The 71,806-nt window shown below is 43.1% G+C and overlaps 5 protein-coding genes and 2 long non-coding RNA genes across 8 annotated transcripts in view; 4 read left to right on the forward strand and 3 right to left on the reverse strand.

Annotated features, from left to right (window-relative positions):
- Positions 1-102, reverse strand: part of LOC123996413 — a 4,114-nt gene extending 4,012 nt beyond the window's left edge. The window contains exon 1 of the long non-coding RNA XR_006831981.1: positions 1-102. This exon is cut by the window's left edge and continues 138 nt beyond it. This is a non-coding gene — a long non-coding RNA (uncharacterized LOC123996413).
- Positions 103-6,379: 6,277 nt separating this feature from the next.
- Positions 6,380-7,384, reverse strand: LOC123997284. The gene is made up of 3 exons (XM_046301435.1): positions 7,311-7,384; positions 6,882-7,211; positions 6,380-6,624 (listed from the first exon to the last, which is right to left on the reverse strand). The coding sequence occupies exons 1-3, from the start codon at positions 7,360-7,362 to the stop codon at positions 6,380-6,382; spliced, it is 627 nt and encodes a 208-aa protein (XP_046157391.1). The 5' UTR covers positions 7,363-7,384.
- A 7,496-nt stretch (positions 7,385-14,880) lies between these two features.
- LOC123997894 (V-set and immunoglobulin domain-containing protein 10-like) lies at positions 14,881-20,788 on the forward strand. Its single transcript, XM_046302577.1, has 8 exons — positions 14,881-15,012; positions 15,270-15,327; positions 16,165-16,515; positions 17,520-17,786; positions 19,626-19,912; positions 20,308-20,412; positions 20,554-20,612; positions 20,708-20,788. The coding sequence occupies exons 2-6, from the start codon at positions 15,288-15,290 to the stop codon at positions 20,341-20,343; spliced, it is 981 nt and encodes a 326-aa protein (XP_046158533.1). The 5' UTR covers positions 14,881-15,012; positions 15,270-15,287; the 3' UTR covers positions 20,344-20,412; positions 20,554-20,612; positions 20,708-20,788.
- Positions 20,789-22,707: 1,919 nt separating this feature from the next.
- LOC123997896 lies at positions 22,708-27,531 on the forward strand. Its single transcript, XR_006832195.1, has 4 exons — positions 22,708-25,733; positions 26,131-26,248; positions 26,508-26,568; positions 26,658-27,531. It is a non-coding gene; the product is annotated as an uncharacterized LOC123997896 (long non-coding RNA).
- Positions 27,532-31,219: 3,688 nt separating this feature from the next.
- Positions 31,220-38,978, forward strand: LOC123997098 (free fatty acid receptor 2-like). The gene is given in 3 exon segments (XM_046301134.1): positions 31,220-31,330; positions 36,017-36,809; positions 36,811-38,978. Coding segments are annotated over 2 exon segments (1,008 nt in total). The 5' UTR covers positions 31,220-31,330; positions 36,017-36,020; the 3' UTR covers positions 37,030-38,978.
- A 1,274-nt stretch (positions 38,979-40,252) lies between these two features.
- On the forward strand, positions 40,253-46,813 carry LOC123997624 (free fatty acid receptor 2-like). Its single transcript, XM_046302049.1, has 2 exons — positions 40,253-40,471; positions 44,516-46,813. Exon 2 carries the CDS (start codon positions 44,763-44,765, stop codon positions 45,810-45,812), a length of 1,050 nt encoding a protein of 349 aa, XP_046158005.1. The 5' UTR covers positions 40,253-40,471; positions 44,516-44,762; the 3' UTR covers positions 45,813-46,813.
- A 7,348-nt stretch (positions 46,814-54,161) lies between these two features.
- The window catches only part of LOC123997625 (igLON family member 5-like), a 172,908-nt gene continuing 155,263 nt past the window's right edge, over positions 54,162-71,806 (reverse strand). For both annotated transcript variants that reach the window (XM_046302052.1, XM_046302050.1), the window contains exons 5-8: positions 66,973-67,104; positions 62,071-62,191; positions 60,119-60,270; positions 54,162-58,199 (exon numbers count right to left, since the gene is read on the reverse strand). In XM_046302052.1, coding sequence (XP_046158008.1) covers positions 58,096-58,199; positions 60,119-60,270; positions 62,071-62,191; positions 66,973-67,104 — 509 coding nt within the window. In that variant the 3' untranslated portion in view covers positions 54,162-58,095. The remainder of the gene's footprint in view (positions 58,200-60,118; positions 60,271-62,070; positions 62,192-66,972; positions 67,105-71,806) is intronic.

The raw sequence follows: 71,806 nt of genomic DNA on the forward strand, positions 1-71,806 counted from the left end.
CTTTAGCAAATAGAACAGAAAAATGTCAACCATCAAAAAGAACCCAAAGAAAAGGCTGTTGTGAATTTAAAGTTGCTCTGATAGATTGCAGTCCGGTGCAGGACTTTGTACTCAGTTAGGTACTTGGACGTCACGGTGCAATTTCCCCTTTCCCTTTCCTGCACAATTAAAGTCCACCACTCAGCTGTGTTTAAACAAGTGGATTCTATTGTATTCTGTTGTAAAATGATCCCACTGATTATCACTCCTCCCCCTCCATCTATTTGTGTCCAAGCACCCTTTTCAAATGCCAACGCAACAAATCATATTGTCCGGACACAAACTTTGACACCAAGGTTTGGACACAATAAGCAAATAGTAAATACAATTAGAATAGCGTTCTATCAAGGGAAAGTTAACAGTGTTGGAATGTTGTTCAAAAATGTGCAGTATTTAAATAAAAAAATTGGGGGTTGAAACTGGACACATGAGAGAGTCTTCATTATTATTCGGGTTATGATGATGGGTTTTTCTACAACAATATCAAGCTATTCCTTAAAGACGCACACCAGCTATTAAAAAAAAAAAAAAACTTTTCATGTTGAAAAACAATATCCCACGTATAAATACAGTAATGTACACACACTTAAGGGTAAAACACTTGATCAAATCGCATTTTATTGGTCACATACAAATGGTTAGCAGATGTTATTGCGAGTGTAGCGCAAATGCTTGTGCTTCTCGTTCTGACAGTGCAGCAATATCTAACAAGTAATATCTAAAAATTCCACAACAAAAACCTAACACACACACATCTAAATAAAGGAATTGAATAAAAATGTATAAATATATGGATGAGCAATGGCAGAGCGACAGGCTAAGATGCAATAGATAGTATAGAATACAGAATATACGTATGAGATGAGTAATGCAAGATATGTAAATATTGTTAAAGTGGTATTATTAAAGTGACTAGTGTTCCATTTATTAAAGAGGCCAATGATTTCAAGTCTGTATGTAGGCAGCAGCCTCTCTGTGCTAGTGATGGTTATTTAACAGTCTGATGGCCTTGAGATAGAAGCTGCTTTTCAGTCTCTCGGTCCCAGCTTTGATGCACCTGTACTGACCTCGCCTTCTGGATGATAGCGGGGTGAACAGGCAGTGGCTTGGTGTTTGTTGTCCTGCAGGATCTTTTTGGCCTTCCAGTGACATTAGGTGCTGTAGGTGTTCTGGAGGGCAGGTAGTTTCAAATCAAATCAAAGTTTATTTGTCACGTGCGCCGAATACAGTGAAATGCTTACTTACAGACTCTAAACAATAGTGCAAAAAAAGGTGTTGGGTGAACAATACATAAGTAAAGAAATAAAACAACAGTAAAAAGACAGGGTATATACAGTAGCGAGGCTATAAAAGTAGCGAGGCTACATACAGACACCGGTTAGTCAGGCTGATTGCGGTAATGGGTAGATGTAGATATGGTTAGAGTGACTATGCATATATGATGAACAGAGAGTAGCAGTAGCGTAAAAGAGGGGTTGGCGGGTGGTGGGTGGGACACAATGCAGATAGCCCGCTTAAACAATATGTGGGAGCAGAGGTTGGTCGGGCCAATTGATGTAGTATGTACATGAATGTTGATGCGGTAGCACAAAAAGGGTCTCTGAGGACACCTCCTTCGCTGGATCAGCACACACCGTCACCACCGGCTCCGTCTCTTGAGTGGGGGCCGGGTAACTGGCCCGAGGAGATGCCTTGCATTCGGGCACCACCCCCAGAAGGGGGAGAGAGCGGACCATCGACAGAACGAGGAAGAGCTAGACTAGCAGTAGAATTTTAAATGGTTTAAACTGATGCAAGAGTTGGGGATAGAGGATACATCTGTCATTAGTAATGTTTCACAGTAACATGTCAAACTAACCCTTTACAGAAATAGCTCGCCACAAGGTTAGAATATGACTCGGCGCTAAAGCCGACCTGGTCCCGAAAAGAGTATGTAAGGAGAGTGTCTTCCTTAAGAGGGCATGATAGTGCTACTTGACTTATCACCGACAGACAGCTCGTGATACTTCAACTATCATCAACCTAAAAGGTAATATCTGACTTTCATACTCTAGAACACTTGTACCTCTTGACTTCTGATTTCTGAATGAGACATACTGAGACAACTACCCTCCACACTCCTCGTGCTGAATAAATCCACCTCCTAACCGAGGTGGATGAATAGCAAGGTGGATGAATAGCAACGGTGGTGTTATAAGGGGGTTTTGTCTCGAACCGTTCTCTTCACTAATCAGTAAATCATAGTGCAACTTCTAGTAGGAGAAACGGATACATATCTGACTTTCATACTCTAGAACACTTGTACCTCTTGACTTCTGATTTCTGAACGAGACATACTGAGACAACTACCCTCCACACTCCTCGTGCTGAATAAATCCACCTCCTAACTGAGGTGGGTGAATAGCAACAGTGGTGGTATAAGTTTTTTTTTTTGCCTCTGGAGAAATTGATAGTAGTAAGTGTTTTGATGATTGTTGATGTTATAGATTAAGGACAAAGAAGAAACTTAAATAACGTGTACAACTGTGTGACTTGCAAACATTGAATTAAAAAGTAGAAACTAGACTCAAAACCCCAGGGGAGAGAACGCCTCTGACACTCCCGTTCTAGGGGAACAAGTCTAGTGTCTACACAAAAGACCATTTAAAGGATTGGACAACCAACTCATTTATATTGTAAAAAGCAAAGTTACTCTGTATTAATATTCAAGCAGTATTAACCGACGGGTGTAGTCATTAAATCGTAAATCGTTTGTCTAAATACTAAAAGTGATTGGGAACCCTATAAGAGCAATGGCGAGTTGAAGAGTCTACTCTTTGGGAACCCTATAAGAGCAATGGCGAGTTGAAGAGTCTACTCTTTGGGAACCCTATAAGAGCAATGGCGAGTTGAAGAGTCTACTCTTTGGGAACCCTATAAGAGCAATGGCGAGTTGAAGAGTCTACTCTTTGGGAACCCTATAAGAGCAATGGCGAGTTGAATAGTCTATTTTTTGGGAACCTTATAAGAGCAATTGCGAGTTGAAGAGTCTACTCTTTGGGAACCCTATAAGAGCAATGGCGAGTTGAGTCTACTCTATAAAATGTAAATAGGGATTCAATCGTAAATCGTCTGGCCACCGATTTATATGGTTTATGTCTGGATACAAGAGTCTTTGGGAATCCTATAGAGCAATGGAGAGTTGAAGAGTCTACTCTTTGAGAATTAAAGATGCCTGGTAAAGGTACCACAGGGGAGAGGTACTCTAAGTCTGATTTATATTATCTAAGATCCCGAAACACACCTAACGGCACCACAAAGGCTAATCTCCGAATAAAAGGGCAGGATACATAACCAGGCCAGTCCGGGCGGGCCTGTGAGTCACCTGTTAGCCGGGTGACATAAGAACTTGAGTGAGACGACTTGTATCACTCTCGACGGGGCTACCTTAATGGTCTTCTAGCAAAATCTCCTACCACGACACTGTATAGTTAGTGACTATGCATATATGATAAACAGAGAGTAGCAGCAGTGTAAAAAGAGGGGTTGGGGGGGCACACAATGCAAATAGTCCGAGTAGCCATTTGATTACCTGTTCAGGAGTCTTATGGCTTGGGGGTGAACACTGTTGAGAAGCCTTTTTGTCCTAGTTTGCCCCCGATGATGCGCTGCGCAGACCGCACCACCCTCTGATGAGCCCTGCGATTGTGGGTGGTAGGTAGAGTTGCTGTACCAGGCAGTGATACAGCCCGACAGGATTCTCTCAATTGAGCATCTGTAAAAGTTTGTGAGGGTTTTAGGTGACAAACCACATTTCTTCAACATCCTGAGGTTGAAGAGGTGCTTTTGTGCCTTCTTCACCACACTGTCTGTGTGGGTGGACCATTTCAGTTTGTCAGTGATATGTACGCCGAGGAATTTAAAACTTTACAACTTCTCCACTGCTGTCCCATTGATGTGGATGGGTGGGTACTCCCTCTGCTGTTTCCTAAATTCTACTATCATCTCCTTTGTTTTGTTGACATTGAGTGAGAGGTTATTTTCCTGACACCACACTCTGAGAGCCCTCACCTCCTCCCTGTAGGCCGTCTCGTCGTTGTTGGTTGTAGTGTCTTAACACTTAGTACTTATTTATATAATAAGAATGACTCTGAATACAAGCAATTGAACTGGAGCTTCACATTTACTCAAACGAGTTAGTACCAGAATAACATAGAACAACACTGCGCATGACCAAGGGTGCTCCATCCCTAAAGGGGACATCAGTAATTAACAGAACATAACATTGGTAATCAAGTCTACTACTGTTGTGTCATCTGCAAACTTGATGATTGAGTCGGAGACATGCATGGCCACACAGTCATGTGTGAAAAGTGAGTACAGGAGGAGGCTGAGCACACACCCTTGTGGGGCCGTAGTGTGGAGGATCAGCGAAGGGGAGATGTTGTTTCCTACCTTCACCACCTGGGGCAGCCCGTCAGGAAGTCCAGGACCCAATTGCACAGAGTGGGGTTGAGACCCATGGGCTCAAGCTTAATGATGATCTTGGAGGGTACTATGGTGTTGAATGCTGAGCTATAGTTAATGAACAGCATTCTTACATAGGTATTCCTCTTGTCCAGATGGGATAGGGTAGTGTGACGGCAATTGCAGCCAGCTGGTCTGCGCATGCTCTGAGGACGCAGCTAGGGATGCCGTCTGGGGCTGGCAGCCTTGCGAGGATTAACACATTTAAATGTCTTACTCACGTGCCAACTCAGTGGCACTGTGTTGTCCTCAAAGTGGGCAAAGAGTGTGTTTAGCTTGTCTGGCAGCAAGATGGCGATCTCGGCGACGTGGCTGGTTTTCCTTTTGTAGTGCGTGATTGTCTGAAAAACCCTGCCACGTGTCATGTCTGAGCTGTTGAATTGCGACTCAACTTTGTCTAGATATTGACGTTTTGCATGTTTGATTGCCTTGCTGTTACAGGAATTAAAAGGAACTACTACTCTATTTGTATTCTACCATATTCCCTGTCACCTTGTCAAGGTTAAATGTGGTGGTTCGTGCTTGGAGTAGGCCATTCAAGGAGTTGGTCTGATAGTGCCCTCTAATGTCATAGGTCTCCCCCCTTGCTTGCAGAAACAATAGAGAACAAATGCAGAGGAGCGAAATTGTCCCCCACATTCTGAATTAGCTTTTTTGTACCCCCTCCCCAGTTTTATCATTAGAATGTCATACAAAACGAGGCAACAGTGTTCTTTAGGACCATGCAGACGCCTCCAAATGGTCAGGTAGGATGTTTGGATTTTATTTATCCAACTGGATTAAAAAAATTAAAAATCCCCTCCTTCTCAAACCAGTTGCAATTTGAAGTGATATTATGAATAGAGGAATTTCTAAAACCAGCCAGTGGATGGCGCTATTAAATAGGTGGTGCTGTGCTTTTCCTCACTCATCCAGACTGCTGTGTTTCCATGTCTCTTCACTGTCTCCTATGGAAGTGTAGCAAAGTGGACTCTTACAAAGATTTCCTTACAGGTTATGAAATGGGTTAGATGCACACATGCACCGTCACAATAATGTTTTTTTTTAAATCCCATTTGCTTTATATCATACATAGGCATCACAAAAGTAGGTTTAGGTTAATTTGAACATATTTGTACATGTGCACAATGTAAATGTGATGGCATACAGTACTTTTTTTTTAAAGATACAAAGACATAATTAGTGAAAATATATGTGTGGACTTCGCAACAATAAATACCACAGATACACCAATAACAAGCATTTCGCTATACCTGCAATAACATCTGCTAAATATGTGTATGTAACCAACTTAATTTGATAAATAGGCATCTCAATATATTGTATTGATGGGGAATAGGGCCACAGCTCTTGATTGGAATGATATTTGGTCTGGTATTGTGACTTGTTGCAACAGAATATTACCGTCTCATATCACTGTGTCCGTATGTGCCAAAGTCTTGTGTAGTGTGTAACAAAGTGTCATAGATGAGACTGATAACGGAACGCGATGGACCTCCTCAAGGTCATGTATTCCCATTCGTCCTCCGCTGTACGCATTTCCTGTTAATAACACACAGCAATGTCAAAAGAGTGCACGTACCAAAAAACAATACCTGGAGTTTATTAATGTATTACTGTAAAATGTATTACTGTAAAAGACAAGCCAGGGAGATGTTCTGTAATCTTACCAGTAGAGAGATCCACATGTGATTAGAAGCACTATGACGATGCCCAATAGTACACCACATAGAGTCTTACAGGATTGGTTACTTTGGGATGGTGTTGGAGAATCTAGGCAACAGCAAAGAAGCATGAAAGACACAAAAAAAGACTCAATAGTCATAATGAATAATCATAACGCATGTATACCAGTGACGTAGTGTGTGACACTTGTCCCCAGACTGCTGTTGACAACACAGGTGTAGTTGTGGCCCTTCATTCCGGACAAGTCGAGTCTCTGGCCATCTGCAGAGATATTGGCTGTCTGATTGGACAGCTCTACCCCATCCACCAACCAGGAAAACACTGGGCTGTCCCACTGTGCCCTGTCATTGGCCACCTCACACTGGAGCGACAAAGACGCCACAGGAGCAGCAACTAGGCGAGAGGGAGAGAGAGAAAAAGTTAGGCAGAACAAATAGTCCAAATATAGTTATATTGTTTTTGCATCCTTACATAGTTCTGCACATAAGGGTAGCCTCGGTACCGAGGCTTCACTCACATTGTTCTGAAGGTGAGATGAAAGCCTGTGACTGAGGCTAATGTCAAGGTTATTTGACTTTTTAGTTTGCACAGTATTTGACCCAGACTAAATCTAGGTAGTGACCAGAATTATTGGTGTAGCTGTTTCTCACCAATCTCTCGAACAACTATATTTGCTGATTGCTCGTTCCCCTTCTGGTCAGTCACAGTGATGGTGTAGACTCCATAGTTAGATGATCTTATATTCTCCACCCTAAATAAGGCCCCCTTCTGGTCTAGAGGATTGCCAGGTGCATCTTGGTGATCGGCCAGCCTGACCTGTCCCTGACCCTTCTCGGTCTGGCGGTCCCAAATCACCATGATGATCTTCTCTGTTGGTGTAATCTGGAACTGGGTCCGCAGGACCAGGTCTCTCCCCAGAGCCACATAAAGGAGACCCTTGTTCTGGAAATGCACTGACAGGCATTGGTGCGGGTGGGGCACTGAGGAAAGATAGACAAGGAATTACTGTACGTCTTATGTACACGTTACTGTACCATAGTTATTTTTGCAGGGCATTATTATAAAAAACAATAACTCACAGAGGGCCAGGATCAGACAAATACGCCAGACCAGGATGTGCTGTGTTTCCATCACATCTGCAGAGCTATTTAGATTTTACAATGCTGAGGACAAAGAGCGAAAGAGTTTGCAACAGCATTTAAATGTGCACTCTATCACTCCCGTTGTCAGGGGCAGAGGCATATCCCCCTAATGTATTTGGAGGGGCTTTGATGGCAAACTGCTCTTCAAATCAAACGGCACGCTGTGTTTTGATCATTGTTAGCTACTGTATATGCATAAAATGTGTTTCAATATTTTTTTTTCACCTTAGAGATGGTTCTGTGGCAACATAATCTTGCAAATTTCACCGTACTATGTTATAACGCTATTATTGCATCAAATGGTTGTTTTTTGCAACAGAATAAGGGGTTGTTGGAACACTCATCTGTGTGTGTTCTACTGAGGATGGGCCTCTGGGAGATAACACTGACGGGAGATTTATGATGTCTTTTGGGTGATAAAACCTAAAGAGACCTCATTCCAGAGCATGAGTTAATGTTTCTGTTTTATACGGTACCAGGGAGACATGGCTCCAGTACGGAGATGGGGGGCCAGACACTACTCTCTACACAATAAAAACATTTTTTTGTAGCAAATACTGTCTGCTGTGAATTATAAGTATCTTTCATACAAATCTTAACCTTGTGACCCATTCTATACATCTGTTATTCGTCATGTAGGTTGAAAGGGATGTATCTTGGCTATAAAATGCCTTTCTACTTTTGTCTCGGGGCTCTCAACGAATCATCTGAGGGTGATTCGTCGACCAGCCATCATTATCGTAAAGCACTCAATCTATTCACTTTATGTGTGTGTGTTGTATTGACCTGCTCCCTTATATATAAGTGATTAAAGATTTAGCTACTGTATGTAGGTGAGTACCTGTTTTTCTTCCCTTCCCACAATCCAGTATGGCAGGAATGAAGTTTAGCCTGGTGATAAGGGAGTGACTCCGACAGTATCTAGGGGAGGAACAGAACGTGACTCCTACTGTACAGTGTCTCCCTTGTACCAGCTTGTACTCCTGACTGAAGAGTCATACATTTGAATTCATCCTAGTTACGGATGCGGTGCAATGCACACAAATGCCCTTAAAAAAAGGAGACAATTCCACATTCCAGACTTTTGTTAGAACCCTACATTGGATGAAGCAGTATTTTCAAGACTATCGCTGTTTTCAATTGTCAATTCCTACATTCTTTGGCATGACAAGTTGAAAGGGGTGCTATAAGAGAATCACTGAAACCCAGGCAAGGGTTATAGTCAACAGTAACCGTGAGCTCTAGGTTTAACTAGCCAACTGAGCATATTATCTTGTTACCATGGCTTTGACCATGTTTAGAATGTCTGCTTGTATCAGATACAAAATAATGAATGGAAGGGATTGACAGGAAAAGGAAACCGTATTATATAATATAGGATGCCGCCACATAAATATATGTGGTGTCCCATTGTACAGTAATACAGAGCAGGTTAAAAATATGCAAGAAAAGTTTGAATATTTGAATAGCAATTCAAAATGCTCTAAAACTGCTCTGAATGCGTAGTATTGTTTTATATATTTTGTGGTGGTTAATTTCTTTACTATCAAATGAGGAGAGACAAACTCACCACACAAGTCAGAGGTATACTTAAGCTAAATCGTTTAAGTGCCAGTAGGCATCGGGGGCGTCAGGGTAGCCTAGTGGTTAGAGCGTTGGACTAGTAACCGGAAGGTTGCAAGTTCAAACCCCCCGAGCTAACAAGGGAACAAATCTGTCGTTCTGCCCCTGAACAGGCAGTTAACCCACTAGGCCGTCATTGAAAATAAGAATTTGTTCTTAACGGACTTGCCTAGTTAAATAAAGGTCAAAAAAAAAATCATGTTCAGTTCATGTTCAGTGTTGTAAAGTACTGGTAATTGGTATCTTTATTTTACTATTTATTTATTTTTTGACGACATTGACTTTTTACTTCACTACATTCCTAAGGAAAATAATGAACTTTTTACTCTGCACAGTTTCCCTGATACCCAAACGTTCTCGTTACATTTTGAATTCTTAGTGGGACAGGAAAATACTCCAATGCACACACTTATGAAGAGGTCATCCCTACTGCCTCTGACACTCACTAAACACATGCTTCTCTATCCGTGGAAAAAAAGAAAAGAAATGGTGCTATCTGGTTTGCTTAATATAAGGAATTAGAAATGACTTATACTTTTGATACTTAAGTATATTTAAAACCAAATACTTTTAGACTTTTACTCAAGTAGTATTCTACTGGTTGACTTTCACTTTTACTTGAGTTATTCTATTACGAAATCATTACTTTTTACTCAAGTATAACGATAGGGTACTTTTTTGTTGTTGCAGGAAATATATTGAAATTCATACATATCAGTCAACATCAATGCAGGATCGAGAGCAGAGACCCAAGTCACATTCATAACAACAGCATCCCTTCAAATACATAGAGATCCACTCACAAACAACGATCTATATTATCAAAGATGTTCACATACCTAAATAAGGAGCCACGTTACCCTTGGGCCCATGTCCATGCGTGCGGACAAGCAGACGCACATCCTCCCGCCAAGACGCATGTCCATCCCCCGTACACACCTCCTTGTGCACGCATTTACAAATGCATCGATATGACACTGACAAATAATGGTAGGGTCCAAAACGTAACACCGGCCTGAGCCATCCGAGCCGCCCATCCAGCCACCACAAAGATCCTTTGTTTTAAATACAGAGTGACCTATAGATCGGCCAGACCGCTCAGCCAGCCCGACCCGCTCGCATGTCGTGACCCCCAGCCGGTATAGTCAGTAACTCTCACCCCAACACTATTTACCCCAACACTTTCCCATTTAAATCGTTTCCCAAGGGGAAGGTTTGTTAGCAAAGTACACCCCTCTCAATAAAGAATCTCACACATATATATACGCTGAGTGGACAAAACATTAGGAACACCTTAATACTGATCCTTCCTCCATTGCCTTTAGAACAGCCTTAATTGGTCGGTGCATGGACTAGAATGTGTCAAGTGTTCCAAAGGCATGCTGGCCCATATTGACTCCAATGCTTCCCTTAGTTGTGTCAAGTCGGCTGGCTGTCCTTTTGGGTGGTGAACCATTTTTTGATACGCACGGGAAACACTCTCTTCAAGTGCTGGTGTCGTCTGTGGTGTTGTAGCACTGGAGAATGAAAACGGAATATTCCTTTTAGAATATCAGTCAAGCAAATATTGTATGTATTGCACCTGGACAGATCAGATTTAATGTGGTAATTGCTTTAGGGTTTGAAATGAAAATGAAAGCAAATATTAACACTACCACTCGTTGTGTTATTTTCAGGATTTATTTCATTCAACATCACCACCACACCACAGGTTGGTAAGACATTTTGAAAAAGGTCCCTATTGTTTGTGTATGTAGAGAATCTTGTCACAGAGAGAGAGAGAGAGGTCAATACTGATCTTCACTGTTCTAGTCCGCAGCAGCAGCAGGGGCAGGGGCAGCGGCAGGGGCAGCAGCAGCAGGGGCAGCAGCAGCAGCAGGGGCAGGGGCAGCAGCAGCAGGGGCAGCAGCAGCAGCAGCAGCAGCAGGGGCAGCAGCAGCGGCAGGGGCAGCAGCAGCGGCAGGGGCAGCAGCAGCGGCAGGGGCAGCAGCAGCGGCAGGGGCAGCAGCAGCGGCAGGGGCAGCAGCGGCAGCGGCAGGGGCAGCGGCAGCGGCAGGGGCAGCGGCAGGGGCAGGGGCAGCGGCAGGGGCAGCAGCAGCGGCAAGGGCAGCGGCAGGGGCAGCAGCAGCGGCAGGGGCAGCGGCAGGGGCAGCGGCAGGGGCAGCGGCAGGGGCAGCGGCAGGGGCAGGGGCAGCGGCAGGGGCAGGGGCAGCGGCGGCAGGGGCAGCGGCGGCAGGGGCAGCGGCGGCAGGGGCAGCGGCGGCAGGGGCAGCGGCAGGGGCGGCAGGGGCAGCGGCGGCAGGGGCAGCAGCGGCAGGGGCAGCAGCAGGGGCAGGTGCATGGGGACTGTCTCAACATGAATGGACTGAGATGGATCCACTTTGATGCCACTCTTGTTTGTTTACTGTACATGTAAACAGAGGAAGACAATTAACATATAATATAACCTGACAATTTATTCTGCTATTTTTAGGAATGTATTTTTTCCTCTCGTCTTAATTAATTGTCACATCCTCCGTTACCCACACGGATTACATGCACACATGAACTCATTCTGCATTTCCTAAAGACACTACGCTCTACCTTTTTCTTGATGCTAATCTTCCTGAAGCCTTTGAAGAAAGTACATCTCCTTGCTCTCCTCAGTTGTCCTTGGTTTGGCTGTGGGGAGGTTAGGATTGGCGACGGCCTGGAACCACTGGACCGCTCGTCTCTGGTCGGGATCAAGTTTCTTCTCCTGGGGATCCCTTTTCAGCTCTCATCAATGGAAGAGCGCTACGATTCACCAGTCGGCCTTGCATCAGGAATCAGGAGTCCGGAAGTCTGAGGCAGAGTTTCTTTTTGCCATCACTCGTCTGAAGAGATTGACTAATTCTTGGCGGATCTTGGAGAGTGGTTTAGAACACCCTGAGCTGAGCTGGCCTGTATATGAAGGAGAAGTGGGTGGTCCCACCTTCGAAAGCAGAAGGCCACATCAGTATCACCTAGTGGAGGAAGGAGGTATTTGAGGAAGTGCTCTCGAAGGGATTTAAGAGACTGCTCTGTGAAGGCATAGACCATCCCCCAGTATCCCTCTGCTGATGGCTCCCTCGGGGTGCTGTTCTGCAGAAGGAAGCTGCAGATCTGCTCCACCAGGTGGTCTATGAATGGCCGGAGGATGGCTGTGGAGAGAGGGGCCTTGAAGCTTTCTCTCAGCTGAAGCTGCATCCTCCCACGCTGCCAACATATTGCCATGGTGACCTTATCTAACACCTCTGACTGGGAGACAAGGCTGGTTGTGCCACTTATAGCTCTTTCCTACAGTGCTTTAATGACCCGAAGGGTTCTGTCCGTGAGGGAGGGTGTTCCCTTAGATGTGAGAAAATCAGTGATACTTGCAGATGAGGAGGTGCTCTGGATAGCTTTCAGCTCCTTGTCCAGGCTCTCTCTACTCATTGTGCTGTCACAAAGTCCAACACTAGCTTTCCCTGGCTTAATTGTGAGGCTAGTAATGGGGGGATGTTGGCTGGTCATATGGGATTATGGGCATGGTGGAAGAGGTGCAACTCAGGATAGATTTATCCTGGTCTTCAACACTCTCTGAGCCCACTGTGTGAGCAACAGCGGCTCAGCTGCGAAGTGGTAGGCCACAGAAGCTCACAGAACGAGACCGCAGCGTGTAGCGTCTGTCCTCGGTTGCAACACTCACTAGTTCCAAACTACCTCTACAAGCAACTTCAGCACAATAACTGTTCGCTGGGAGCTTCATTAAATGGGTTTCCATGTCCAGAAATGGAAACGTGTTATCTGGAGTGTTGACTCGTGCTTCACCCTCTTTCTGTCCGATGGACAAATCTGGTTTTGGAGGATGCCAGGTGAACGCTACCCGCCCGAATGCATAGTGCCAACTGTAAAGTTCGGTGGAGGAGAAATAATGGTCCTCGGCTGTTTTTCATAGTTCGGGCTAGGCCCCTTAGTTCCATTGAAGGGAAATCTTAACGCTACAGCATACAATGGCATTCTAGACTGTTCTGTGCTTCCAACTTTGTGGCAACAGTTTGGGGATGGCCCTTTCTTGTTTCAGTACGACATGCACAAAGCCGAGGTCCAAACAGAAATGGTTTGTTGAGATCGGTGTGGAAGAACTTGACTGGCCCGCACAGAGCCCTGACCTCAACCCCCTTGAACACCTTTGGGATGAATTGGAACGCCGACTGCGAGTCAGTCCTAATTGCTCAACATCAGTGCCCGACCTCACTAATGCTCTTGTGGCTGAATGGAAGCAAGTCCCTGTAGCAATGTTCCAACATCTAATGGAAAGCATCCTCAGATGAGTGTAGGCTGTTATATCAGCAAAGGGTTGACCAACTCCATATTAATGCCAGTGATTTTGGAATTAATGTTCAACAAGCAGATGTTAGATGTTCAAGATACTTTTGACCATGTAGTGTCGGTTCAGGGAGCTGGGCAGTGACTACTGCTACTAGTTGAGCAGCTATCTGGGCATTTCACAAGCTCCCGAGTGGCGCATCGGTCTAAAGCACCGAATCTCAGTGCTAGAGGCATCACTACAGACCCTGGTTCGATTCCAGGCTGTACCACAACCGGACGTGATTCGGGGTCCCATAGGGTGGCGCACATTTACGGTTTGGCCGGGGGAAGGCCATCATTGTAAATAATAATTTGTTCTTAACTGACTTGCCTGTGTCATATGTACAGTAGCTACGGGCCTGAAGTTGTGTATCTACTACCAGTAGATTGGTGCAAAAAGAATGCATGGAAACAATAAGTAAGACTTTGCTACTAGGCATAATCAAGAGCTCCATTCTTTCATTTATTCAGGAAGAAAACCTTTTCACTTTGCTGTGACAGACTGTGTTAATTTCACTGATGCACCTATAATCGTAATGATGCTTTGTGTCCCGCCCTTGCTTTGGCTCCCTTGGGATGCGAACATGTGCATGCTGCTTTTACAGCCGGCTGTTTTCCTCTTCCAGCTCTCACTTATAGTGCTTGTTAATGAATGTATCTTTCTCATGGGACTACAATGCATTCTTGACCATAAGGTCAACATACTGTATAGTTCCACCAAGTGACATTCCACTGGAAGAAAAAACAAAATAAAAAAATACACTTTTTACTTTAGTTCATTATTTTGAGAGCTAATTTCTATGGATGTTTTTAAATAGATATAATTGATAGAACTGAAGCGTTTTATACAATGTATGTTTTTATTTTATTAATCATTTTGAGCTTTAATAGGTAAATACATTTTCCACACAGCCTACAATATGCATTTGGGAGTTTGATCATTCCCTGTCTCTGCAAAAGGGCAGCACTAGCACATTCGTATTTTCACAATCAAATCATCTCAAAAGAAATTCAGCTCCCCACTTTTAGAATGTATGCACACATGACTGTAAGTCGCTTTGGATAAAAGCGTCTGCTAAATGGCATATATTATTATTATTATTATTATAAGTGGAGCATGTGTAAAATATTCCACACAGATACAACTTGCTCTTGAATTTAAAAAATGTAAGTTTTCCCACAAGCATCAACTGAGAAAGAACAGCAGGATATGGTTGTGATTTTGAATGGAAACTAATTGGTGTCATCGGCTACTAATGTTTGTAGATGGTGTGCCTAAATAAACAAACCCAGCATGGATTGCGTGCTCTCTTGGCCCATAGGCTCACAATGCTGCTTTCAAGTAATTGAGGCGAACGATCCCTTTAAGAGGACAGGTGTGTCTGCAAGACAGGGGTGTATTCACTAGGAACCACACAGAAGAAAAATGGTGAAACAGGGAGGGACCTATCTGAATTTGTCCTATAAGAAACGTTTGTTTTTATTGCTCAACGTATTCCGTTGCAAGAGGTTTTACTGAGGTGTCAACTAATGAATACACCTGTGGAGACAGGTGAGAGTGGAGAAACAGGAAATGAAACCTTTCACACATAAACAAACTGGTTTTGCCAAAAATCTGCTTATGGCTATTACAACTGAAACATGAGAGAAGAGAGAAAAGTCTGTCGTAAGTGTTGACATTGTAAATCTTTCAAGACATGTTTTTAATTAAGTGAAAGTGAGTTTATTCACAATAGATTAACCCTATGTACTCTGTCTGGTTTAGAATGCTAGCACGCTAAGCTACTAGCATATCTTATTTGTGTTTTCAGAAGAACACAGCCTGGGTTTCTTTCTTTCTGTGTTTTAATAAGTCTTAAACAGACACATTTCATTCACTTTAATTTAGTTGTGATTTGAGTCTGAGTCAAAAATACTCCACAGGCTATCCTGACTGATGTGATGAACCTATACCTGCTTCCCGTAGTTCTGTCATTGGCAGGTAAGGCATCTCTCCTCAATCAATTTTCTGACAGGGTCTTCAATGTTGACTTCAGTGAGTACCCTACCTCAAGCTAAAAAGAATGCTGATGGTGTGTATTTTTAAAATGTTGGAGGAGTAGCTCTACATTTCTATTTGGGGAAATGCCAAGGTGACAGAAACAATGACTCCTCCCCAGCTCGGCTGCATTCTTAGTCCATGTGTTCTGTTGCATAAATGAAAAATTAAGTCACACACTCATCTCTCCTTCTTGTGAATTTATTCAACCAAAGTTGTGGCTTAACAACCTTTGTCAGGGTGTGTGATATCCTAATACACAATGTCCAATGGCTTATCAGCCCTGCTGAGCCCTATGGGCCCTGATCGGAGTGCTATGTAGTGCACTACAAAGGGAACAGGGTGCCATTTGGGACACAGTCTCTGAATCCCATACATACTTACTCTTTCCAGTGTCCACCTCTACTGAAGTCAGTTAAGCACTGTATGGTTTTTAACAATGCTTTAAACGTGTGCTGCTGTTTTACGGCAAATGATCAACGAGGGAACCTCGGTGCAATTCATCTCAATTTTTGTCCATCTCATGCACACCTTGTAAAGTCAATTCACCATGACTGATCAGGAGCATATTCATTTGATTTAGTATAATTCATCTGCTGAAGACTTGTGGGGCCTTTTATATGCTTGTAAAGTGTTTAGATAATTCCCCCAACTATATACCCCTCAAACTCTCTCATACCAGTGTTATACCAACCTGTCATAATCACTGTAAGAAAGTAAGCAGGTAAATGAGTGATAAGTAGTGTATTCCTTTCTTCTCCCCCCTCTCCTACCCTCTAGTCTTCCTCTCCGTCGCTCTCTCCCAGGACCTGGTCTCAATCCAGTTTAAATCAGATCCAGTCCTGGTGCAGACTGGCACTGATGCGGTCTTCACGGTGGTCACAGTGTTCCAGGTGTTTTCCATCACATGGGGGTACCCAGGTGGGGTGACCCCCCTGGGGCTGTGGGTGGGGGGCAGTGCGGTGCTCAACACTGTGACCCAGTACCAGGGCAGGGTCACCATCACAGCCACCCAGCTCCGTATCAGCAGTGCCCAGCTCAGAGACGCGGGGAACTACACAGTGATGGTGGACCCCTTGCCCACCACGGGCCTGGCCCAAAACACCAGGTCCATACAGCTCAGGGTGTTCGGTAAGGAGGGTGGGAGGAAAGGAAGGAGGGATGTAGTGAGAGATGTAATGAGGGAGGAAGGAAGGAGATATGTAGTGAGTGATGTAATGAGGGAGGAAAGGAAGGAAGGAGATATGTAGTGAGTGATGTAATGAGGGAGGAAAGGAAAGGAAGGAAGGAAGGAAGGAAGGAAGGAGGGAGGGAAGAAATGAGTGATATGAAGGAGGAAAGGTGGGAGGAAGTGATGGAGTGAGGGAAGAAAGGAGTGATATAATGAAGGAGGGTGGGAGGAAGTGATGGAGTGAGGGAAGAAAGGAGTGATATAATGAAGGAGGAAAGGAATGAGGGAGGGTGGGAGGAAGTGATGGAGTGAGGGAGATAAAGGAGGATGGGAGGGAATATTACAGAAGAAAGTGACTAGCAGTGGTGTAAAATCGAGCATGTAAGTGTAATGTGATTATAGCCACTTGTTTGCCCAGACCTGTTAGTGTTTGTAATTACTATTGTTTTTAGTTACAGATGGCACTTCTATCTTTAATTTCTCAGTCCAGGCTTAGTGCTTATTGGCATTTTGTCTGCCCCTTTACCATCTGCTCCCATGTCTGGATATGGTTTCTTCTCCCAACCCTCCATTATTTTCATTAAACAAAATTAGTTTAGGCAGAAAAAACTAAGCGTCCCTCTATTTTTCAGCGTATTTTGAAGCTTGAATTGATTCCCCCTCTGTCTGTGATCACACTGTGAAAGCCCAGTAATGGCTCATTCAAAAGCTCTCCCTGTGTGTGTATCTCCCAATCAGTCTACTACTCCAGTATTTACATTCATCTCACAAGACTGGTCCCAGAATAGTTTGTGGCATGATAATGAATATAGGAGTTGTCAATGACCATACTAGGAGTTGACAATTACCATAGGAGTTGGCATGTCCATAAAAGTTGTCAATGGCCGTAAGAGTTGGCAAGACACCACAAACAGATCTAGGCCCAGTCTATAGTCTCCCTGCTTCTCTTCTCTCCCCACCCTAGATGCAGTGGATGGCGTGACTATGTTTGTGCCGTCTGTGGCTCTGGAGGGGGGCAATGTGTCTGTGCGCTGTACCTGGACCAAGGGGACAGAGACCAGTGTGCTGTGGGGTAAAGGGGGCTCTGCTCTCACCTCGAACTCCAGGGTCACAATCAAAGGGGGCGACTTGGTGATCAACCCGGCCAGGAGGGAAGATGCTGGGCTCTACTCCTGCACCGTCTCTAACCTCGTCAGCGCTCAGACCGCCTCAAAGACCCTCACAGTTTACTGTGAGTAATTGCATGCTCAGCTGCTAATGCTAATAACATAAGCTAATTAGACTCCCACACATTCTCACAAGTGAGCAGGGCTGGATTACCGATTTGGCACGCAGAGGTAATCCAGGGGCAATTAGATAGCATATGAGCACGTGATAAGCTATTGCAAAATATGTAGAATTGTAATTAACCTGAAATTAGCTTTAAAACTGCAACATTTTCTCTCAGCCTCATAATGGCAAAATATGTAGAATAGCATGGGATTAGCTATATACTGTAACTGCACAATTTCCTCTAAGCCTCATCCCACTGCTGTCTTGCTTCTGAAGCTAAGCAGGGTTGGTCCTGGTCAGTCCCTGGATGGGAGACCAGATGCTGCTGGAAGTGGTGTTGGAGGGCCAGTATCAGTATGAGGCACCCTTTCATCTGGTATAAAAAAAAAGATATAATGAACAAAAATGTAAATGCAACAATTCAAACAATTTTACTGAGTTACAGTTCATTTAAGGAAATCAGTCCATTTAAATTAAGAAATTAGGCTCTAATCTATGGATTTCACATGACTGGGCAGGGTCGCAGCCATGGGTGGGCATAGGACACCCACTTGGGAGCCAGTCCCATCCAGTGGGGAGCCAGGCCCAGCCAATCAGAATACGTTTTCCCCTGGATGTGGAGGTCCTGGGTTGGCATGGTTACGCGTGGTCTGCGGTTGTGAGGCCAGTTGACGTACTGCCAAAATCTCTAAAACGATGTTGGAGGTGGCTTATGATAGAGAAATGAACATTCAATTATATGGCACAATACTCTGGCAACAGCTCTGGTGGACATTCCTGCAGTCAGAATGCCAAAACCTGCACCCTCAAAACTTGAGACATCTGTGGAATTGTGTTGTGACAAAACTGCACATTTTAGAGTGGCCTTTTATTGTCCCCAGCAAAAAGTGCACCTGTGTAATGATCATGCTAAAAATCAGCTTTAATCAGGTGGATGGATTATCTTGGCAAAGGAGAAATGTTCACTAACAGGGATGTAAACACATTTGAGCACAACATTTGAGCGGAGTATGAAAAATGCGTCGATTTTGTATTTATTTAATCTAATGAAACATGGGACCGACACTTTACACGTTGCATTTATATTTTTGTTCAGTATAATAATACCCCAATGCACCCGGGCAGTGATTGGGGACATTGCCCTGTGTAGGGTGTCGTCTTTCGGATGGGATGTTAAACGGGTGTCCTGACTCTCTGTGGTCACTAAAGATCTCATGGCACTTAACGTAAGAGTAGGGTTGTTAAACCCCGGTCAACTTACCTGGTAAAATAAGGGTTACAAAAAATACATAAGAAAATTGCTGAATGCGTAGAAAAGCATGATGTTAGCTGTAAGACCACACCATTAGAATCGCAGGGGAAACTGTGGCCCCAGATGTGGTGGTCCGGCTCTGACTGTGAGTCACTATCTGGTGTCCAGGGTTGTGTTAATTAGGGCACACACATAAAAAATGGTGTCTGATTTGAGAAGTCAGTTGTCTTTCCTTGTTTTAGTCTGTTTTCTTTTGTTTGGTGCCTAATGTACACGACCCAGCAGCTAAAATGCTAATGCTAATACTATGAGCTAGTTGTTTTACTAGCTAGCATTACACCAAGTAATGGAACTGCCTGTTAGCCACAGAAGCACATCACTATAAGGGCTACAGGGCTAATTCGCATTAGCAATAACGACTCGTGAAGCCGCTAGTCATACCCAACCCCAGTAATATTGACCCCATGCATTTTGAGGTGAAACTTTACTGTGACAGTCTGTGAGTCTGTCTGTTGATGTCCCCCGCCCCCCTCCCGTCCCCTCCAGATGGTCCCGACACCCCCGTGCTGAGCAAGGCTTCCCCGGCAGACTGTGTGGTAGGAGCGGATGCAGTGGTAGGCCAGACGATCCGACTCACCTGCGTGTCTGACTCCCTGCCCCCTCCACTTTCTCCTGGAAATACAACAATGAACCCGTGGCGTCTGGCCAACTGGACAGTGGCGTGTTCAGCCTCCAGACCTTCTCCACCAACCAGAGCGGCCAATACAAGTGCGTGGCTAGCAATGCCATCACGGGCGCCACGTCGGCGCAGGGGACGGATCTGGCCATCGTGGGTGAGTTATGCAGGACGGACACTAACGTGACTCATTCTGATGACTGTTAGTTTTGGACAGCGCAGCGGCATCCATCTTCGAGTGAAGAGAGGGGAACATTTTGGCCCAGCCTAGCCCATCAGCAAAAGATTGATCAATCCAAATGCTCTCACAATGAGAATCTAACTCTTTTTCTATGACTTTCAGCTGTCTTCACTGATGCTCCCTTCATTTCCACCACTCGTTCTCTCTCACCTCTCTTCCCCTGACATCACTTCATCATACCCTTTCTTTTCCATTTGTCTGTCTGGGCTCCGTGTCTCAGACTCATTATCATTATTAATTATCCCCCTGCTCATCACTTTTTCTGTCTCGGCCTCCCTCCCTCCCCCTCATCCCTTCCCTCTCTCTTTCAGGCACATGCCTCAGTGCAGGCGCAGTCGCAGGCATAGTGATTGGCTGTGTGGTCGCTCTGATCTTAATCGTCATAGCCATCGTACTCCTGGTGCGCTGGAAGAGAGGTGAGTGTCTGTCTGTCTGTCTGTCTCAGTAATATCTTGTAAACTCTTTGAAAGCATTCACATTGACCTGTGTACACTATGCTCATGTAAACGTATGTTTCTGTGTTTGAATACAGTATGTGACAATGTTGCTTATTGCAGTTGACCGAAGACTGAAGGAGGCCACAGGACAAAAGAGACACCCAGAACTCATGCTTACAGTAAGACACTCTTCTTTACCCCAGAATATTAGGATTCTGAAAGCAATTAACCCTTTCATGTATTTCCTTCTCTTCTCTTTCTCCCTCTCTTTCAGCCCACTGAACCCCCTCCACATGGTACCCGAACTTTAGGCAGAGGCCGTCACTCAGACCCACCGCTACACGCAAACCCTCACAACTTCTACACTGTCCCACCCGATGGCCACGATAGCACACACACACCGCCACGCAACACTAACACACTCCAACACAATGGCCACGCCAACAGAAATAGGTTCCCACACAATGCGCAACATCCGAATGCCAATTCATTTCCACAGAATGGCACCACGCAGGACCACGACACTTTCACACGCACTGCTGCACCTCAGAATGCCAACACACTCGACACCCTCCCACAGAGGACTCAAAACCACCCGAACAATCCAAACATTCTCATACAAGCGGGTTCTACTCAGGTTGGTGTTAACCTGAACACACCGCCACACAACCAGCAAAATAGCAACGCACAGGTGGCCACGGTTCACGTCAATCTCAATTCCTATCCAACTAATGGTCAACAACCCAACCAACAGTCACAGCAACAATTTACAAGCCCACAGGACAGTACAATGCAGAGGAGCGCCACCAATGTAGCCAACAGTGCTAGTGCTCTTCAGGTTCAAAATATCAACCCACAAACGTTCACACAGACTGGACAGTCATACTCCAATCCCAGGATGCAACTTGGCTTGTCATATCCTGGTGATCCTTCACAGGTCGACTACAGTAACTTAGACACTGGTCCTCAAGTCTCGACTGGTCCTATTCCTACTGGTTACACACACAGGGGTCAAAGTCTCACTCTCCAGCGAAACGCCAACACGCAGACCTACCAGATGGACCAGGCTACTGATACCCAGCCTAGACACTCCAACCCAGCAGCGGCCAGTTCTGTGCCACGTGATGCCAGCCATACCACACCAAGTGCCAGCTCACACCGCCAACAAATGCCTTGGGACCGTCTGAGGGGCACCCCGGCGTACCCCAACGAGCCCCCCAGAAGGGTACAGGCTTCCCCCGACAGCAGCTACACCTCTGAGGGCACCTCTGAGTCCCCGTCCCAGGCTAGACGATCCAGACCACACACCAGGAAGAGTGGGCCGGGAGCACAGACCCAGAGTCCCCCACAGAGCAGATCTACACCCAGGAAGGCTGCACCGACGGCGGGCAGACAGACCCAGAACCTCCCCCACACTCATGGGATGAACACTGAGCCTGGGGCTCCAAGCCACACACAGTTGCATATCAGTCCCCATGCACACGGTACACCAAGGCAGAGAGCCCAGCAGGATGTCAGAGCTCAATCCCAGATCACAGCTCAGACCGCTTCTCAAAGCCAGACTGGCCCCAGGCAACAAAATGCCTCCCGCAGCTACCACAACCCCCAGACACAACAACGTGGACCAGGCGCCCCACAGGGACTAATAACCACCATGCCCCAAGGCACCACACTCGACATTCGAGCTCTCGCCAATCCAAATCACATCCCACAGACACAAACCGGGATTCAGTATGGTAGGGGAAACACACACATGATACCGCAGCCCACACAAGACCAGAGACAGACAGCAACACAAGGTTGGGGTGCACTAACACAGCCTCTTACACAGAACCCCAGTAGCCTCACTCAAACGGCCTTGGAGATGCACACACTGACGACCCCGAACCCTTTTCACAACCGTAACCACCAGACACAGGCCGCCCTGCTCAACACCCAAGCTCGAGTCCCTAACCCTGGGCACCAGCGGCCCCCCACGCCCCCTCCCGTGATCCCTCTGGCTCAGTTCCAGACTATTCCCAGAGAACGCACCCAGCACCAGTCCCCAAACCGGGGCCCCACTGGCCCTCTCAGGCCCCCGGTCAATGTACACAACGCACAGAGACACCCCAATGCCCACCCGCCCCGCAGACACCCCGGTGCTAGCATGCCGGCCAACCTGCACTCGGGAAATGCCCACCATGTGCATGCTGATAACACACACAGGCACGGTCAACATACTCATCATGCCCACAGGAACACTGCCCACCCACGCCAGGTAAGTAGACACCAAAGTCGTGTTTGATATCAGAGCCAACCGTTCCCATATGTTTGATATATGTTCATTAGCCATTTCATGTTTCATTAATCGCCACATGGCTCTCTGTCTCAGATGTGTGATCATTATGCCTGTCTCATCCTGTCATGTCATTCTCTGTGCATTTAGTTTCTTTGGTTTCCCCACCTCTCATTCTCACTGACAGTTAGTCAGCGTCCCAAATGGAACCCTATTCCCTTTATAGTGCACTATGTTTGACTAGAGCCCATAGGGAATAGGATGCAATTTGGGACGCACAATGTGTGTGTCACATGTGGAGTTACCGGTAATTTACCCAAGTTACTGTAATCTTCTGTGATTTTGGTAAGTAACAGGTAATCTATGGTAACTTTGGTAATTTATACTTGAGTCATTTAAAAAAGATTTATTAATATGTAGTATTTTTTTTTTATATCTGTGTCCATATTGTCCATGAGTTTCTAGTGGATGGACCATATGGTACAAGAGAAAATTGCCCAATTAATGAAAAAAGCATCTAATCAACTATGGCATTATTTTCAATTAACTCTGCAACTCTTCCAACGGTTTACTTTTTTCACCAGTTTGCCGCCACAACATTAAATAACAACAAAGACATATTGACAAATAAATACATAAAGGATATTTCATGTTGAAAGTCATATTAAACACCAGTGGTCTTCACTGAGATGATGGTTTATACTTAGGATCTAGTTTTACTTTGTCATTTATTTTGTATTTTAAAATCTTATTTGATTATTTTATACATTTTTATCTGTGATAGGGACAGAGATAATGACAGACACCTGTGATAACCTGAAGTACCCAAAAGAACTACATAAAACTATTGTTGAAACTTCAAAAGTTTCCAGTAAGATACTCTCCCTTTTGCAACCCTAGTCACAGGGAAGCTTGCCAAGCAGCTTTTATAGCAGGGCCTGCACTTTCTGTTGAGTGACAAGTATCTGTCTACTGGAGTAATGACGAGAGTATTTGGCAGGGATACAGCCAGGGTAGTTTGGCTGGGTGTTTGTCTGCCTATACCTTACCAGTGTTTCAGTGTCAGAATTGTGTCAGTGGCTATGTTGAACATGACTTGTATATAATTAAGGGCTTGTTCTTTCTCTCTAACACCAGACCCACCAAGGGAGGCCTAGACACTGAGAGATGCCAACGGACACACACACCAGCAACTGACGAGGAGAAACACATGCATGGATGACTATGGGAGCCCCACTCTAATGCAATGGAGACCAAGCAAAAACACACATATGCGCGTGCGCACACACACATACACACACACACACTTCCCGCAGTCGACTCCCCTTGCCTGTCAAGTGAATGTTATCTGTTGATTCTCAACAGTACCGACAATGACTCACTGGAAAACACACACAGATGTGTTATTTCTGAAGCACCATATAACCAAATAGTAGTAATGAGAAAAAGGCCTGTTTCAGGCGAGACACTCCAGGCCGCGTGTACGTGGCCTCTCCCATTCAGCATGTTCAGAGCGAGAATGAGGCACGACCACAACAATGAGGACTTGAAATGTTTCCGTTCGTGTCTGTGTGTGTGTTGCTCCTTGTGACTAGAATAAACAGCAAAAAGGACAGAAAAAGAGACCCCTTGCTGGACTGATTCCAATTGAATGGACTTGGCCCCTGGGAACTACTGTGTGAAAATTCAGAAGGAAAAAAGCCCCTCTGCGACTTGCTTTATTTAATATTTCCATGGAAGTATTTATGTGGTGACTTTCTGTTTACAGATGCTTCTCTTGACACCACTCAATTAAGGGGATTCGCCTCGGCGCCTGGGCTTCAGGAGCAATGCTCAACTAACTATGAAGGAGACCCCACAAATGGATGGGCTGCTTATTAATTAAGTGCTTTTATGCGACTTAAATGACTCGGAAAATAATAACGCCCATGCGTGGAGGAGGTCAGCACAAAGAGGCTGCTGAGCTGCCACGTTTTCCCCGACTAAGCAAAGCAAAACAATTTCCTCTGGGACTACGATGCTCGTTTGTGTGGGGGATTAGCACATTAAAAGGGATCTCTATTGGAAAGAATCTTAGTTTTCTTTTGAACAAAATGTATATTTAATGTTTTTATTTTTCTGTTACGTGCTAAATATGTTGGACTGCTATTGCAACATGTGTCTTTGTGACTCAGGGAGGCTGTTTTATACTAAAATATATGTTCCATTAAAATACAGAAAAGAGGATAAATATGGTTTTTAAAGATTAGGGGTCTCCATTGAACATACTTTTTCCAGGACTAGGCCGCCCCCATATGTTTTGTTGATGATAATAAAGTATTTTGATTTACAGGAAAATACTGTATGTCAGTGTATTACATGGCATTCATGTTGATATAATGTTACCTACCTAATGGCATCATCTTAACTGCTTCTGAAATAATCTCCAGGCATTCTGATCTTCAGCTGTTACAAATATTCCCAGAATATTGTATTTAATTAACAGTTTTTGAGTTGAAGAATCTGCACTGTAAAAATGTCCCTTCATAATTACTGCACAATTATTTGCAAGTTGCCAGGTTAATACTGTAATATAGCTTTTACAGCAGAGATTTTCCTTCCTGTAAAACATGTTACAGTATTCCTGCTGTAAATGTGGGCACCTGATTCCATGGCAGAATTTAGTGGATGTGTCATGGTTGATTGATAGAGTGAATATGCCCACTGAATCTCAAGCCATATCTTAAAGCAATAACAATAAGGAAGATATGTTGACCTCTGCATTCAGGACTACGAGTAGGAGAAAGTCCTTTCCAGAAATTAGTAGCTGCGTTGAACTTTTGAATCCTGTTTTGTATGTGCTGACACTTGGTGAGTGAGAAAGGTTGAATTGAATAAAATACTGTTATGTTTTTGTGAGTATCCCTTTAGGGAGTTGTTGACTTTCCACATTAGTGAAATGTATGTCTGTTTCCTCAGTTTGTTATGGAGGAATTAGGAGTTTCTGGCTTGCTGTTCTATCAGTCCCTCAGCACAGCTCCCACTTGTGAGTACATCAAATACAGCCCTGCTCCACAATTGCTAAGGTAGAATCACTTTGTACTGTTGAGTAATGGTAGAAAACATCTTATAGTTATCCTCCAAAGCTAAATGACTGTCTGTTCTTCCAAAATGATAGGAATATGTCACGTAGGAAGACCGACTGTATATGCTGATACGGCTCCTTTCCAGAACTAAATTTGCTTGTACATTTAATGTGGTTGTTTTACTCTCCTTCCATGATATACTGTGTTTACTGCAGCAAATTGTAATTGTTTCTGGTTCACATTAGAGCATAAATTAGCGTACAAAACAACAAGGCAACAGGAAGGTATGTGCAACATCTGCATTTCTGTTGTGATTACATTTCATAATGGTGTGTGTGTCTCCTCTTTATCACACAGTGGCTCCACCCAGCGCTCCTGACCCAGACGAGCCAGTGCTGCTCATCGTGTGTGTAACCCTTGCTGTGGTTTTGGTGGTGGTTTTTCTGGGGATCTACTATGGCTTCCAACGCCACAGGTAGTATAAACCCTAGAGGGTGTCTCACACACAGGACTGTCAATGGACCTATTCAAATACCTATTCAAATGCATGTGTTGCTCCTTCTTTCCATTGAGGAAATCCACTTTGATTAAAGCAATGGGGAACGCACGTTTTCACTCTTGTACTGATCAGTGATTACCTCAGGGAAGGGAGGAAAGAAAACATCCATTTTAGAGGTATTCACTCACTGTGCAGATGTAACATGGTTTGTAAGTCTCCTCTTCGTTTCCATCAGTGCTAAGAAAAACAGAACTGACGTCACCAGGAGACATGGGTCCGTGAGGACGAGTCCTGAAGTAAAAGGCTTAAATCCTTCTCATTTTGAACACCTATCTGTTGTTTTCTATTTCAATTCCATTTTGATGCATCATGCCTCTCTTTGCAGGGACTGGCTGGAACATAGACGTGTTTGTCTGCACAGGATGTGCATCTGCATGCAAATGTATTGGCTGAAGCCCAGTAGCAACGTATTCCAAATGGCACCCTATTCCCTATTTAGTGAAACTATTTTGACCAGAGCCCTATGAGTCCTGGTCAAAATGAGTGTACTATAAAGGGAATAGGGTGCCATTTCTAACACAGCCATAATTTCAACAGAGTCTGGAGTTAAGTATAACATCAGTCTGTCTGCAATAAACATTTTGAGCAGCAAAATCAGACAGGAGTTTTTATATATTGTAACTCCACTAGGGGGAGCCAAACATGCAAGAGAGACTTCAGGGGCCTCATCGATGAGAGCAAATGTACTTATTTGTATTTATTTTTTTTGCCTCCAAGGTCTTTTCTTTTAGGTAGGATTTTACGACACTGCTTGTTCAATATCACAAAATTAAAACAATAGACTTGCGCCATCGGCAAGGAATCCCTTGGCTGCAATTCAATAAATATACTGAACACAGATAAGACTGTGTTGAATAGCAACAAGGAAACCCACAGTCATGTTTAGCTCGTCTAAAAAAATGATCACAGTCAGATATTGATGTAAACCACAACAGAGAGAACAGGAACCCAAGACAGAGCATGCTTGGACTATTTCCTGGCTACAGACAACGTCAACATCCTACATTTTCTCTTGCGTTGATGCACAGATGGTTATTTTTATAATGCCAGACATACTGTAGCAGAAGAGCATCCACTGAAATATGAACATGAATGGTCAACAAAAAATAATAAAATAGGCTTGTTTTCAATAGATACTTTCCTGCTGTATTTTTGCTGAATTTTACATCTTTTATTTTTGCGATCCATTTGTGACCGTACTGTACCACCAGCATAGACACAGAGTACTGCTTGAGTTGTTGTTTTTGCTCTGGTCATCAAGTCTTATCTTTAAGTGGCCATCAGCAATCGAAACAAGACAGTGTTCCTCCCCCACCCCTGTTTCGGCAAAAAAAGCCGAGGGATGGGTCTGGAGAAATGTAACCATTCTCCTATTCATAGACAGAGCTATGGATGCAAAGACTGATCATCCACGATGTCGAATTATAGTCACAACCATGCTTTGAGGCTATATATAGTGTTTGTTTACATTTGCTTTGTTTATAAACATTGGAGTAAAACACGTTTATATTTTGGGCTTTTACAAGTTACATTCTTCAACCATCAATGGGTACATACAGTATCATTAATTCACAAGTCCAAAAATGGACGAAGCAACTGCAGATTGCCCCTTTTAAAGGAAATAGTTTTATATGTATTCTATTTGTGTATTACCGTCGTGCATTTATTTATTACCGGGGAGGGGTTGGGCAGAGGCCTATCAGCTGTTATGAGCTCATAAGAACAAAACAGATCTTCAACAATAAGCAGTAGGGCTAATGTGTGATCTCCCCCATCCATTGCACTGCTACTGTACTTAGTGGTATTTCTATAGCTCTACCACAGTAAGGCCTTGGGAGGCATGAAATGGATTTCAACCACTGTTCAACCATGTTGTCTTAGATGACGGTAAATGCTCCTCCATTTCTTTAAGGGCCTCTAAACAGAATGTAATCTTCGTAATTGTCAATGTCAAGAATTGACACGTAATCTATCTTAGGACTCATTCTTAAATATCTTAGAATATATCTTAGAAATGTTGCTGCTAGGGATAACACATTAACCTGAGGTTTCTTGAGGGCGACAGCTGAAATCTTTTCGCATCGAAAAGATAAACCTGGTCTCATTCAGCCAAAAGCCTGATGGTTAATTGCGACAACTCCAAGGTCTTGCGGGAACTCATTGGATGATCGGACAAAGACTCAGGGCATGCAAGCACATACACACTGACAGCAGGAGGGTCACAATAGTCACATTGTATACCCAGGTCTGGCGAGAGAACACACAGTGGCAATCAATGCATGAATCGGCCGTTGTAGACAGTCAACCATGGTGCAGTGCCAAGCACGAGACTCCAGCCAGTCAGATCGTACCGTTTTGATAAACAGCGCTCGACTTGTTCACGCCGCACACGGACCAAGCTGAGGTTTTCGGGTAATTACAGGGAGAGACTAAGAATAAAGCATTCTAATTATCACATGGCACCATCTATCAGCACACCACACACACACACACACACACACACACACACTGTAAGCACAAATGTCAGGGAAGGCAGCGCTCGTCGTGACAGTCCCTGATTAAACACCCTCCAAGATGGCAGCTTTTCATCTGACATGGTGTGCGCTCCCCTGATTGCCCCCCCCTATCTTACCTTCATCAGTACAACCAGGGTGTTCTAAATGCCCTGCTAGATAGAGGACTTTGTCACTGCTGTGAAATGCTGTGTCATTATGTCAAACGGACGACACGTCTATTATACCTGGCTTTTCACTATACAATTAGTGTTGGATTGGAGCCTGGATGGGTGGCACACACAAAAACATAGGCTGTGTCCCAAATGGCACCATAACCCTCAGATCAAAAGTAGGTGCCTTACAGAGCTGTGAAAAAGTGTTTACCCCATTTCTGATTTTCAACATTTTTGCATATTTTGACACTGAACGTTATCAGATTTTCAACCAAAACCTAATATTAGATGAAGGGCTCCTCCGATATATGAAGGCAAGTCGTCCAGGTCCTGAGGCAACAAAGCATCCCCAAACCATCACACTACCACCACCATTCTTGCCATTGGTATAAGGTTCTTACTGTGAAATGCAGTGTTTGGTTTCCGCCAGGCATAATGGGACCCTTCTCATCCAAAAAGTTGACTCAAGTTTTCAACAACAAAAAAAATCACCTGGATGATCATCAAGACTCTTTGAAGAATGTTCTATGGAACAGATGAGTTCCAAAACGTTTTGGACGACATGGGTCCCTTATACCAACGGTCAAGCATGGTGGTGGTTACGACATGGGTCCCTTATACCATCACTCATTCATATATCCTTATGTACATGTCATCCCCTTAGCATGGTGGTGGTTAGTGTGATGGTTTGGGTGTTCTTTGCTGCCTCAGGACCTGGACAATTTATCTTAACAGAAGGAACCATGAATTCTGCTCTGTATCAGAGAATTCTACAGGAGAATGTCGGGGTTATCCGCCTGTGAGCTGAAGCTAAGCGCAGCTGGGACATGCGGCAAGACAACTATCCTAAACACATAAGCACGTCTACATGAAAATGGCTATGAAAGCAACAATGGCCGAGTCAAAGTCCAGACCTAATCCCAATGCAGATGTTGTGGCAGGACTTGAAACGAGCGGTTCATGCTGAAAAGAGCGGCACAACCAGTTATTGAGTGTAAGGGTACTTTTTCCACACAGGGGAATTGGATGTTGCGTGACTTTGTTCATTATTTGTTCACTCAATTTCCCTTAATCTAATATTAGGTTTTGATTGAAGGTCAATATAAAAAAATATGCGAAAATAGAGGAAATCAGTAAGGACCTAAATGCTTTTCCATTGCACTGTATATGTACTGTAGGGAATAGGGTGTTATTTGGGACTCATACTTAGTATTGTTGGATGTAAACAAATATTTCCTCACTATGATGAATCCCTCTTCTCTAGGCTCTACCTTGATTTGTGCCACATATGAAACCTGCTTTTGAATGGAGAAGTGTGCATGTGTTTTTTTGTTTTTGATTATAGTAACTGTGTAGTTACTAGGGACGATACATTGTAACTTAGTGTCCACTACCTACTCATTCCTTAATTTCGTCATACAGTTTGCGTCGGCACTCCACAGTACACATAAACTCCTTGCTCAAGCAACAAATAGAAATGTCCTTTTATTCAAAAATCCAGAATTTCTCAAATTAGACTCAACTACTACACATGTTCAGTTGGCATTGTACTCAAATAGCACAAGGTTTTAGCCATTTTGTTGTACAGGGTGGTTTGAATTTTTATGCTGAAAAGTCAAAGAAATGTCTGTAAAGACTGAATAAACTCAATGGCATGAACTGTGATTTCACAGGGTTTGTGTGAGTTCTTGTATGAAAACATTGAACATTTTCCTATAGTCAGATAGGCTATGTTAAAATGAATTAGAGGGGACAGTATATCAGAGAGCTTGATATTTCCCATATGTAATTAATATTCTCCACATGCCAAATGATCCATGTAAAACGTTGGGTGAGAGGTTTGTATTTTTACAATTTTTAGATTATTTAACAAGAACTGGTATTCCTCCATAACCCTCATACTAACCCCAACTTTAAACCTCACTGTGACAAAACACCTAACACATAATCCGTAACCCAAGCCTCAGCTTCCAGGCCTCACATCTTAACTCTAACCTTAAAGCTAACCCCAAACCTAAACCCTAAACCGAACCGTAATCTGAGTAAACTGTTGCATATCAACAGAGTTGCAGTTGAACGGTTTTTTTCTTTCTTTCAATAGTTTGAGCGTCTACAGACTGATCTGTTGTGGACTATCCAAATAAAGTGTGATCAAAATGGAGAGTCCCCCGCCCTCCAAAAAAGGAACATGTGCAACTTCTTTCCTGTTTAGTACGTGACATGAAGTACGTTACATTGAGACATTACCATTAAAAGCACTGTTTATTTGAAGCCAAGCGTTTACTCACCATTTGACCAGGGGACGTTTGTGTGCGTGTTTGCTGACTAAGGTATGTACAGTGGAACTCTTGATGTCATGCTCCTTGTGCTATTATCAGGAGCTTTTATGTAAATGTTGGCAAAGTAGACAGACTACGCTTTTATATATTTCACAAGGAAGACATACTAAAACACAAAATACCTGTAAGCCTTTTGAAATCTGTTAAATCTAAGGTAAATATAAAATACTTACCATGGATCTGGAATATATATATTTGAACATACTTGGGTAAAAACAGTTGTCACGGCAATGTGTTCCAAGCATAGTGCACTCATACAGTACTGATTTCCGTTGAGAAGATGGTACTTTTTATGATTTATTTAAGTGGAAGTTAAAAGTTGAATTTTTGCTTTAGGAATATATATAATATACAAATTTGCTGAGTAATCAACCTTTTTACATATCCATTTCAGGAATGAGATGGTATAGGTATGCTCTGTGTCTGTACTACACTCTGTCTAAATTGTCATGGTTACTGCAAACTCTTTAGTTTTTTTTTTGTCCTTTGGGAATGGCTGCTATCCCAATGGGCATCTCTGTCTCACCAATCACTCTCAGTAAAATGTTGTTATAGTACCTCTGTAATAATGGGCTGCATTTAAAGTGATGGGTTGTTTTAGGTGAGCATTGTTGATCATCATTGACCAGGTGAAACTCTCTGTTCCAACCCTGCACTAACACACCTTACTCAACTAATCAAGGTCTTGGTGAGTAGTTGATCTGTTAAATTACGGTGTTAGGGCTTTGCTGGCAGGAAAAAAAGGTTGTGGACACAGTAGTTCCCCAAAACCAGGGTTGGTGACCACTGCACGAGCACACTAGACCACCTCTCGCTCTGTATACTACACTGCGCGTCATGTTACTTTTCTTATCTTATCTTACTAAAGAAATAAGCTGTCAAGTGAATGTGGAACCTCAAACATTTACCCTGGCCATGAACAGCCACATGTCCAGTGCGTGGTGTTTTCTCATAGCGAGCTACTGTACCTCCGCGGACCAAAACGCATCCGCTAGACAGCCGTTTTTATCAGTTGAGGGTTAACAACACCTTGACGACTCCCCAGCAACACCAGATAAACTGATAAAAGCCGGCTACCTCCTTCCTGCACGTGTATGTCTTGGCCCCATTCCCTAGATGACTGAGGTGTGTTTTGAACATCTGAAGCCATGTTTCTTCTCTTGTTTATTGTAATTTAGATACCATATACCCTTCTGGAGAACTTAGGCTTCACATGACCCATGTTTTGAATAATTATACCCTTCCTCCAAGGGTGCGTTTTAGCACAAATTGATTGCAAAAATAGTAAGTGTTGAGTCAGTGTTGGGAAAGAAAATGAGAAGTAGATGACCGTGTTGTTTGTGTTGATCAGTATCGCCCAAGGAATAGAAAACTAGGATCCAGTTCTCACAAGTCATTGGGCTCCCGAGTGGTGCAGTGGTCTACGGCACTGCATCTTAGTGCAAGAGGCATCACTACAGTCCCTGGTTTGATTCCAGGCTGTATCACATCCGACCGTGATTGGGAGTCCCATAGGGCGGCTCACAATTGGCCCAGTGCCGTCCGGGATACGCCGCCATTGTAAATAAGATTTTGTTCTTAACTGATTTGCCTAGTTAAATAAAGGTTGCATTTAAAAAAATACTGACCAATGGAAATGTATGAAGTGTAAAGAGCTTATGAGCTGATTAGGTTGATATTTGTGCACATGTAGATGTAGCCCACATCTGACACACTAAAGTAAATGTAAGATGAACTTGACAATATCTACAATTCAATTTTAATGAGATGCAATCAATATCTGAAATGTGGACACATGAACATACACCGTAAAATGCTGCACTCAACATTTCAAAACCATAACGGTCGCATGAATGACCATAACAGAAATAGTACAAACGTTAATAGTGTCTGAGACCTCTTTCCAGTATTCACGCGATGGTCGTCTGTTCAAATCCAATGCACAATTCAGGCTTTATAAATGACACCTGAAGTGGTGTTCTGTTGTCCAGCTGCCTGTCACTGTAGTAGACAGTCAGAAGGAGTGGCGCTGCTGTTTGCAAGACACAGACATTTCCTTCACTGAATAAGCGTCAACCCCCAAGCGCTAGCCTCCCTCTGTAATATCAAATGATCATCAGATTTTTAAAAACTCAAATGTACTAGTGAGATACATCAAGCTTCACAAGGAGGGCAACATCTGCTGATTCCTTTAAATGTACACAAATATATAATCCAGTGGCTAGTAAGTTACACACAAAGCTATAGCCCCTTGCAATATTTCTTTATTTCTCTTTTTTTATAAATATTTTATGTCAAAGGAATACAAGTCAACAGTAATTCGACCAGAGATTAAAATCCACAAATGTAATGAAATAGTCAAGTTTTAAGTTATTTTTTTTACAACGAGTTCCAGGGGCAATCCCCTGGGGCAATACCTGTTCAAGACACCTGTGGCTGATGGTAATTACACATGCAGAGGTCATCCTTCATAACACTGCCAGCCCCAAAATATTTGACTGTAAGGGTTTATAGGGAACCAAATAAACCTTACTCTGTAGAAAATAAAATCATTCTTCAAATACCATCCTCATGGCTTACCAGCCACTGAACACTTGTGTCATGATGGGAGTATTATGTTGTTAGTTTGCTCCACCATGAATAGAAGGAAGCTTAGGGGTTCATGCGTGCGCTGGATATTAACACTGGGATTAGCTGAGAGGCATCTGGAAAACTCGAGGCTGGGAAGCACAAACAGACTGCTCCCTTTTATTGTTGTGATGGGTACCTTGTTTGCCACAATTAATGGCTTCACTCCAAAGCATGCCATTGTGCCTACAGTGCCTTGCGAAAGTATTCGGCCCCCGTGGACTTTGCGACCTTTTGCCACATTTCAGGCTTCAAACATAAAGATATAAAACTGTATTTTTTTTGTGAAGAATCAACAAGTGGGACACAATCATGAAGTGGAACGACATTTATTGGATATTTCAAACTTTTTTAACAAATCAAAAACTGAAAAATTGGGCGTGCAAAATTATTCAGCCCCCTTAAGTTAATACTTTGTAGCGCCACCTTTTGCTGCGATTACAGCTGTAAGTCGCTTGGTATGTCTCTATCAGTTTTTCACATCGAGAGACTGACATTTTTCCCCATTCCTCCTTGCAAAACAGCTCGAGCTCAGTGAGGTTGGATGGAGAGCATTTGTGAACAGCAGTTTTCAGTTCTTTCCACAGATTCGATTCAGGTCTGGACTTTGACTTGGCCATTCTAACACCTGGATATGTTTATTTTTGAACCATTCCATTGTATATTTTGCTTTATGTTTTGGATCATTGTCTTATTGGAAGACAAATCTCCGTCCCAGTCTCAGGATTTTGCAGACTCCATCAGGTTTTCTTCCAGAATGGTCCTGTATTTGGCTCCATCCATCTTCCCATCAATTTTAACCATCTTCCCTGTCCCTGCTGAAGAAAAGCAGGCCCAAACCATGATGCTGCCACCACCATGTTTGACAGTGGGGATGGTGTGTGCAGGGTGATGAGCTGTGTTGCTTTTACACCAAACATAACGTTTTGCATTGTTGCCAAAAAGTTCAATTTTGGTTTCATCTGACCAGAGCACCTTCTTCCACATGTTTGGTGTGTCTCCCAGGTGGCTTGTGGCAAACTTTAAACAACACTTTTTATGGACATCTTTAAGAAATGGCTTTCTTCTTGCCACTCTTCCATAAAGGCCAGATTTGTGCAATATACGACTGATTGTTGTCCTATGGACAGAGTCTCCCACCTCAGCTGTAGATCTCCAGAGTGATCATGGGCCTCTTGGCTGAATCTCTGATCAGTCTTCTCCTTGTATGAGCTGAAAGTTTAGAGGGACGACCAGGTCTTGGTAGATTTGCAGTGGTCTGATACTCCTTCCATTTCAATATTATCGCTTGCACAGTGTTCCTTGGGATGTTTAAAGCTTGGGAAATCTTTTTGTATCCAAATCCGGCTTTAAACTTCTTCACAACAGTATCTCGGACCTGCCTGGTGTGTTCCTTGTTCTTCATGATGCTCTCTGCGCTTTTAACGGACCTCTGAGACTATCACAGTGCAGGTGAATTTATACGGAGACTTGATTACACACAGGTGGATTTTATTTATCATCATTTAGGTCAACATTGGATCATTCAGAGATCCTCACTGAACTTCTGGAGAGATTTTGCTGAACTGAAAGTAAAGGGGCTGAATAATTTTGCTCGCCCAATTTTTCAGTTTTTGATTTGTTAAAAAAGTTTGAAATATCCAATAAATGTCGTTCTACTTCATGATTGTGTCCCACTTGTTGTTGATACTTCACAAAAAAATACAGTTTTATATCTTTATGTTTGAAGCCTGAAATGTGGCAAAAGGTCGCAAAGATCAAGGGGGCCGAATCAAGGAGTCCAACCATAGACATGCCATAGACTCAAAGAAACTCTTGTTAGACAGAATGACATGGCTTTGTTAACCAACTGCATCACAGCTATCCTTGTGACTGAATTCAGCCTCCGTGTGAAATTCTGCATACAAACTAGTGACACTGACTCTATTTTTATTTTATTGCTTCACACCTTCACTGACTAACTCTGAGTATCCTGAAATGACCCCAGATTGAGTACCTGCATTAGCTAACACAAACGTTAGCTCATTGTCTATCCTTCCTCTTTTGCAGAACGATGTCTGAGAAGGAAGCCGTGGAAAGATACGGCCACAGCAGCCTGGTGCTTGTGGTCTACATCATCACCTTGCTGATTGGCTTCCCCGCCAATGTCGTGGCCTTTTACACCTTCAGCAAGAAGGTGAGGCAGAAAGCCATGCCCGTCGACATCCTGCTCCTCAACCTGACCATCTCGGACCTCATCTTCCTGCTCTTCCTGCCCTTCAAGATCAAAGAGGTGGCGGACAACATGAAATGGATCATGCCCCACTTTCTGTGTCCATTGACCAGCTTCGTCTTCTACACCACCATCTACAACAGCACCTTCTTTCTGACCGCAATCAGTGTCGAACGCTACCTGGGAGTGGCCTTTCCCATCAAGTACAAACTAAAAAGACGGCCTTTGTACGCCACGGTGGCTAGTGTCTTCTTCTGGGCAATCTCCATGGCGCACATTAGTATTGTCTACATCATTCAATATTTTGACTATTCCAACACCACCCGGGCAGACCCAAAGAACCTGGACATGTGTTATGAGGATTTCACCCCGGAGCAGCTGCAAGTCCTGATACCTGTCCGTCTGGAGCTCTTCCTGGTTCTATTCTGTGTACCTTTCTTTATCTGCTGCTTCTGCTACATCAACTTCATCCGAATCCTCTCTCAGCTGCCCAGCATCAACCGCAAGAAGCGTCAGCGGGCCATCGGCCTGTCTCTGGGGACCCTGCTGGTGTTTATCGTCTGCTTCGCACCCTACAACTTGTCACACGTAGTGGGCTTTGTAAAGTGGGAGAGTCCCACTTGGCGGGTTGGAAGCACTCTTGTCCAGTACTGTCAACGCCAGCCTGGACCCCATCATCTTCTACTTCTCCTCAGCGGCCCTCAGGTCTACCTTCCACCTCTTCATGAAGAACCTGGTGGAGAGGATACAGCGGTTGTTCTTCTGCAATAAGGTCCTCTACTGCCCCCTGTTGTTCTGCTCCAGAACTCAGAAGGACAGCACACCAAGCACCAATGACAGCTCCTTATAGTGTACGTGTCAAACTCATACCACAGAGGACTGAATGTCTGCGGGTTTTCGCTCCTCCCTTGTACTTGATGGATGAATTAAGCTCACTAATTAGTAAATAGCTCCCCTCACCTGGTTGTCTAGTTCTTAATTAAAAAATAAAACCTGCAGACACTAGCTCCTCCATGGAATGCGTTTGACACCCCTATTATAGTGTGTAGTCAAGCCATATGCTACACATGCTAAATGTTAGCCTGTTCAATGTATTTATTGCACTTAGGTTCTTATTGAAAAGACTGAGGACTTTGCTATCTTTCTTTATAAGTAGCCTATACATTAATCAGTGCCAGTCAGTGCCAATTAGGATGAGGGAGGATGCTACTTTTTTATGAGCATGGCCTTATTTCTATTTCAGAATATTGGATGACTGTCATTCATTTTCCATTCCCCCAGCCCAATGTAACATCGATAGTTTTGGGCTACTGTATGATAGTCAAATTTGACCTATACCCATCATGAGTTTGCTACAAACTAGCCTATGAATGAAAATCTACAACTTAGGTGCAAAGGGTTGAGAGAATTTTGAGTAACCAAGGTGATTACTGCCTTGCACACTCTTGCTTGCATCTGACCAAGGGTGTAATCATTAGTCCAACATTTGCAAATGAGAGTTTCTATTGGACAAATTCAGGTATGTTTATCCCCTTTTTGTTCCATTTGCTTCTGTTTAAGAAACATTTTTCAACAGAATCGGCGGAATGAATACATCCCATATCATACGAAAACAGTTCACTTTCAAAGCAGCCTTATGTCGACAGCATGATCACGTTGCTCGTTGTTTATATAATTCCTTGTTTATATAATTCCTATAGTTCCTGTTTATATAATTCCCAACTATCCATGCGCTTTCCTCCTCTCACCTTTTACCTTTGCTTGTGGACTTCAGTGCATAACACCTGTCTGTGACCAGGAAAAAAAACACTTTCCAAGCCAAACCTTCATATCATGACTACTAACCGCTACATACAGACTACATCATTGTCACCTCATAGTCAATATAGCTTTAGTACTAGAACTAACGAGTTAGTAAACCCAGTACAATCATGCAGTACAGTGTACAGTCACAAAGCAGTTTAACAGTTCCACTGCGGGTGCTGGTGGTAATAAATTATTCAAACCAAAAGCTTACCTAGATTTGGAAGAGTTCCAGTGTTGAATAGCCAAAGCCAGCAAGCTAACATAGCATCACTCTCTGTTTGAGCCAGGTGTTTGAGTATGCTAATCTAGCTAGCTGCATCCAGCTAGCTTAAGTGAATGTGAAGTTAAAAAATATGAACAAATATAGCTAGCTAGTTCTCTCTCTCTCTTGCTTCTCTTTAATATTTGAATCAATACATATTTTCAAAACTGTTAAAATATTCTCTCTTAGAGGCAACTATTCACCACATGTTATGCACTGCTGTGCTAGCTAGCTGTATCTTATGCTCTCAGTACTAGATTAATTATCTGATCTCTTGATTGGGTGGACAACATGTCAGTTCATGCTGCAAGAGCTCTGATAGGTTGGAGGATGTCCTCCGGAAGTTGTCCTAATTACTGTGTAAGTCCATGGACAGGGTGAGAACCAAGAGACTCCTAGGTTTTGCATTGACGTCAAGGAAGCTAGCTGTCCTCCAGCTACACCATGGTGCACTACAGTGTGCTGCTGATGCTACTGTAGAAATTCATTGTGTGTTTTAATGAATTATTTGGTAACTTGAATATATTTAGTAAAGTTTGATCTAAACATGCAAAATTTTTAAATGTTCCACTATTATCATTTTATGAAATTTACTGAGGAGCATGGTCCTCCCCTTCCTCATCTGAGGAGCCTTCACTGACATTAATGTATGTGTAGTATGCATTTATATGTGTATTTATAAGCTTTTGAAGGTTTTATATTATTTCTGTTCCCCTTTATTTTATGACTTTTTTTTAAACTGATGACATTAAAATCTCTTTTTACACCATACTTCTGGGAATATTTGAAGTGATGCCTTGCCCCCCATGAAAATGTTTCACAAAATGGGATACACAAACTTGCATAATACACTCTGATTGTCTGTGTCGGCTGTAGCTCTTGGGTTTTCTAGATATGTGATTTCGTAATACTTTGAAGGGTTCTTCCAGTCATCAAAACAATGTAAAACAGGAAGTTGAGTTTCAGGCGTATTTACAGTGGGCTCCAAAAGTGTGTAACTTTCTCACTCATCCTTATTCATGATTCATTAAGGACTATCCATAATCATGGTAGCATCCACGTTAATGTAGAAGTGTTGAGAAACATATTCCATTCTCATTTACAATAAAAGTTCATCCAAAATGACACAATACATAATTTACCATTCATTTCTATTGGGCACAAAATCATTTGAAACAATCAAAACCAACAGCAAATGCTTCCGACAAGTTTGTAGAGTCACAATCTTGATGTAATCATTGTGTGCTAGGAATATGGGACCAAATACTTAACTTTTGACTACACATACTGTATAAGTGAATTAGTCCCAATACTTTTGGTCCCCTAGAATTGGGGGGGGGGGCAGGCAATGTACATATGAATGAAAACACCATAAAATTAAAGATGACAGTCTGCACTTTAACCTCATAGTCATTATATCATTTCAAATCCATCCCCCCCAAAGAAAGAAAAATGTCAATGTCCCAATACTTTTCGAGTTCACTGTATATCAAAATGGAATATATTTATTATTTTACCACATGCTTTTCCCTACCTAATGATTGCCTCTGAATATCTAAAGTAAAGATACAATGCCCCCAGAAAGTATTCATACACCTGGACTTATTCCACATTATGTTATCACAGCCTGAATTTGACATTTCCCACCACCAATCACACTGACAATTATGATACACAAGTAGGACAACTAAATAAATATTTTGAACACATTTGCTAGTATGAGTGTGTATTCTGTTGTGGGATTTCCCACTGCAGTTAGCCTACAGAATGAAAGGATGAACTCTCACCCACGCAGTCAATGTTAAATTAGTCAAACTGGTATGGTAGCGAGGGAGGAGCAGTTATAGGCGGCTTATAATAGATGTGAGTCACTTTTCTTCCCCGTGCAGTGTTTTCTCCCTCCTCCTCTCTTTCTCTCTTAATCAAGAGGCCAGATAACAGTCTACATCTATTAAGCAATAGAGCAGACAGGCTGGTTCCTCAAAGCCCTAAGACCATCCAGCTTCTATCGCAGGACAGTGTTACTACGGAAACCATGTTTGGAGTGCGCTGGTGATATATATCAGCGGTGTTTATCTAATAATAATTTGCCGTTAACTGCGCTGGATGTAAACAGCGTGGCTGGCTGTAGTCGATAGGCAGTCGGAGCTACAGAGGGAGGAATGAAGTAAAGAAGATCCAGACTCAATTGTCAGACCTGGCAGGATATCCATGGTGGAATAATGTAAGCTTTAATACTCTATTTCTATTTTGGCTACTTCAAAAAGTATCTACAAAAAATTCTAGTCAAGTTAGTTTTTCCGTCATATACACATGATATATTGTAAGCCTACATGGAGTACACAGTCAAAGAAATGCTTACTTGCAGGTTCACCTCTTGACAATGCAACATCAATAGAAAAAACAAGTGAATACAAAGTGTAGGACAAAGAAAAATTAAATAAAAAGAATAGTATTTTAGCAAAAATACAATACAGAAAGCACTCACAAATTGAAGTTGGATATTTACAAGACTGGGAAATTGTGCAATAGATACGCAATGTCAATAATAAATAGACATTGTGCAGTAATAATAAATAGTATTCCAGTAGCAGCAGTCATGGAGTGTGTGTGTGTATGTGTGTGGCCGTGGAAAGTAGTTTGGGAGGGTGAGGGTGCTGAGATTTTAAATATTTTAAAAAATTCAAAGGTTTGACCACACTTACTCATTCAAGCGTTTTTTTTATTTTTTTTATTTTCCACATTGTAGAATAATAGTGAAGACATCAAAACTGTGAAATAACACATATGGAATCATGTAGTGACCAAAAAACAAATGATTTCAGACTCTTCAAAGTAGCCACCTTGATGACAGCTTCGCACACTCTTGGCATTCTCTCAACCAGCTTCATGAGGTTATCACCTGGAATGCATTTAAATTAATAGGTGTGCCTTGTTAATAGTATATTTGTTGAATTTCTTTCTTTAATGAGTAGTAGCCAATCAGTTGCGCTGTGACAAGGTTGTGTTGGTATACAGAAGGTAGCCCTATTTGGTAAAAGAACAAGTCCATATTATGTCAAGAACAGCTCAAATAAGCAAAGGGGAATAACAGTCCATAATTTCTTTAAGATATGAAGGACAATCAATGCGGACCGCCACATGAAAGGAAGACCAAGAGTTACCTCTGCTGCAGAGAATAAGTTCGTTACAGTTACTAGCCTCAAAATCGCAACCCAAATAAAAGCTTCACAGAGTTCAAATAACAGACACATCTCAACTTTTCAGAGGAGACTGAGTGAATCAGACCTTCATAGTCTAATTGCTGCAAAGAAACCACTACTAAAGGATACCAATAAGAAGAGACTTGCTTGGGCCAAAAAAATGAGCAATGGACATCAGACCGCTGTCCTTTGGTCTGATGTGTCCAAATTTTAGATTTTTGGTTCCAACCGCCGTGTCTTTGTGAGACGCAGAGCAGGTGAACAGATGATCTCCGCATGGTTCCCACCGTATGGAGCATGGAGGAGGTGGTGTTATGACGTGATTCAAGACACACTTAACCAGCATGGCTACCACATCATTCTGCCCGATAAGCCATCCCATCTGGTTTGCGCTTAGTGGGACTACCATATGTTTTTCAACAGAACAATGACCCTTAACACACCTCCAGGCTGTGTAAAGGCTATTTAACCAAGAAGGAGAATGAATGCATCAGATGACCTGACCACAATCACCCTACCTCAACCCAATTGAGATGATTTGGGATGAGTTGGACCGCAGAGTTAAGGAAAAGCAGCTAACAAGTGCTCAGCATACATGGGAACTCCTTCAAGACTGCTGGAAAAGCATTTCAGGTGACTACCTCATAAAGCTGGTTGAGAGCATGCCAAGAGTGTACCAAGCTGTCATTAAGGCAAAGGTTGGCTACTTTGAAGAATCTAAAATATGAAATATATTTAGATTTTAACACTTTTATTTGCTTACTACATGATTCCATATGTGTTATTTCGTAGTTTTGATGTTGTCACTACTAATCTACAATGCATTAAATTGTACAAATATAGAAAAACCCTTAAATAGTACTGTATGTGTGTGAGTTTGAGCTTACGTGTGAGTGTGTAAGCATGTGTGGTGAGGTGCAGAGAGTCCGTGCAAGAGACCGTTGGTGTTCTAGCAGTCAGTCCCGGTCACAGTGGAATGGAATACTGTAGCTATCTATGGTAGAAAATGTACAAAACAACGTGAAGAGTTGGTAAAGAGGTCAGTGAGTTGATTGGACTTGCTGGCAATCCTCCACTGTCATCATATCTGCCAGTAAAAGTGTCAGTGAGGAATTTCCCATACGTCCAGTATATTAGCTAGTCGTTGGTCCATACAAGGAGGTAATGTTGGTTTAATTGTCTCCTACACTCATGCCTTACCTACAGTATATGCCTTATTACACTGCCCTTTATATGATGCTGGAAGTACATAGAGGGTAAGATAATACAATTCAGTTCAGTGGAGACACGCTATGATTACTCTCTCGAATGCTTGACCTGAGTAGCGACAGCCTCTCGGCACAAGGCTGGTGAACAAGACTATAGTAAGGGCTACTTGGTTGTGGCAGAATGAGTTATAGCTCTTTCTTAATTGTGAGTGTTGTGTTTAGGACTTCCCTTTGATGATGTCAGAGATGGTTTCAACCATTGTTGACCTATTGGAGATGTTTAAGAACAGGAAATTAAAACACTGTTGTACTAACAAGGATAAAGAATGGTAGCAGCTAAGACCATGCATTACCCCTTTGTGGACGTGCGCACCAATATATTTACAAGCTGTTCTGTGTTTGTGTGTATAAGAAGTACAGGTGTCCATCAATGATAAGACAATATTATAACTACGACACAGGAAGCAATAATGTCGTGTTGAGACTGTTTGTATACAGAACCATGTGCCAGACACACACATCCTGAGTCATCACATTAAACAAAACCCAGATGCCCATCAAATCTAAAGGTATACAGTAAGTTCCCAACAGATACTGACCATATTGTCTCTCCGAGTGTGTTATTTTGCATGAAATTCACATTAAAACTTATTTATGGGCAGGTGCGACGGTAGCTTCCCACCTGCTCAACATCCGGTGAAATTGCAGAGCGCCAAATTCAAAATACAGAAATAGTCCAATTAAGCATTCATAAAAATACAAGTGTTATACATCGCTTAAAGATGAACTTCTTGTTAATCCAGCTGCTGTGTCAGATTTCAAAAAGGCTTTACGGCAAAAGCATACCATGCGATTCTCTGAGGACAGTGCCCCGCTTGCAAAAGCATACAAACATTTTACAACCAAGTAAAGGAATTTCAAAAGTCAGAAATGGCTATAAAATGAATCACTTACCTGATTAATTTTTTCTTCATATGGTTGCAGTCACAAGAGTCCATGTTACACAATAAATGTTTGTTTTGTTCGATCAAGTCCCTCTTTATGTCCCAAAACCTCATTTTGTTGGTGCGTTTTGTTCAGTAATCCACTGGCTCAAAGGCGGTCACGCCATGCAGAAGAAAACATCCTAATAGTACCGGTAAAGTTCGTCAAAATATGTCAAACAATGTTTCTAATTAATCCTCAGATTGTCTATTGTCTAAATAATCATATTTCAACCGGGCAATAGCGTCTTCAATAGAAAGGAAAAACAACGAAACGGCGCACAATCGGCGCAAACCAGCTCTGCTTCTTTCTACAGCACTGAAAGAAAGATCTCATTCTTCCTCGTTCTTCAGAATACAAGCCTGAAACAATGTTTGAAGACTGTTGACATCTAGAGGAAGCCATAGGAACTGCAACATGGGTCCTAACCCAACAGATACTGTATAGGCATTCAATAGAAAAGTACCCACATCAAAAATATCCCACTTCCTGGATGGATTTTCCTCAGGTTTTCGCCTGCCATATCAGTTCTGTTATACTAACAGACATTATTTTAATAGTTTTGGAAACTTTAGAGTGTTTTCTATCCAATACTACCATGCATATGCTTATCCTAGCTTCTGGGCCTGAGTAACAGGTAGTTTACATTGGGCACCTCATTCATCCAATATTCAAAATACTGTCCCCTACCCAAGAGGTTAATCTGAACCCTATTTCAACTGCTAGTATTGTATTGTGATTATTGAGCACATGGATGTTGTTTCAATTACACCCTCCACTTGGCATACTTAAAAGGGGTGAGTAGTGAGTAACAAAAGGCATAAACCGTATTGTGCCGTGTGGTAATCTCTTTCTATCCTCTCTTGCCATCAGAGTCTTGGAGCCCATGAAGAGACGATGAGTTGGTTTTATTGTCCGGGACAGGAAAACCACGCTGTCTAACCGGGTTTGTTCCAGGCTGTTGACCCGATAAGCAGCCTTCACCTCTGAAGCCTCAGACTGTCTGACAGATCAAGCCCTTTGCACTGCAACGTTTTCATCCCCCCAGACTGCACTGAGATGATGTGACAGATCTTGCTCCCTGTGCCTTCCAGTGACTGTACCCACCTCCAAGGCCACCATGCAGGAGTGCCACACTGCGCTGTGTCTGTCCGTCTACCTTGTCACCTTTTTGACGGGCCTCCCGGCCAATGCTGTGGCCTTCTACACCTTCAGCAAGAAGGTAAGGCAAAAACCCACACCCATTGACATCCTACTCCTCAACCTGACCATCTCGGACCTCCTCTTCCTGCTCTTCCTGCCCTTCAAGATGCAGGAAGTCACAGATGATATGACCTGGAGTCTACCCTACATCCTCTGTCCTTTATCTGGCTTCATCTTCTACATGACCATCTACGTCAGCACCTTATTCCTGACAGCGGTCAGTGTGGAGCGCTACCTGGGCGTGGCCTTCCCCATCCAGCACTCGCTGAAGCGCCGGCCCCTGTATGCCGTGGTGGCCAGTGTATTTATCTGGGTCTTCTCCATCCTCCACCTGAGCATTGTCGTCATCATGCCCTACTACAACCCACCGCAAGACTCCCTCAGTTCCACAACCAACTCTTCCAACATCTACGAATTCTCCAACGTCTCCAACGTGCTCATTAGTGACAGCGACAACATTGTTTCTTCCAGGAATGTGTGCTATGAGGACTTCAGCAAGAAGCAACTGGCGATCCTCCTGCCTGTGCGTCTGGAGCTCTGCCTGGTTCTATTCTGTGTACCTTTCCTCATCTGCAGCTTCTGCTACATCAACTTCATCCGTATCCTCTCCGGCCTGCCCCACATTGGGCGTCGCAGACGCCTCCGTGCTATCGGCCTGGCTCTGGGGACACTGCTGGTGTTTGCCTTCTGCTTCGGCCCCTACAACGTCTCCCACATTGTGGGCTTTATAACCAGGAAGAACCCCGACTGGAGGGACATGGCCTTGCTCTGCAGCACCTTCAACGCCTGCCTGGACCCCTTTATCTTCTACTTCTCCTCCTCGGCCGTCAGAGGGACCCTAGGGAGTATGCTGCAGGGGGCCAGAATCAAGCTGGCCAAGTGTCACATTCACTGGTCCCCTTGGAAGGGAATGAGCGAGCCTCAGATAGATAAGGGAGCCAAACAAGCAGAGATGAATGCTATCTGAAGCTAATTGAATAGGGCCTGTATTAACTGAAAGGAGATGTTATGCTCTCCATGCCTAGAGGCAAGATATGAGTGCTCTGATGTTTATGTTTTTTACATGTGAGACGGGAGAGACTGTCATTTACTGTATATGCGTCTCTGTTTGATCATTGGCGGGCAAACTTCCTACTTAGATTAGAGACAGGATATGGGAGATACGGAGCCTGCCTTCCTCCTGAGAGACACAAAACAAGGGCTCACAATAGGGAGTTACTGTGTTGCTGCAGATAGCTGGAATCAAGTGCAGTCATTGCCAATTATGTATTATAAGTACACACCTACTGTGACATGAAATACGTTTGAGAGTATATTTGTTGTATAGGGTTGCCTGATAAGATTGTAAAACAGAACAGAAAAGTATCATTGATTAGCAGGTGGAGTGTTTATTTCAACATTGTTGAAAATTGTATTTCGTACAACTAGGAGCAGTTTATGGTGATGTCAACTGTGGAGAACATCAGCTCTAACATCTGAGAGACACATCAGAACAACATCTCTCAGCACTGAGAGATAAGCATCTCAAACAAGTGTCACAGTAGTATCGCATATGGTTGAAATGGAACGATGATACAGTATGCACTGTGTGTGCTAGCTATTCAATTGAAACTGAGCTGTGTGTGTGTGTGTGTGTGTGTGTGTGTGTGTGTGTGTGTGTGTGTGTGTGTGTGTGTGTGTGTGTGTGTGTGTGTGTGTGTGTGTGTGTGTGTGTGTGTGTGTTTTCTTGTGCAAGCATGAGCACACATGCGTAAGTGAGGGATTTTGTGTGTACTTGTGATTCATAGATTACTACTATTGGCTTTGTAAAATGAATGTGGACTCACTGTCCCATTTTGTATACACCTCTAACATCTGGGACCTCCATTGTTTGATTCTGGGACCAAATAAAAATATTGATGTTGAAATAAAAGCATGTTCATTTCATGAATTATAGGAACAAAAATACTATAATAGTTTAACAGGATTGAATAGGTTACACAATTACAAGCAAAACATTTGGCAATGGCATAGTTGAACATAATCAGGTTGTTGTGGAACCCTGGTTCTTGCTACTGTTTTGGAGTCATAACATGTACAATATGACGGCCATCCCTTCAGAGATACTTCCCAATACCGTGTAACTCATGTTAATTGACGAGCCTCTCAAATATTTACACAGAGACTATAGTCACTGATAAGGTATCATGGGTGGTGCATGTATACTATACAGCCAGCTGCTGTATAGTACCTGTAACACGAGCAAGGAAAGCCCACACCACCAACATAAACCCATAGATTCAATACTTTCACGCCAGGAAGTGCCTTGACTTTATTTAATCCGGTTATTCAGGGATTACGCTCCAACAGAGGTTGAGTTGATTATTGCATATATCTATTTGACAGCCACACCATCCATGAGACATTCGTTTTGACACTAGAGTACAATATGACTAATAAAAGCATTCAGCAGCACAGTAGCACTTGACACGATTGCAAAATGGCTTCAGTTCGACACGCAACATAGACCTAAAGCTTCACATAGCATCAGTGTTGTATCATGATTTGGGGATGCTACAGAATGTGTGAGCTGGGTAGAATATACATCAAGGAGGACAAGTGAGAGAGTGTAGAGCTCGTTTTTAAAACCGTGCCGAGGCATGTGCTTACAGTATATATAAAACTACTGCCCACCCCCCCCCAAAAAAAGTCCCTCAGTAAAAACTCAGCATACTCTGACATAAAAAGTGTGCCATTTGATCAGGAAATGTATCATGCAGTAAAAATCTGTATAGAGGCTGTTGTGGGTAGCCTATTACTCAGATACTCTTGGACTTTTTCTCACAATGTTGGATAGCTAAACAGATAGAGCTGTATAACAGAATGTGTGTGTGTGCATGCTTGTGTGTGTGTGCATGTACTTACCGTACATAGGACACAAGAGGTTTTTTTCCCCACACTTGTCAGTGCTGCGGAGAAAAAGACGATATCTTAAACAAACCAATTGACTGATGCTCAAGACATGGACCACACAATTATTTACACAACTCCATTTCCCATGATCCTTGTGTGATCTTGTGAGTGTGACCATACAGTACTTACCTGCAATGGAAAACGCCACAGTCACTCCACAGAAGACACAGATCTTAAGGATATTCAAACATCCAATCACCTCATCGGGGGCTGCGTCTGTGAGCGTAGACAAAAAGGCAATGCAGAGTTATACAGTTATGGACCTCACACAATGAGGACAGACCTGAGGGTGAATTCAATTTACATTCGTTGAAGGCCCATGATTGACTGAATCTGTGTGTAGTGGAAGCACACATGTATAAAAGTTGATAAGAAAAACCTTGATTCCACTCAGGTATGCCATCCAAGCTGTTGGCTGAGACTAGATATTTGAGCCATATGAGAACTAGTCTAGTGAAATATACTGTAGTGTTAACTAAAGCTCACCCCAGGAAAAGGAGGCAGACAGGGGTCAGTCCAGTGCAGGGTGATCCTGCACTCTACAGGTGTAGGAGATCCCAGCATCCACAGACCCCCGCGGGGGGAGGGACAGCACACTGATTACGTACACTTAATTTCTGGAGCTGTCCGTCACCTGTAAACACTAAACTCAACTCCCATCCAATTAGGAGTTGAGATCTTTGGAATCAGGCTGTGCGATTGGTTGGTGTGAGGGTAGGCAGGGTGAAGGGTGCAGTTGCTGCTAACAAAGTGGTAGGGGCTATCTTCCCCACTCTGGTGTGTCCAGGTTAGGGTGAGGTGGTGTGGGACAGCGGAGTGGAATACCTAGGATAGGATAAAGTAATCCTTCTCACCCCCCTTAAAATATTTAGATGCACTATTGTAAAGTGGTTGTTCCACTGGATGTCATGGTGAATGCACCAATTTGTAAGGCTGAACCCACTAGTGATAAATGTAAATCACCACTGAGGAAGTACAGTTCCCGCTCAGCCCAGTCAAAACTGTTCGCTGCTCTGGCTCCCCAATGGTGGAACAAACTCCCTCACGAGGAGAACCCTCTGGTCCGTCTGGGGATGTGAGGGGACCTGGAGGAGGAGTTGGGGCACATAGGGGGTGCTAGTAGGGGCAGGAGGAGATGCAATACCATCTATCTCATGACATTTACATTTTTGTAAGTTAGCAGACACTCTTATCCAGAACGATTTACAGGATAAATTAGGATTAAGTGCTTTGCTCAAGGGCACAACAGTATATTTTTTGTTGGCTCAGGGATTCAAACCGGCAACCTTTCGGTTACTGGTCCAATGCTCTTAACCACTAGGCTACCTGCCGCTCGTTAGAAATATGTCAGATTGTTGACATTTAACCATAGTAGTTATACTGTATGTCTGCTAAATGACTTAAATGTAAATGTAATGTAAATATTTCACTATTTCGACATATTCAGACCATGTTGGTAATGCAGTTGTGGCAAAATAACACACTCATGGTTCTGTAAATGGTGCAGGACTTTGTAACGTGCACCCCACTGGAGAAACGCTGGGAGAAACCTTCTCTTTCGCATGAGGGGTTTGCACATAATCATTTCACGTTCCCTCTTTGCCTTGTTCTGTGGTGAGTTTCAATTCCCTGCAAAGATCAATAGAATCCACAATGCATTGTGCCGGGGTGATTATATCTGGATCTGTCACGAAACCACTCAGGCAAAAAGATGAACTGAAAGGAAATTTCCATGTGGCTCGAATTTTTATAGATTTGAGCTTGGTTAGGCTTCTTTATGGTGATGCATAGCCCACTAGTTTAAATTGAATTGCCTCCCTGCTAACCGTTTGGGTTCAAACAAATTCTCAAAGGATACAAATGAGAGACAATTACAACAATGACAACAACAACAACAATACCAACAAAGACAGAAAAAATGACGAGAAACTCTAATGAGTTACAATAAGACATTCCAAGAATAAAGGCAGATGTGTTCATTTCTTATCAGAGCAAGTTCTTAGACTGTAATGCTTAATCCTATGGTCATTACCATGCCAAGCAACAGCCATATGAGTTGTCAAGATAGCCCAAACAGATTTGGGAACCATGCAAATGTGTTTCTGTCTTACCCAGGACAATGAGCTTTGTGCTGTCCCCTCGCTCTCACCTTTAACCTCTCTGCCGTTGCCATCCTTAACGGGGCTGAGTGAGGGCGCAGCCAGTGAATGCTTCCTTATCAAGGTAACAAAACAAAACGAAAACAGCAAGACCTTCAGTTCAAAAGATTTATTTGGAGATGTTCACAGTATTTTATTAAAGTCAAAATGAGAGAGTTGGAGTGACTTTCTCCCTGACTAATGAGATTCAGTCCTCTTATCTTGACAAACAAACAACTCATGACTCTACACACTTCTGAAAGTAATTAGATCATTAGTGTTGTCAACAGGAGTCTTGTTATTGCAAGAATGGAAGTCAAAACAGAAAGGCAGAATTTATGCAATTAGGTAAATCTATATGCACTGTAATATGCTTAGGGATATTGTATAATAAGTATTAATTATGACACTGAATGTGCTGAAACGTCATAAACATAAAAAATGTATTTGTGAGATTATTTGCATCCTAGTAGGATTGGAAGACACTCACCTGGTATTGGGCCTGCTATCAACAGAAGCACGCACAGGTCCAGGTTATTTGTCATGCGTTTGTTTCTCATTACAAACTCCAGTGGTGAAAGGACTGTTCGAACAGTGACTTTGAATGTCAAGCTTCCCTCCAACGACAACGAGATGTCAGCTTGTTTTTTGCTGCTTAATTATGTTCCAATGTTCATTAATAGGCCCAGGCTCCAAAACAAGACGAATCTCAGCGCCTGTTGCGTCAGAGACCACACGAGTCTATGTCTTACAGGCAAATAGGCCTCGCTCTTGATGTCTGCACAAACCGCAATGCAACAGCAAGCAGAAGGCAGTCTACAGTCACAAGCAACGCCAAAACCATTCAGTCTCTTTCGCAATGATAAGGTGCTCATTGGACAGAATGTCAGCTAACTAATTACTTACCAACAAAGTGGTTACTGTGTGAAGAATACAATGTCAAGGTTTGAGATTCTATCTCATTTCAAATGAATTTGTTTACTTTGAAAAGAACTAGCAAGCCATCATTAAAGCTGAAATTAGTTTCAAGTACAAAAAGTTTAGTTTATTTTATAATTCTGAACGTTTTTGTAGAAGTGTGTAGAAGAGCAGTCCTTGTATGGTTGACATATATACTGATGAATAGTGGAGTATGTCATACTGCGTTTTTAGGATACTTTCGGATATGAGGGGTGCGACTCACCGTCATCAATGTTTAGGCAAATCGTTTAAAAAAAGACGCTCCGAGTTACTTTGACTCCGCTGTCCACCCAGTATGAACCACAGCTTTGACCTCACCCAAAAGTTGACCCCCAAACCCGTACCACTCACAGCCAGAAGCAGTTTGACTGAAAAGGAGACAAACAGCCTAACTCTCTTATAGCCCCTTTCACTGGATTAAATATGTTCTACATTGTCATAAACAAGAGAAGTGGGGACTGAACTACTCTGTGCACCTCAACAGAAACATTAGCATAACATTTGGCAACCGTTTCCATCCATCACTCAGTGATCTTTACTCCTGTTGAAAGTGTGTAAATAATTTACAGCAATCTAATGGAACTTTAAGGTCATATTGATTAGGTACTTAAGGTATTATATTTTCAGCTGTCTGTTTCCCTCTGCATTTAGATATCCTCTTGATTTACTCTTATTCAAAAAAAGACAATGTACAACTTGGCATCAAGCATCAGGTGAAAAGTTTAAACAACGACAACAATCAACCACTCACACAGAGTTCTGTTAAAAACAACATGATTTGTTTATTTTTTTTCTCCCTCTGATATATTTTCTTTTCTTTTTTTTTAACTCCACTTCTATAGATTTGGAGAGAGAAAAATTGTCCACTCACGTAGATATGACAGAAACAGAGACAGAACGGAGATCAAATGAACCAAAAGAGTCATCCTAATCAACATCGCTTCACTGCACAGAAAATATGTCAAAATGGAAGACGATGCTGCTTGTGTTCCTTTGCTTTGTTCAGTAAGTTATATCGATGCAATCTTGAAAAGTCAACACAGACAGAAATAATAATGTTGAGGTCCAGGGGTAGATTGAAACCAACATGCCTGCCATGTGAAGGTCAGATAATCCACACACACACACACACACGGACACACACACTTACAAATCAATAACACAGATTTACCAGGGTGGGAACCTGGCCTACAGAGAGGTGGCAAGGCAGCAGGCAGCGGGATTGGCATAGGGGGAAGGGGGGGGGCACAGGTGCCAGGTGCCAGGTGTTCTCCACAGAGAGGGAAAGGAGATGGAGAAGGACGTGGGCCAGAGGGGCAACGAGAGAGAGAGAGATGGGTATGACATCTCCATAAGATGTCTGCAAACACTAACCAAGCATTCTAGAGTAGACTCATCCACTGGATTGCATTGGACACCTAAGACACCCTAATATTTGTTATTAGTTCTCGCACTGATAAAGATGACATTTGTCTTTGTGCATTGTTATTACCTGATTGTCATTTTTCCCCCAGAAGTTTCAAAATTGCTCTGGTGAAACAACACTGTCATGACAACCCAATCGTATATTGTGTCATAAATTCAAATCTATACATCTCACATTAATAGGACAGTCTCAGACAGTTTGCGACTTAATCACACCGTACAGGTTCTCTCCCATTTTATCATATGAACACACGCCAGAACATCACTTGATGCTGTCATTCGACAAGAAAGAAATATAGTTCCATTGTCAGTTTTCGCCACGGCAACCAATATTTACCCAGCTGATTGACTGGCCAAATGGCAGGTTTGTGCTGGTGACTCACAAAGGCCAAGTAATGGGGCACTCAGCATTGGAGATGTTAGGCAGGCTTCTAATTATTTATTTATTACCTTTATTTAACTAGGCAAGTCAGTTAAGAACACATTTTATTTTCAATGACAGCCTAGGAACAGTGAGTTAACTGCCTTGTTCAAGGGCAGAACAACAGATTTTTACCTTGTCAGCTGAGGGATTCAATCTTGCAACCTTTTGGTTACTAGTTCAACACCCTAACCACTAGGCTACCTGCCACCCCATGACTAAGGAGGCTGGCTGGTGGGCGCCTCCATTGTTGCCTGGTAGTGTGCAGACTCTCTGTTATTCCAGCTGTGGATGGACCAACACTGGTACACTGTTAATTATCCACTAGCTACATTCTTAGAGAGGAGAGGGTGGTTGACAAGCAACCAGCAGCTGTAGTGCCGGCCTGTCTGTGTGGATGGAGGTGGGAGTAAGTGACTGCTGCTCTTGCCTATGTGGCTCACAAGTGTTACTTTAACCCACTATCCACACAAACAAATACTGTCAATGTTTTACATGAATAATAATATATCCTAATTAGAATTCAGAATAGAAACGATAAACTAACAAAATATCCACCTATCTAAATAAATGTATCTTTTTGCTCAATCAATTCTGTCCTTGTGTGTCTATCAATTCAACTACTACCAACTTTACTACATAACCTAGCTACCTCATTCAACTTCCAAGCTTAGCCCTCAGTGAGTCAAGGCAAATATCACTTCCTCTGCTTGGCAACATGTAGTCAGCATGTTTATCTAATAATGACCTATTTCCATCATGTAGCTCACCTCAGTCCAGCATGTTGTGTATCGATGCACTCATTAGTACAGCTAATGGAAATCTACTGGAGCTTAAATACACTCGCAACGTTGACTCTGCTCATAAGAATTGAACAGACCTTTAGAATAGCTGGTGAACTATAGATCATTAGGATAACACATTGTTATCTAACTAGTGGGCTATTGTGTGAAGGACAAAAGCTGGAGAGACCTGGCTGGTACTAAGGAAATCATTTATATATCAATGAGTCTGTCCCTCAATAAGACACATCTTCTTGCGTATAACCGATACATAGTACCGGTACTGAAAATCTGACATATTTCTGATAATTTATCATGTTAGTTGAATATTGACCAAATACTATCATGGCTACGGTTCTATTCCCCGCTATCTCGTCTTGTTCTATTGTACATCCTATCGTTCTAGACTCTACTCCTACTAAAGAGTCGGCTGTGTTTGTCAGACATAAGCCTCTAGATACACAGTATCGATAGGTACTGACATTTCCAAAAATTAACATTTGGTATCAATCATTTAATTGAGTACAGTAATAAAATATAATGTACTAGAAGGTGCCATTATACAGACAATTGTTAGACATCTCATCATCAGAAAGAACAAAAATGCGCCTTGACGAGCTACTCTTTCAACTGACGAATGACTCATTCTTCATTGTATGTTCTCTAAACACATAGTTACCTTAGTTGACAATATAGCTCGGCCAAATCGTTTCGGAGATGGGGAGAAAATCAATGTGCAATTAGGGGTGTCTTGTATCAAGGCATGATAAATTATGCTCTTTATTCTAAGGCCTTGCTATAGACACTTGACAATTCTGTCTTTGGGCCTTTGTAAAGTGACCCTGGGGAGAAATTGCTCTATTTCATGCGATCCAGTCCAATGTATCGATTAACCATTGCATTTGGAACTGAAAGTGTGTTGAGGAAGTGTTCGATGTGGGAATATAGTGGTTATAGTGATTTAGGATCTAACACAAAAATGAGTACATTCAAACGGTGACTGGGTGTATAGTTATCTAGCTTCTACTGCTACTCTACCACTGTATTTTCATATACTACTAGACTTGTCACTCATAAATAAATAAAAACACACCACCCAAATATGGTTATAATTTTCTTCAAAACATTTAAATAATCTAATATATAAATGAAGCAAGTTCGTTTATATTATGTACATCAACATAAGCCAAAAAGTGCTGCTTAGCAATGCTCGAGTGGTGCCCGTAGAATTAGCATTCCCCCCCCCCCACCACATGTGAATGCACCACTTACGACCATTGGAATCACACAGTATGTCTCTCTGCTGTAATTACAGGTCAAGCTACATGACACCACACCGTCTCATTAAAGTGTAAAGCGCTCGCTTGATAGGCTAGCAGATCAGGAGGGACGACGCAGCGGTCATTTTAGGAATGCTATCTGAGCTGCTATCCTATCAAGTGTCTTCACTGTCTTTTCTCGTTCTCTCCCATGGAGAGTTCACTGTCTGGTCAGAGTCATCCCATCTCCCTCTGCCTCAGAGCTTTGTCCCCACCAGTCTGGGCTTCTTCCCACTGTCCATCAAGGAGGTGCATTTGCTGCATCCTTCCTTTTCCCATTTCCAGTCCTCTGCACCACACAGAGTCTGATTAACTTTCACATTTAACGCACGGAGACACTCAAACTCATTTGGGGTTATTACAAATGCCCACCATACATATCGCCCTCCATTGCATGAGCTTAAAAGCACATCTCCCAGCCTTTCCCCCAGCCTAAAGCCCAAACACAAGATACAGCTTTTTTTTGTTGTTGTTCAAAGTCCCCCCAAAACGAACATTTACATGCTTTTTTTCAAACCCACATTGAGAAACATGACAGTATGTTTTTTTTTTTTTTTGTTATTTTCTTTTAGTTTTTTCTTCAAGGACAGAGTATGTACATACAGAAGTTCATTCCACTGATAAAATTGAGCTGGGTGCTGACATGAGACAGAATATGTGAAAGTGAGAAGACAGACAGAAAGACAGCGTGAGTGAGAGAAAACGACAAAGAAGGAAAAACAGAATCACTGACCAAAACAACCTGCTCTTGTGCTTGAAAATCGATACCAATCAATGTCCTGTGAGTCTGAGCGAAACAAGACGAACACGAGTGGGTCTGTGTGTTGCCCTTCAGACATACCAGTGACTGACTACATTGCATAGAGCAACGGGCATCAACAGAAGACGTCTCACACTATATTCAGTGAGACAAACAGGTTTTCATTGACTAGCCTCCTGCTAAAGGGGACATTCACTCTGGCTAGGGCTTCACATCTCATCATATATTAGCACGCTTTCATACAATAGTATTACTAAAACAGTTCCATTCTTGAATATATTGTTAGGGGCGCCCTTAAATATCATAGCACAGATTAACCCGATTGGATGCCTCTCCTATATCTTAGTTAGCAGGTTGGTTAAAATGAAATCAAACAAAAAAAGATGACAGCTATTCGCAGAATACTGAATACGGATGCTGCATATTCCTGTATGGTCACAGGAATTGTGGGTAGTCAGCTAGTTGCTAGTGTGAGCTAACCTCTCCATTCAGGTTTGCTCACTTTGGGGAAGTTTGCATATAGACATAGACACAGCAGGACATGACAGAGAGACAGCGGATGGGTAGTCGGGGTGTCATCGAGCCTCATAGCACACGTCTCAGTGGTTGATCTGTGCAGGTAAAGTGGCTGGATAATTGAACCCTGGGGGGGTTCAATCAGGGCCCAGGTGTGGTGGTTTGTGAGGACGCGCCGTGTCTGCTTTACAGGGACGAGGGTGTCCTTGAGGAGGATGCTGTCAGGGCCAGGATTGAACGTGATTTATGGGGCCTGTCCATGGCTGGCGGGAAGGACACCGGGGGAAGTGGAGAGTGTAGGCCCTGTCGCTTATCCAGCCATAGGTAATGGCTAATTACATCTTTATCTCCCGGTGTGCCTGTCCTGCCATACAGGGGCTGACTGACTTACAGGGACGCTGCTTTACATACATCGCTTTAAGTCATTTATCCATGGAGCTGGTCTGTCTGGAGAGTGACACGCTATGGAAGCTGGTTGAATATATGTAATGTGTGTAACATGTGTTACACAGTTAACAGCATGAAAACAAAGGTTTTAATACAGACACGTTGACAAACGATATTACGTTTCATTGACTGTGGACTCTTCTGGATGAAAAGACTCCCTCGGGATCAACTTCCATTGTGTTTTTAAAATCCTTGTCAAAAAGAGCACAACTTGAAAACCTGACAACTTCGTCTTTTGTCGTCGTCGTTCAGTTCAACGTGTGTCGATTTCTCCGAGGGATTAAGTACAAAATATGTTTTAGCACACACGGCTCGTCATGAGCTCTGGAGTAGTATGTGTTCTTTTTTTTTCTCACATGGGAATTACTTTTCATATTTATTTAAATACTTATTAACATCATCAGTATTATTATCAACACCAAAAAAAAGTTATAGCAGTTTAACCTTGCAGAGTAAAACGGACACAGTGCAGGGGAGGAGGGGGAGTGGGAGGGAGGTTTCACGACAGGAACATCTCTAACCGGTACATGCTATCAACAAGCGACAAGGAAGGAGGATGACTGGTCAACGCCTTCAAAGCAGGAGACACGATTGTTATTTCTACAGTCCCTTTCTGGTTATGAAAACTGTAATAGAGGCTGATGGGTAACGTCATTTTGCTGGATATTTTTATGAGGATATTTTATTAGGATCCACATTAGCCACTGCCAATGGGAGGGTTGGATGTGGATAGACTGCCTCTAGTAACGGCATGGCTTCTGTACTGCATTATATTTACACACAAGACAGAGCACAAACCACCTTAACGATGAGGGGGGGGGTGCTTCTCACATGCTTCGTCTTGGTTGCGATCCCAAAAGGATGCACTAGAAGGGCAAAGACTATATAGAACCCCCCACCGCCCACCCTTCATGTGTGTTTTGACATCAATCGTAGCAGCCGCGTCCTATACACTGCCACACGGTTAAAAACAAAATAAAAGGGTACTTGTGTGATCATAGGGTCAAATGTCACAGGGCCAACGGGCCAATGGACAGCTTTCAACAAGGTCACGTGACCCGCATCATAATAACTAATCATTGTTATTATAGAGTAGTTCCAACCATAAATAGGAGTGTTGTTACTCCTAGTTTTCAAATGTCTATGAGACCAACAGTAGTATCGATCAGTCATCATTTAGATTTATAATAGTATTATTCTGGTGTTAAATAGCTGTTTTCATCATCATCATCATCATCATCACAATTATCATTCTTAATAAACACAGACATCATAGACATCACCAATGTGACCCTCATTGGAAACAGCATGAAGTGGTGATAGTGGCAATAATGGTGATAGTGGCAATATAGGTAGCAAGGGGGGAGGTAGTGGGGTGAGGAATAGGGGGGAGTTGGTGTGGGTGTGAGATGCGATGCGTCAATGGCTCCTGGAAGAATGCATATCATTTTTGTTTCACAGTGATGGGTTCGTAATTAAAGAAATTCCTTCTTCCTTCCGCAGGCTGGACGGGACTTCCAGGAAAAGCTCTTAGACCTTCATCAGGAGAGAGACAGAGAGGCAAAGCCAGAAGCCGACGCCCGCACTCACCCCCACGTTGACGGCCACGCCTCGCCCGTACACTGCTCCCGGCCCTGCGGCAAGGGGCCCGGGAGAGAAGGACAGGCACCGGAAGGAGAGAGGAAACCGAGGGAAGAAAGAGTGGAGAAGAATTCGTAAGGGGAAAAGGAAACAACCGGAGAAAACGTAAGCTACAAGTAAAAAGAGGTCAAACATTTTGGGATAGAAATGAAGTCTGAGTGCAATGACAGGGACAGAGAGTAAAACCATCCCCGAAGCGATCTGATATTAGTCAGAGTGGTGTGATTTTCAGTCTGTGTCCCATTCGTATAGACAGTTCAGACCCAGCTTGTTATAATGATGGAAGATTGATGATGAACGATTTATAATGATGAAGATTAGGTAAAAGAGGAGAGGAGAAGGACAAATGATGGGAGAGATAAGACACAGAGGCAGGCGGAGTGGAGGGAATGGAGCAAGGCGGAATGGAAGGAATGGAGCAAGGCGGAGTGGAGGGAATGGAGCAAGGCGGAATGGAGGGAATGGAGCAAGGCGGAGTGGAGGGAATGGAGCAAGGCGGAGTGGAGGGAATGGAGCAAGGCGGAATGGAAGGAATGGAGCAAGGCGGAGTGGAGGGAATGGAGCAAGGCGGAGTGGAGGGAATGCAGCAAGGCGGAGTGGAGGGAATGGAGCAAGGCGGAGTGGAGGGAATGGAGCAAGGCGGAATGGGGAATGCAGCAAGGCGGAATGGAGGAATGGAGCAAGGCGGAGTGGAGGGAATGGAGCAAGGCGGAATGGAGGGAATGGAGCAAGGCGGAGTGGAGGGAATGCAGCAAGGCGGAGTGGAGGGAATGGAGCAAGGCGGAGTGGAGGGAATGGAGCAAGGCGGAGTGGAGGGAATGGAGCAAGGCGGAATGGAGGGAATGGAGCAAGGCGGAATGGAGGGAATGGAGCAAGGCGGAGTGGAGGGAATGGAGCAAGGCGGAATGGAGGGAATGGAGCAAGGCGGAGTGGAGGGAATGCAGCAAGGCGGAGAGGAGGGAATGGAGCAAGGCGGAGTGGAGGGAATGGAGCAAGGCGGAGTGGAGGGAATGGAGCAAGGCGGAGTGGAGGGAATGGAGCAAGGCGGAGTGGAGGGAATGGAGCAAGGCGGAGCAGAAGGATGTATGAGACTGACTGGCTGGGGGTGAGTCATTGGAGGGAGACTTGCCGAGAGAACAGCAGAATGAGGGAATAAAAGAGGAGAAAAGGAGGAGATGAAGGGGCTCACTTAAGATGGCAGAGTGTGGAAGGCGGGAGAGAGGGTGGGATAGAGGGAGAGAGAGAACACAGTGTTGGAAATCACTCATTGGGGAGGGCTAATGCGAGACGGGAGGAGCGAGAAGGAGAGAAACGACAACTTCCTGGGGTAGCAGAACAGGACAGAACAGAGGGAGAAATGGAGGAGAAAAGCTATTTGGTGTAATGGGGTGGCGAATAAAGAGATGGAAAGACGTAAGGAGGGATTGGGGAAGGAGGGAGGGGGATGAGGAGATCCAACACCGCGAGCAGGGAAAGGAAGAGAGATGGGGATGGGGCAATGCAGTGTGTGACTAGGTGTATGTTTGCATTGGTTTGCTTCTCTAAGTATGTGTGCATGCACATTTGACTACTTGTGTGATTGAGTGAAGTAGAATGAGCTTAGACACCTGTATGGACGTCTGTGTGTGTATGCATCACAGGAGGCTGCTGAGGGGAGGACAGCTCATAATAATGTCCAGAATGGAGCAAATGGAATGGCATCAAACATATGCAAACCATGTGTTTGATGTATTTGAACCCATTCCACTCAGTCTTCTCCAATTATTACCACAAGCCCGTCCTCCCCAATTCAGGTGCCACCAACCTCCTGTGGTATGCATGCATGAGTGTATGTTTGCATGTGGCTAGCTGTGTGTACGTATGCATGCTTAAGTATGTGTGTGTGTTTGTGTGAATGCTTTAAGAGACTCACGGAAGAGCAGCATGCTGGCGTTGGAGGCTCCCAGCCTGTTGGAGGCAAAACAGGTGTAGTTGCCAAAGTGTTTGTCCGTCACGTTGGTGAAGAGCAGCAGTGAGCGCGTCTTCTCGTTCTTGATCCTCAGAGTATTGTCGTTCTCCACCGGCCTGATACAGAGAGAGAGAGAGAGAGAGAGAGAGAGAGAGAGAGAGAGAGAGAGAGAGAGAGAGAGAGAGAGAGAGAGAGAGAGAGAGAGAGAGGAGAGATGGAGTGAGATAGAGAGAGAGGGCGAGGCAGAGAGAGAGGGGGGGTAGATAGAGAAAGAGGGGTAGAGTGGGGGGGTGGGAGAGCGACAGACGGAGAGAGGGAGAGAGAGAAATAACTTTATATCTGAAAGAATGTGTGTTAGCAATACTGGAAAGAATCTACCTAAACTATCAAATCAAATGTTATTTGTCACATGCGCCAAATACAACAAGTGTAGACCTTACCGTAAAATGCTTACTTACAAGCCCCCTCCTCTCTGTCACTACCTCACCTGACAATTCTAATAGTCAAAATCTAACAGCAATTAAATCTAAAATACTCTCTGGTGTGCCCTAATAGAGTGTTCTCTCTCTCTCTCTCTCTCTCTCTCTCTCTCTCTCTCTCTCTCTCTCTCTCTCTCTCTCTCTCTCTCTCTCTCTCTCTCTCTCTCTCTCTCTCTCTCTCACACACTCTTTTTCTCTCTCTCTCTCCCATGGTATTTTGATTATATTTGAAAGGATTGGATAAGTGTTACCAATACAGAGCTGAGTTTTTACCATATTACTCATTACAATCCAATCCTTTGCCATCGAGAGAGAACATTAAATCACACCTCTTAGCGGGAAATGGTTACTATATTCTCCCCAGAGATCTCAGAAAAACACATTCCCCCTCCACTCTGTCACTACCTTACCTGACAATTCCAATAAAAATCTAACAGCACTTAAACCTACAATACTTCCTGGTGTGTCCCATTGGATGTGTTAGTAATAAAGGAAAAAAATCTACCTAACCTATTAAATCAAATCAAATGTTATTTATCACATGCGCCGAATACAACAGGCCTTACCATGAAATGCTTACTTACAAGCCCTTAACCAACAATGCAGTTTTAAGAAAATATTTTGCTAGGCAATTTGTACATTAGGGTAGGTGTAAAGTGACTATGCATAGATAATAAACAGCGAGTAGCAGCGGTGTGTGGGGGGGGGGGGTCAAAGCAAATAGTACGGGTAGCTATTTGATTAGTTGTTTGGCAGACTTATGGTTTGGGGTAGAAGCTGTTAAGGAGCCTTTTGGACCTAGACTTGGTGCTGCGTTACTGCTTATCGTGCGGTAGCAAAGAGAAATGTCCATGACTTGGGTGACTGGAGTCTTTGTTAATTTTTCGGGGCTTCCTCCGACAACGCCTAGTATATAGGTCCTGGATGGCAGGAAGTTTGGCCCCAGCAGTTTTTATACCAGGCGGTGATGCAACCTACATGTTGACCAGTTTAAAGTTCTTGCTCACATCGGATACAGAGAGCGTGATCACACAGTCGTCCTGAACAGCTGGTGCTCTAATGCATGCTTCACTGTTGCTTTCCTCGATGTGAGCATAGAAGGCTCGTTTGGTAGGCTCGCACCACATCCGACGAGCATCAGAGCCGTTGTAGTAGGATTAAATCTTTGTCCTGTATTGAAGCTTTGCCTGTTTCATGGTTCGTCTGAGGGCATAGCGGGATTTCTTATAAGCCTGTAATCTATTCATTTTGGTTGGGATATGTACGTATGGTCACTGTGGGGTCGACATCGTCGATGCACTTATTTATGAAGCCGGTGACTGAGGTGGTGTACTCCTCAATGCCATTGGATGAATCCTGGAACATATTCCAGCCTGTGCTAGCAAAACTGTCCTATTAGAGAAAAAGTGAAGGAAAAGGAGGAGGTATTTTTCTTACCTCCGGTCATCTCTGTACCACTCAAAGGAGGCCGTGGGTACTGCCATGGCCTCACAGCGCAAAATGGCCGTCTTTCCCAGCTGGGCTGGCATGTTCTTCACGTCTGTGATCATGGGAGGGTCTGAACAAGGGAGAAGGAGGGAGAAGTGAGAGAAATCTTTAACATATGTACACAACGATAGTGATTAAAAGTTCAGCTCAGACAATGAAAGGCTCAGTTACCTTCAAGGTTGAGGTTGATAAATACACGCCATATACATTTCTTAAGACATACACTACCGACCAAAGGTTTTAGAACACCTACTCATTCAAGGGTTTTTCTTATTTTCTAAATATTTTCTACACTGTAGAATAACAGTGAAGACATCAAAACTATGAAACAACACATGGAATCATGTAACCATATATATTTGATATTTCAGACTCTTCAAAGTAGCCACCATTTGCCTTGATGACAGCTTTGCACACTCTTGGCATTCTCTCAACCAGCTTCATGAGGTAGTCAGGTATGCCTTATTAAAGTGAATTTATTTACTTCTTAATGTGTTTGAGCCAATCATTTGTGTTGTGACAAGGTAGGGGGGGATAAAGAAGATATCCTTATTTGGTAAAAGACCAAGTCCATATTATGGCAAGAACAGCTCAAATAAGCAAAGAGAAATGACAGTCTATCATTCATTTAAGACATGACGATCAGCCAATACAAAAAATGTCAAGAACTTTGAAAGTTTCAAATACAGTAGCAAAAACAATCAAGCACTATGATGAAACTGGCTCTCATGAGGACCGCCACAAGAATGGAAGGCCCAGAGTTACCTTTGCTGCAGAGGATGTGCTTATTATTAGAAATTGCAACCCAAATAAAATTCAAGTAACAGACACATCTCAACATCAAACGTTTAGAGGAGACTGTTTTTAATTTAATTTTTATTTCACCTTTATTTAACCAGGTAGGCTAGTTGAGAACAAGTTCTCATTTAGAACTGCAGCCTGGCCAAGATAAAGCAAAGCAGTGCGACACAAACAACAACACAGAGTTACACATGGAATAAACAAACAAACAGTCAATAATACAATAGAAAAAGTCAATATACAGTGTGTGCAAATGAGGTACGATAAGGGAGGTAAGGCAATAAATAGGCATAGGGGCAAAATAATTACAGTATAGATATTACACACTGGAGTGATAGATGTGCAGAAGATGAGTGTGCAAGTACAGCTACTGGGGTGCAAAGGAACAAAAATAAATAAATAACAGTATGGGGATGAGGTAGTTGGATGGGCTATTTACAGATGGGCTGTGTACAGGTGCGGTGACCTGTGAGCTGCTCTGACAGCTGGTGCATAAAGTTAGTGAGGGATGCGTCTCCAGCTTCAGTGATTTTTGCAGTTCATTGCAGTCATTGGCAGCAGAGAACTGGAAGGAAAGGCAGCCAAAGGAGGAATTGGCTTTGGGGGTGACCAGTGAAATATACCTGCTGGAGCGCGTGCTACGGGTGGGTGCTGCTATGGTGACCAGTGAGCTGAGATAAGGCGGGGCTTTACCGAGCAAAGACTTATAGATGACCTGGAGCCAGTGGGTTTGGTGATGAATATTAAGCGAGGGCCAGTCAACAAGAGCATACAGGTCGCAGTGGTGGGTAGTATATGGGGCTTTGGTGACAAAACGGATGGCACTGTGATAAACTGCATCCAATTTGCTGAGAAGAGTGTTGGAGGCTATTTTGTTTTATATTGCCGAAGTCAAGGATCGGTAGGATAGTCAGTTTTACAAGGATATGTTTGGCAGCATGAATGAAGAATGCTTTGTTTTGAAATAGGAAGCCAATTTGAGATTTAATTTTGGAGTCTGGAATGAGTGTTTACAGTCTAACCAGACACCTAGGTATTTGTAGTTGTCCACATCTTCTAAGTCAGAACCGTCCAGAGTAGTGATGCTGGACGGGCGGGTGGGTGTGGGCAGCGATCGGTTGAAGAGCATGCATTTAGTTTTACTTGCATATATGAGCAGATGGACGTCACGGAAGGAGAGTTGTATGGCATTGAAGCTCATCTGGAGGTTAGTTAACACAGTGTCCAAAGAAGGGCCAGATGTATACAGAATGGTGTCGTCTGCATAGAGGTGGATCAGAGAATCACCCGCAGCAAGAGCGACATCATTGATGTATACCTAGAAAAGAGTCGGCCTGAGGATTGAACACTGTGGCACCACCATAGAGACTGCCAGAGGTCCAGACAACAGGCCCTCTGATTTGACACACTGAATTCTGTCTGAGAGGTAGTTTGTGAAGCAGGCGAGGCAGTCATTTCAGAAACCAAGGCTGTTGAGTCTGCCGATAAGAATGTGGTGACTGACAGTCGAAAGCCTTGGCCAGGTCGATGAATACAGCTGCACAGTATTGTCTCTTACCAATGGCGGTTTGGATATCGTTTAGGACCTTGAGCGTGGCTGAGATGCACCCATGGCCAGCTCGGAAAACCAGATTGAATAGCGGGGAAGGTACGGTGGGATTCGAAATGGTCGGTGATCTGTTTGTTAACCTGGCTCCCGAAGACCTTACAAAGGCAGGGTAGGACAGATATAGGTCTGTAGCAGTTTGGGTCTACAGTGTCTCCCCCTTTGAAGAGGGGGAAGACCGCGGCAGCTTTCCAATCATTGGGATCTCAGACAAGGGTTGCAACAATTTTGGCGGATCATTTTAGAAAGAGAGGGTCCAGATTGTCTAGCCTGGCTGATTTGTAGGGGTCCAGATTTTGCAGCTCTCTCAGAATGTGAGCTATCTGGATTTGGGTGAAGGAGAAATGGGGGAGGCTTGGGCAAGTTGCTGTGGGGGGTACAGGACTGATGACCGGGGTAGGGGTAGCCAGGTGGAAAGCATGGCCAGCCGTAGAAAAATGCTTATTGAAATTCTCAATTTATTGGTGGTGACAGCCTCAGTGCAGTGGGGAGCTGGGAGGAGGTGCTCTTAGTCTCCATTAACTTTTGGAGTTTGTGCTACAGGATGCAAAATGTCTGTTTCAAAAAGCTAGCCCTTGCTTTCCTAACTACCTGTGTATATTGGTTCCTAACTTCCCTGAAAAGTTGCATATCGGTGGGCTATTCGACGCTAATGCAATCAGGCCTTCATGGTCAAATTGCTGCAAAGAGGCCATTACTAAATGACACCAATAATTAGAAGAGACTTGCTTGGGCCAAGAAACATGAGCAATGGACATTAGACCGGTGGAAATTTGTCCAAATGTGAGATTTCTGGTTCCAACTGCTGTGTCTTTGTGGGACGGTGTGGGTGAATGGATGATATCCACATGTGTATTTCCCACTGTGAAACATATAGTAGAAGGTGTTATGGTGTGGGGGTGCTTTGCTGGTGACACTGTCTGTGATTTCTTTAGAATTCAAGGCACACTTAACCAGCATGGCTACAACAGCATTCTGCAGCGATACGCCATCCCATCTGGTTTGGGCTTAGTGGGACTATCATTTGTTTTTCAACAGGACAATGACCCAACATACCTCTAGGCTGTGTAAGGGCTATTTGACCAAGAAGGAGAGTGATGGAGTGCTGCATCAGATGACCTGGCTTCCACTATCCCCCGACCTCAAACAAATTGAGATGGTTAGGGATGAGTCGGACCACAGAGTGAAGAAACAGTAGCCAACAAGTGCTCAGCATATGTGGGAACTCCTTCAATACTGTTGGAAAAGCATTCCAGGTAAAGCTGGTTGAGAGAATGCCAAGAGTGTGTCAAAGCTGTCATCAAGGCAAAGGGTGGCTATTTGAAGAATCTCAAATATAAAATATATTTCGATTTGTTTAACACTTTTTGGTTACTACATGATTCCATATGTGTTCTTTCATAGTTTTAATGTATTCACCATTATTCTACAATGTAAAACATAGTAAAAATGAGTAGGTGTTCTAAAACTTTTGAGATATTGCATTCATACATATTGATACATAACTGAATCTTACATATTCAGTGATATTTTACATACATTGAATAAAAATATAAATGCAACATGTAAAGTGATGGTCCCATGTTTCTTGAGCTCCAATTAAAAGATCCCAGAAATGTTCCATGTGCACAAAAAGCTTATTTCTCTCAAATTTTGTGCACAAATTTGTTTACATCCCTGTTATTGAGCATATCTCCTTTGCCAAAATAATCCATCCACCTGACAGGTGTGGCATATCAAGAAGCTGATTAAACAGCACGATCATTACATATGTGCACCTTGTGCTTGGGACATTAAAAGGCCTCTAAAATTTGCAGTTTGGGCATACAACACAATGCCACAGATATCTCAAGTTTTGAGCGAGTGTGAAGTTGCCACTCTGATTGCAGGAATGTCCACCAGATTTGTTGACAAATCATCGATTGTTCATTTCTCTACCATAAATCGTTATAGAGATTTTGGAAGTATGTCCAACCGGCCTCCCAACCACAGACAATGTGTATGGCGTCGAGTAGGCGAGTGGTTTGCTGATGTCAACATCGCGAACAGAGTGCCCCATGGATGCAGTGGGGTTATGGTATTGGCAAGCATAATCTACGGACAATGAATACAATTGCATTTTATCGATTGTCAATTTGAATGCACAAAAATACCGCGACGAGATCCTGAGGCCCATTTTTTTAATGGTATCTGTAACCAGTCATGTGAAATCCATAGATTAGGGCCTAATGAAGTTATTTCCATTGACTGATTTCCTCATCTGAACTGTAACTCAGTAAAATACTTTAAATTGTTGCATGTTGATTTTATATTTTTGTTCAGTATAATATTATCTTATGGGAGGTATACTATGTGTGGTGTGTCTGTGTCTGTGTCTGTGACTGTTTCTGTGTGTCTGTGTATGTGAGTGCATGCATGTGTTTTTGGTTTGTAGGGACACTCACAGTTGACAGTGACCTTGACTTTGCGTATGTCGGGCTGCGTCACTCCATTGTTGGTGATGCACTCAAACTCCTCCGCCTGATGCCGCTTGATCTCTGTTATGTCCAGGAACTCCCCCTCACTCATTAGACCATCTGATTGGACAAAGGACAGGGTCAAAGGATAGAAGCCAGAGGTTATCACAGGCTGAGATGTGCATTTGTTCAAGGTCAATTAAATAAATTAGTGTGAAAATACCAGGTTTTGCCCACTAGATGCCACTGTTGCTAATACTGCCACTACACCCTTTTATACATTTTCTGGTCTCTTGTGTTTATTAAATGTGACTCGTTTCAGGAAACTAGGCATATGTCACACGCCACTACTTCACAGGAGAGTTATTTGCATATAAACATATTTTTTGGGGGCAGAAGTGCATTCTGAAACATCTGACCTTTCATGTGCAGTAATATCAAACTTGTATGCCATCTGTAAATACGAATAAAATTGCTAAATTACGAGACTAGTTGATTTAGCCATGGAAAAAGTCAGGAACCTTCCCGCTAGCCGTGATCGGCTGCGATAATGGATGGGCTGGACATGCCAAGAGATGAGTTCAGATTGGTCTGCCATGTAGCATGCTTCTGTCTATAACAAATGGCTGCTCAGTATGTGTATGTCATATATTCTAACGCAGCTTTTAAAAAATATATCACAAATAACTGCAATAGTATTGGGCTCCACTTTCTGCAGGACAGAGTTTTGAAATCAGTGGAATGCCCGGTGGAAGCAGAGTACGATAGCTAAGGAGATTCTAAAGTTTGATTGCAAATATGCGAAGGAAGTCGAAAAGAGAACACAAGCCTGTTGTATGAAACCCCTGTCTACAGTCTACAGAAAAAAGGCAAACTCGGCTCCATCATTGATTGAATCAGATGGCTCATTCATCACAAAACCCACCGATTTTGCCAACTACTTGAAAGACTTTTCATTGGCAAGATATGCAAACGTAGGTATGACGTGCTAGCAACAAACACTAACAGTACACATACAAGCATATCTGACCAAATGATGAAAGATAAGAATTGTACTTCTGAATTCCGTAAAGTCAGTGTGGAATTCAGAAGTACAATACTTGTCTTTATTGTTGTCTATCAACAATGACAAGTTATCGGGGTCTGAAAATCTGAATGGAAAATTACTGAGGACAATAGCGGACGATAGAACACCCATGCATACCCCACAAGACATGCCACCAGAGGTCTCTTCACAGTACCCAAGTCTAGAACAGACTATGGGAGGTGCACAGTACTGCATAGAGCCATGACTACGCGGAATTCCACATCAGGTAACTAATGCAAGCAGTAGAATCAGATTTTAAAAATAGGTAAAAATACACCTCATGGAACAATGGACTGTGAAGAGAGACACAAAGGTATGAACACATGCATATGCATACATTGTGATATTGGTTACGGTGGTATTAAACATTTTGTATTGTAGATATGTAGTGGTGTAACAATGTTATATGATATACTGTTTTATCATTTGTTGTATATGTAATGTAAGTACTTTAATATGTTTGGACCCCAGGAAGTGTAAGTAATGGCTGAGATGGGCAACCATGGCATCCGTGACAGAGAGGGAGAAGCGTTCATCCATGTACATGGGTAAGAGAGTCCAGCTAGCTACATTTTCAGATATATACAGTACCAGTCAAAAGTTTGGACACACCTACTCATTCAAGGGTTTTTCTTTATTTGTACTTTTTTCTACATCGTAAAATAATAATGAATACATCAACACTATGAAATAACACATATGGAATCATGTAGTAACCAACAAATTGTTAAACACATTCTTCAAAGTTGCCACCCTTTGCCTTGATGACAGCTTTGCACACTCTTGGCATTCTCTCAACCAGCTTCACTTGGAATGCTTTTCCAACAGTCTTGAAGGAGTTTCCACATATGCTGAGCTGCTTTTCCATCACTCTGCTGTCCAACTCATCCCAAACCATCTCAATTGGGTTGAGGTTGGGTGATTGTGGAGGCCAGGTCATCTGAGGCAGCACTCTATCACTCTCCTTATTGGTCAAATAGCCCTTACACAGCCTGGAGGTGTGTTGGGTCATTGTCCTGTTGAAAAATAAATGGTAGTCCCACTAAGCGCAAACGAGATGGGATGGTGTATTGCTGCCGAATGCTGTTGTAGCCATGCTGGTTAAGTGTGCCTTGAATTCTAAATAAATCACTGATTGTGTCACCAACAATGCAACCCCACACCTCCTCCTCCATGCTTCACAGTGTGAACCACAAATGCAGAGATCATCCGTTCACCTACTCTGTGTCTCACAAAGACATGGCAGTTGGAAGGCAAAATCTCAAATTTGGACTCATCAGACCAAAGACATTTTCCAGATTGACTGACCTTCATGTCTTAAAGTAATGATGGACTGTCATTTCTCTTTGCTTATTTGAGCTGTTCTTGCCATAATATGGAGTAGTTATTTTACCAAATAGGGCTATCTTCTGTGTACCACCACTACCTTGTCACAACACAACTGGCTCAAACGCATTAAGAAGGAAAGACATTCCACAAATTAACTTTTAACAAGGCACACCTGTTAATTGAAATGCATTCGAGGTGACTACCTCATGAAGCTGGTTGACAGAATGTGCAAAGCTGTCATCAAGGCAGATCGTGGCTACTTTAAAGAATCTCAAATATAAAATAGATTTTGATTTGTTTAACACATTTTTGCTTACTACATGATTCCATATGTGTTATTTCATAGTTTTGATGTCTTCACTATTATTTTACAATGTAGAAAATAGTTTAAAAAATAAAGAAAAACCCTGGAGTGAGTTGATGTGTCCATCGACTAGCTAACATTACGTGTATGATCTGTGTAGTAATATTATTTGTATCTCAGAGCCATTTGCATTGCAGTCATAGCCTAATGTTAGCTAGCTAGCTAGCTAACGTTGAATCTAGTTGGTTAGCTACCTGCAGGTTGATGTAGCATAGTAACATTATGAGTTGGGATTATGGTTCATTGTTTAGCTAGTTAGCTAGCTGCAGGTCTAAACAAAATACTCCACTATGCAAGGTACCATATCACTGTACCGTTTACACATTCTGTATTCTGTGCCCGTGACAAATACACTTTGATTTGATATAGTGTGGGTTTTCCAGCGACGGTAACGTGAAGGACAACATTACCTGCATTAAAGTCAAATTAGGATATAACGTTGGGCCAACGAGACATGACCAAGTTCTAAAATTCTCTGGTAGAATGCCCTGCTTTTATTTTGTCACACTCGCAACCGTAAGCTATTTTCTGTAATTAGCTGGCCGTTAACTTGTAAATGAGGATTGTGTTGTGAGTTTATTTTCCTGTAACTTAACGTTAGCTCGCTAGCTAACAAGCTAGAAACAAACCAAAATATTGTTAAGAAAGTTGCTATAAATTGCCTGGTTTGTAGATTCATTTTTAAACTGATGGGTTTATTGGTGTTAATATACACCAGTCATGCTGTCATGTATGTGAATCCTTAAAGAGATGGGCGGGGCTAAGGCTTAAGAGGGTGTGAATGATGCTGAATGGGTGTAGACAAAGTAGAACTCTCCAGTATGTGTACAAAAACATTTGAGGGCTATTTTCTCAGAAGTGGGGTTACAAGTTTATCAACTTTCAAAGCAGCATTACTTTCCCATTGTTCCTCAACTGTAGTGTATGATATACCATTTCCTATGTAAAGAACACCATTTCAAATGTTGCTACTTTAAGACCGAATCGAACCGGTTGGTCACAAATGGATCACAATATTTTATTTTCCACTTTGGGTAGAAAACCAATAGCTTTTCCTCATGATGAGGTTGAAAAGGTTGTGGTGGCAGCAGCAGGAATAGTGGCATCAAGTGGGAAAAACCTGGTACCTTCACAATCATTTATGGTAAAGAATACAAGTGACTTCAATGGGGAATGAAACCATAAACAGAATCACAAAGGTTAAAGAAGCAATACCACAAGCAGCAGCTCCATACTACTTGTCAGAGATAGAGAGACATGATACTGTATACTGTTTGTTGGTGTGGGATTGGTGTCTGTGGTCTGTGGGTGACTGCTGATAATTCTATTGGATTCCTCCTGTCTTACTCATTGTCAGAAATAATTATGGTCCAAATTGAATGTTAGCTACTATATTTATTGGAAATGACATGAATACTATAAATTAAAATGGCCAATTTGGGTGTAATCAATGAGCTTCACTTCTCAGAGATCAAATGATATTCCTTCCATTTGGTGCCTAATGAACACGACCCAGATGTAGAATAAAGTTGCCCTAGATGCTTTATGATTTATGGTCCGTTTGGGGGTTTTGCCAGGTGTGGATTGGAGGAGGTGGAAGCTGATCCGAGATCTGTGTTGGGATGTTACTGTATGTCCATGAGCAACAGATACTGAAGCTAGGGACTGAGGCTTGACAATAATGTTTACATCACTCCTTCACAAAGCCTCTACAGAAATAAATAGGTATTTATTTTTAAACGAGTTTGGCCACACCAAACTCGACAGGGGTAACAGTGTGTGAGTCACTATGCAGTAAGAACAAAATGGAGCTGTTACGTGGTGTTTGACAAAACTCCCTAGTACACTGACAAGCGAATTAGTCTGTCACTCACTCCGGCACACCTCGTTGTCCTATGGCAACGTGACGGAAAAAGTCTTTACCGAGTCAAAGAGACCGGCTGGCTAGAATATATTGGCTTTATCCATGTAAGGGAATGGATGCTCCACACAGCTAGATGTTTCTGGCATCCTCCAAGCTCCAACACGATTAAGCTTTTCTC

Source organism: Oncorhynchus gorbuscha, linkage group LG15, assembly GCF_021184085.1.
Source record: "Oncorhynchus gorbuscha isolate QuinsamMale2020 ecotype Even-year linkage group LG15, OgorEven_v1.0, whole genome shotgun sequence".
Lineage (NCBI taxonomy): Eukaryota > Metazoa > Chordata > Actinopteri > Salmoniformes > Salmonidae > Oncorhynchus > Oncorhynchus gorbuscha.

Excerpts from the sequence above, each read along its gene's own strand:
- LOC123997894 (XM_046302577.1), top strand. The coding sequence starts at position 15,288 with ATGAACCTATACCTGCTTCCCGTAGTTCTGTCATTGGCAG. Across the intron at positions 15,328-16,164 it reads CGTAGTTCTGTCATTGGCAG|TCTTCCTCTCCGTCGCTCTC; the intron begins GTAAGGCATCTC and ends CCTACCCTCTAG. Across the intron at positions 16,516-17,519 it reads CATACAGCTCAGGGTGTTCG|ATGCAGTGGATGGCGTGACT; the intron begins GTAAGGAGGGTG and ends TCCCCACCCTAG.
- LOC123997284 (XM_046301435.1), bottom strand. The coding sequence starts at position 7,362 with ATGGAAACACAGCACATCCTGGTCTGGCGTATTTGTCTGATCCTGGCC. Across the intron at positions 7,212-7,310 it reads TTGTCTGATCCTGGCCCTCT|TGCCCCACCCGCACCAATGC; the intron begins GTGAGTTATTGT and ends ATCTTTCCTCAG. Across the intron at positions 6,625-6,881 it reads TATAGTTGTTCGAGAGATTG|TTGCTGCTCCTGTGGCGTCT; the intron begins GTGAGAAACAGC and ends CCTCTCGCCTAG.
- LOC123997624 (XM_046302049.1), top strand. The coding sequence starts at position 44,763 with ATGCAGGAGTGCCACACTGCGCTGTGTCTGTCCGTCTACCTTGTCACC.